Source organism: Taudactylus pleione, unplaced genomic scaffold, assembly GCF_031769625.1.
Source record: "Taudactylus pleione unplaced genomic scaffold, aTauple2 ptg000762l, whole genome shotgun sequence".
NCBI lineage: Eukaryota > Metazoa > Chordata > Amphibia > Anura > Myobatrachidae > Taudactylus > Taudactylus pleione.
This window is the reverse complement of record NW_028285164.1, coordinates 1,633,728-1,687,778: the sequence shown is the minus strand read 5'-3', so window position 1 is coordinate 1,687,778 and position 54,051 is coordinate 1,633,728. Positions and strand designations below refer to the sequence as shown.

The 54,051-nt window shown below is 47.8% G+C and overlaps 2 protein-coding genes across 3 annotated transcripts; one reads left to right on the top strand and one right to left on the bottom strand.

The window, feature by feature from the left end:
* Positions 1 to 18,608: 18,608 nt before the first annotated feature.
* Positions 18,609 to 33,050, bottom strand: KIF22 (kinesin family member 22). Of its 2 annotated transcripts, none has more exons than XM_088457455.1 (15): positions 32,946 to 33,050; positions 27,004 to 27,083; positions 26,688 to 26,886; positions 25,977 to 26,104; positions 25,729 to 25,889; positions 25,404 to 25,613; positions 23,246 to 23,476; positions 21,990 to 22,143; positions 20,990 to 21,104; positions 20,741 to 20,909; positions 20,448 to 20,640; positions 20,126 to 20,184; positions 19,810 to 20,007; positions 19,557 to 19,616; positions 18,609 to 19,395 (listed from the first exon to the last, which is right to left on the bottom strand). In XM_088457455.1, the coding sequence occupies exons 3-15, from the start codon at positions 26,876 to 26,878 to the stop codon at positions 19,357 to 19,359; spliced, it is 1,908 nt and encodes a 635-aa protein (XP_088313581.1). In that variant the 5' UTR covers positions 26,879 to 26,886; positions 27,004 to 27,083; positions 32,946 to 33,050; the 3' UTR covers positions 18,609 to 19,356. The 2 variants fall into 2 exon arrangements, with proteins under 2 accessions (XP_088313581.1, XP_088313580.1); XM_088457454.1 differs by having other exon boundaries at positions 32,860 to 33,043.
* A 309-nt stretch (positions 33,051 to 33,359) lies between these two features.
* On the top strand, positions 33,360 to 47,735 carry PAGR1 (PAXIP1 associated glutamate rich protein 1). Its single transcript, XM_088457456.1, has 4 exons — positions 33,360 to 33,535; positions 37,864 to 38,273; positions 44,137 to 44,219; positions 47,020 to 47,735. Exons 2-4 carry the CDS (start codon positions 37,864 to 37,866, stop codon positions 47,202 to 47,204), a joined length of 678 nt encoding a protein of 225 aa, XP_088313582.1. The 5' UTR covers positions 33,360 to 33,535; the 3' UTR covers positions 47,205 to 47,735.
* The last annotated feature ends 6,316 nt before the right edge of the window (positions 47,736 to 54,051 follow it).

The following is a 54,051-nucleotide window of genomic DNA, read 5'->3' as shown; positions in this document are numbered from 1 at the left end:
GAAGCCTTGGTCTTGTCCCGAGAAAGACTCATGCAGAAGAACTGATGGGGAGGTCTGTGATAAAAAGGAGAGGGCATACCCCTGATGGACCACTTCTCGAACCCAGGAATCCGTGGTGGTGTTGTACCAGCACTGGGCGAAGTGAAGTAGTCAGCCTCGCACTCTGGGATCCCCCAGAGGGAGGCCCGTCCCATCAGGCAGAAGGTTTATCCTCCAGCTTGGAAGAAGGGCGTCTAGCACTCCACGCTTGTTTCTTAGGCTTAGGGGCGGCCTTGGTCGCCGACTGCCTCGGGAAGGACTGTCCCTTGGACGTTCCCTGAGTACGAAAGAACTGAAATGCAGAGGTCCTAGCCTTAGAAGGTGCAGCTGCCGAAGGTAGAAAAGCCGACTTAGCCAGGGTATCCACAATTTTGTCCAGGTTTGGGCCAAATATCTCCCCATTAAAGGGTAAAGCCTCCAGGCCTTTCTTGGAAACCGCATCCGCTCTCCAAGAACGCAGCCACAAAGACCGGTGAGCAGACACCGCTGCAGCCGATACGCTGGAAGTCAGAAGACTGGCATCCAAAGACGCTTCTCCAATATAGGAAGCGGCATCGCTCATCTGTCCCACTAAAGCTCTCTGCATTTCCGGAGCATCCTCAGGAAAATTATCTTCCAGTACATTGGCCCAGCTCTCAATGGCTTTAGCCACCCAAGAGATGGCCATGGACTGACGGGCCACCGCCCCTGAGACAGAATAGATCGATTTTAAACAAGTCTCCACTTTCCTGTCTGTGGGATCCTTTAGGGATGAAATGGACGGCATAGGTAAGGTAGCGCTCTTGATTAAGCGAGTACCATGAGAATCCACCGCAGGTGTGGTTTCCCACTTTTTGCAATGACCTGCAGGAAACGGATAACTAGATGCTAAACGTTTCTGCGGCTGGAACCTCTTACTAGGCGACTGCCAGGCCTCCGCCATATGATCAGTCAGCTGGTCAGATAGGAGAAAAACAGCCAAAGTCACTTTTGTCTGTTTGAAATTTGGATACTTGGATTTAGGGCCTGTGCGTCATCCTCTATATCAAGAATAGACCGCACCGCCCTTACCAATGCCGGCACATTTATGGAAGATTTCGTTTCCACCTCCCGGACCGGGGAATCCGAGTCAGAGTCCTCAGGCAATTCCCCATCATCCGAGGACGCCTATGAGTCAGATACTTGCACAGACAGGGATGACATAACAGGACGTTTAGACGCCTTCTGAGGCCTATCAGTTCGTAGCATAGTTTGAAAGGCTGAAGATGAAACCGCCAAACTCTGGACTGAACTGGAGAACACATCCACCCATGATGGTTGACCCGCCTGAGGTAGACCCTGAAAGGGAATGACGGACTGCTGTGTCACTGGAGGGAACTGAATATACATAGGTAACCCTGCATAAGATCATGTGGCTTGAGAAATCTGGTGGTGTATTACTCTAAAATCCATCTAAGGTCTCAGATATTGTGCTCTGCTGCTGTCTATTGCATAACCTGGCTTTAAACCAACCTCACCACCCAGATTATGCAGGTAGGGGTCGTCTTACCATCAAACAACTCTGTGCTCAGACTGTGGGAGGCAGGTGCGGCAGTCCCTGATTAACAGCTATGTCACATGGAAGTACAGTATTCCATTTTTTTAAGAAATAAAATAAAAAATAGTGTTGATATGTGCATCTTTTCAACATGATTTAATTAGACAAACAAAAATCATCTTAACTTTTAATAAAGAAATAACCACAGAAGTTTAAAATAGTAAAAAAAAAAAATCTATTACTCCAAAAACATCTGGACCAGAAGTTTATGAACATTTCACACATAATAAAAGGATGAAACACATGCCCACTGTATTTTAATCCCCTCTAACAATGAAATTATTTTTTAGGATGTTAAACACGGGAGGGCTCTTCTGGGCGACCACAAGAACAGCCACTTCTAGAACAAAGGCCACGCCTGGCCGGAGATGGTAATGCCAAACTGGTTGGTCACATGCTGCTGGCAGGTGTGGATGTATAAGTCTCAGGTAGGCTAGACAATATTTGCCCACGATATTATATAAAACTTTTAATTCCCTAATTAGATTTGTTTGGGAATCTTGTATTCTAATATAAGCCGCCATTTGGGTTTCTATAGCTCTTACCAACCGATTCAGATTCTCATTTGTGTTAGACAACATATGGTTCCACCTTCTCATCCGCTTAGTCATACGTTTTGGTGGTAAAGTCTACCAGAGTCTTCTCAAAATCAGTACCGTTCCATGGAATCATCGCACGGTGTGTACCCAGCTTTACATCGTGAATTGTGGACTAGTGGAGAGGTTTTCTATAGCAGCCCAATCAGCTTGTAGCGGTCATTTATCAAGTACAGTCAATAAAATGTTAGGTTGAAGCCGATTGGTTGCTATGGGCACCATGTCCACAAATTCACTCTATACGTTTTTTTAAATTTCCCCCAAACTTCTATTTTGTATAAATTATATATTATGAAATATACACATCTTACCATATTACAAATAAAAAAAAATAAATAAAATGTCTTGCAAAGTAAAAAATTTTTCACAAAGAAAAACGTGTATTTATCATCGACATCAGTACAGCCAAACATTCCCTTGATACTTAGGGCCTCAGTCAGTCTCTCGCTAGATGCGATTGCTCGTCCCCAGCATATGCAAATTTGTCAAAGTGACGCCACGGGAAGCGATCGCTCGCCAAGGCATAAGCACGCCCACCATGTCTTAGAGAGCGGCCTGCATACGCCCAATTGAACAGGCAGAGCCGCCCACTAGCGCACGTCATCTCCAGGAAGTGTATTAAAACATTGGTACATCGAGGACAATCGGAAGCGATCGCAGCGCTTGTGGTTGCCTTACCCTACCGCAAGCACTGTGAGGACTTCAGTGTAAAAAACAGGCATGTGACGTGTGCTATGATGCTGCGTGTTAATTATGCACGCCTCTAAAACGGTGTTGAAACACTCAGGCACGCCTGCGTTCGCACCTCCACTCCCCCGTTATAAGTGTCCTGCCCCTGTTACCACCCACAAACGGTCTCTCCTGTCACTCATTTCACTGGGCTGTCTTTGCTGGGCGAGCGAGCGGCCTGCGATCGCACAGAGTAGATCGCGCACGCATAGAACAAAGCATCCGCAAACCATCGGGCCGCTTGCGAGAGCACAGCGCTAGAGACTCTGAATGAGTTCCTTAGTTTAATCGGTAGGATGCACTCACCCGCTGCTTCATCAGGAACTGCAGAGGAGGTTTTCCGGCAATGTTGGGAGCAATGGCCCAGCCTCATGTTGTTCAGCCCTAGATGATGGCCCTGCAGCTTCCGGCGATGATCCCTGTATGGGAAAGAATAAAGAATTTTGGTTTATAATGGACAATTCTTACAAAACACATAACATTTTGCCATTCTGCAATTCCCCGGTGCCTCTCCGTCGGTGTCGGTCTGGCTCTGGATGGTGCCGTTTTCTTGTACCGTTGCTGTGAACAAACCGTACAAAACCAGGAAAATATTTATTTGTCCCTATGAAATGTGTCCGTTTGCCTAACTTTCTTAGTTACTTATCTAGACAAGTGAAAGGAGTTTGGGTAACACATGTATGTAGCCAGTACAAAAGATTAAGAATATATTTATTAATAAACACTCACCAGGCTGTGGGGATCCATCAGTCATGGACAAACTCAGGTAGTAGCTTCCCCAGCACCTGCTCCTCATAGCCCAGGTATTCCATAGACAGGGAAGGCCCACAACTTGTCCTGACTGCCGCCCTGTGCTCCCCGGCCATCTTGACCCCGACTTTACGTTTAATGTGGCTTCACACCCTGAATTTGACAATGGGCTCCTCCTTTCAAATTTGGAATTGTGTTATCACAACAGATGCCAGCCTGACAGGATGAGGCACAGTGCTTCTGAACACACATATTTAAGGTTGTTGGTCTCCTCAGGAGTCAGTTTATCCCATCAATATCCTCGAGTTGTGGGCAAGTCGTTGTGCACGGTTACAGGCTCAGACATCCTTACAGGGCCTTCCTGATCAGATTCAATCGGACAATGCCACAGCAGTGGCTTATGTCATCAAGACGGGACTCAAAACATGCAAACCATGAGAGAGGTATCCCACATACCCTGTTGGGCGGAGCTTTTGGGTTCCCACCATTCGGCTATGCACATTCCTGGGGTGGACAACTGGGACGCAGACTCTGTCGCCACACCATTCGTCCCGGAGAGTGGGAGTTACACCAAGAGGTGTTTCAAACTGTAACAGACCTCATGGCCTCTCGTCTGAACAAAAATCTACCTCGGTACGGAGCGAGGTCCAGAGACCCTCAGGCAACCTTGGTGTATGCAATGTCGGCTCCTTGGTCCTTAAAGAGTGGACCTTTTTGTTTATTCTTTTCTTGACCAGTTCATTGCCAAGCTCCTATACCTCTAACCCACATGTAATGGTTAACAGCAGTGTTCTCCAGATGGATGATAGAGGAACCTTCCTTATCTTGTTCTGCACAGGCTCGTTATTTGCGTTTACTTAGTCTACTCCCCTACAGTGTAACGACCGGCAAGTATATGTCCAGCTACAGCCTCCCAAACGTGTATAAAGTGATTAAATTGCGTGCATAAGTTTTATATTAGTCTGTATACATTTATATATGCGCTTTTAGATAATTATATATAAAATCAAACATAGAAATGTATTTACACTAATATAAAGCCTATATATTCAGATTTTAAATTAATTTAGACACATTTGGGAGGTTGGAACTGGACATACACTCAGCAGTCGGCACACTGCAAGGAAGGAGACCGGGACAGATGGCCTGATTCAGACTCAGTCGCAAGCGCTGTGCACTCGCAACCAGGTCGATGGTGGCCCAGAGCGCATGCGCACGACGGAGCCGGCTCCGTCGTACGCGAGACCCGGCTACCGACGGGCTATCCGTAGCTCCGGGTCTCGCACCAAAGGGGGCGTGCTGTCGATGTTGAGTGACAGCACTCCCCCTTCGGTGGGTGGGCAGGGGGGTGGCTGCCCAAACAGAGGCGTTCCCATGAGAACGCCTACCGTCTGCGGGCAGCCCCACTGACATCACAAGTGAAGTCAGTAGGAGAGCTTTCGGCTCTGTTAGAGCCGAAAGCTCTCTGGGGCTTGCGGCCACGTTACCCTACCACAAGGGTCTCGTCGCAAGCCCGATGGTCGCGATGGTCTTGACCATCGCGACCATCATCCTGGCCACTCCATTAAAATAAAATAAATAAAAGGACGCCCTGATTCAGAGCGAGCAGCTCTGAATCAGGGCCAGAGTCTCAAGTTCCTGCAGGGACTGATGGGAAAATTTTGTGATAATGAAGGATATTCTTTATAGAACACCAATCAGAGTTGGTGTTTTATAATGTAAAGATGTATGGAGTAGTCACGTTTTGTTTAGGCTTGCTGAAAAGTACAAAGTGTTAAAGCACTGTAGAGATCAATGGCTTGCTCCCAAAAGCGCGATACTCTGCGGGATGGTTATGACCGAAGAAAATAACTGCATTATCTTCTCCGTTAACCCTTTGCTGAATAGTGAAAACACTTTAATAAGAAACCGTGGTAACGATCGTGCCCGCATTATTTTATTAAATATTTCATTGCTGAATAGAACCCTAGGAGCCTGAGACAGCGTCCTTGCTAGGCTACAGTGAACACTCTACAGATGTCAGACGCATATACGCATCACAGCAAACAATATAAAAATAATGGGAAAAAACAAACAAACAGTGCCTTAAACTGAAATGGGCAGTAATGGCAGCGCTCTCTTAGCGTATAGCGATTCCCACCCATTCCACATCCACAATACTATAGCTGGACCCAGATAAGCCGTAGTCTAATGTAATAGGTTCTGTACATATTATTACCTCGCTCCCGGCTGTTGTCATTGTCCAACAGTTAAGGACTTCCACCAGCTGCCATACAACAGCACAATACTGGTTCCAAGGTATATAATAATCAGGCACAACAGGTACCTAGTCTTCATTCTAGCACCCTGCACCCATCACAACCTGCGCAGTTCCTCTTTCCTGCCTGGGGTGTCACTCTATGCTCTGGTGCCTCTTGCCCACTTCTGGTTTGGATCTCAGCAGTTTGCTGCATCAGCTGAGTGTGCTAGAAGCACCAGAACAGAGCAACACCCCAGGCAGGAAAGAGGAACTGCAAGGTTTGTGACAGGTGCAGCGTGCTAGAATGAAGACTAGGTGCCTGTTGAGTTTTCTCCTAGCCGGTGCATTTACCTATTATTGCCACTGTTTTACAAATGTTGCTATTTGAAAGTGAAGTGTTGCAATATAAAAAACCTATTTTTGCCGGTGCTACATATTGGAGTTGTATGTTTGAAATGAGAGATATGTTAAGAACTTACCCTTGTTATCTCTCTTTCTTCGAAGTCCATAGGGTTGACCTTGGGGTATAGGTTGGGAAGCAAATCCGGGCACCGAGCAGTTAAAGCCTTCAGCTCCCAGGATGCACTGGGTCCACTCTCCCTATAACCCCGCCCCCAAGCCAGAGGCACCTCAGTTTGTAAGTAGCCAAAGATCGGAGGAGGAAAGAAAGAGAAGACTGGAACACAAGAACCATACTCCGAGAAGGAGACAGGAAAACGGTGACCAGTAACAGCCCATATGAAGCGAGGTGCGTCAGGGCGGGTGCCCTGTGGACTTCAAAGAAAGATAACAAGGGTAAGTTCTTACCATCTCTCTAATTTTCTTCTTCAGGGTCCACAGGGTTGACCTTGGGGATGTCCCAAAGCAGACCTTTAAAGGGTGGGGGACGCTCCTGTGATGAGGAGAATCCATCATCCAAAGGAAGCATCCTGAGAGGCAATGGAATCCAAATGTATAGAACCTAAGAAAGGTGTGAACAGAAGACCACGTGGCCACCTTGCAAGGCAGAACAGCCGAGGCGCTACAGCGAGCCACCCACGAGGGGCCCACAGCCCAAGTAGAATAAGCTTCAACAGAAAGGCCTTCCTATGTGTAGGCCCCTGAGATAGACATACGAAGCCATCTAGCCAATGTCTGTTTATTGGCCGGCCATCCTTTCCTGTGAAATCCATAGACCACAAATAAGCAGACTGATTTCCAGTAGGAACTTGAACGGACCATGGAAATCTGGAGAGGCCCGACCACAGTCAATGAGGCCACCCCAGCCGAGAGGACTGGAGACTGAAATGTCGGTACAATAAGTTCCTAAATAGTATGGAACTCAAAAACCACTTTAGGAAGAAACACAGGGCAATTTCGACTCACAACCCTGTCTTGGTGAAATATCCAGAAGAGGGAGCCACATGAGAATGCTCCCAATTCTGACACTCTCCTGGCAGATGCAAACGCCATAAGAAAGAGTCGAAGCCATAAACCACCTAAGGGGTGTCAAAACTAGTGGTTCAAATTGAGGCCCCAGGAAGGCAAGAAGAACCACTGCCAAATCCCAAGGAGCCCCTAGGGGGGATAAAGGGAGATAGAATTCAGAAAACACCCCGAAGGAGGGTCTGGATACCTGAGTGTGGAGCAATTCCACATCCGAACCATACTGACAGTGTAGAGACCCGCACTTTCAGGAACACCAGACGGAGTGCTAGATCTAAGCCAGCTGGAAGGATTGCCAGAACTTCTGGAAATCCTAAAAACACCTGAGGATTGTAGCTACAGGTACCATAAGCATTATGTATGCCACATTCTGTGATAGATCCCAGCAAAAAGCTGGCCTACACGCTCTAAACATCCCGATGAAGACAGAGCCAGAGAAGCCTTAGGACCACAGTAGAGACGCAGTCAAAGACAAACGATCCAGGTCCAAGGAAAGGCAAGGACCCTGAAACAACAGATCCGGATATTGAAGCAGCAGGAACGGAGTGTCGATGGAGAGACTCCGAAAATCTAAAGAACCAGTTTCGTCTGGGTGAATCTGGAGCAACCAGCAGGACAGTACCTCCGTCTCGATTGAACTTCCAAAGAACTCAAGGAAGAAGGGAGAACGGAGGGAAAGAGGTACACAAATTTAAAGGACCACTTCACTAACAACGCGTCACCGAAGGTTGCTTCAGTACCTCCAGTTCTGGACCCTAACACCAGCAGTGCGTGATAGAGTCAGGAGGCCATGAGGCCCCCTCTGCTCACTAGGAGTTGAAATCTCTCTTGGAGAAGAGACCAGTCCCCGGGATGCACGTCGTGACGGTTGTGGAAGTCCGCTTCCCAATGGAGAACTCCCGGAATGAACACTGCAGAGATGGCCGGGAGGAGACCCTTGGTCTGTGTCAGAATGTGTGACATTCCTGTCATTGCTGCCAAACTTCGAGTGTCTCCTAGATGTAAGCCACTGTTGTGACATTGTCGGACTGAGCCTTTACAGTATGTGTTAGGCCAGAGCGAGGGCTCAAGACAGCTTAAAGCTCCAAAAAGTCGAGTGGCAGGGTGAAATCAACAGACGTCCAACTGCCCCGAAAGCAGTGCAAACCTGTCACTGCAGCCCAGACTGGCGTCCATTGTAGAGGATTACCCAGTACAGGATCCAAAAAGGGGCGACCCTTGGTGAGATGAGATGGCCATAGCCACCCAGATAAAGACAGACGCACCTCCAGAGAGAGCATCATCGTCTGAATAGTGATCCGACGGAGAAACTTGTTCCATCTGGAGAGGATCAGTTTTTGCAAAGGCCTGGAATGGAACGGAGCATTCCGAAGGTAGACACCCTGGATACCAGAACCCGCATTACTGAATGTAATGACACTTGTCGACTGAGGAGACATCCTCAGAAGGATTCTCTGATTCTGAGAATCCAGCAGGGCTCCCATCATACCCTGTGAGGGATTCAGGAAGGACTTTTTCCCAGTTGATTAACCATTCGTGCTTGTGAATGAAAAGAATGGGTAACTGGAAATGGCTTTAAAGCACCCTCGTGATCCTGCAAAAGCAGGAGGCCGTCCAGATACAGGAGCAGTCGGATATCCTGAACAGGTGGGCTGTCATAAAAGCCATAAATCTGGTAAACTCCGGTGGGGATGTGGACAGTCCAAAGGGCAGAGCCCGAAAATTGGAAGTGTTGCTGTGGCACAGCAAACCTGAGATAACGCTGATGAGGGCTCTATAGGTACCTGTAGGTACGCGTCCTGAATATCCAGCGATACCATAAATTCCCCAGGTTCCATAGCTCGGATGATGGAGTGTAGGGGTTCCCCTCTGAACCTAAGCACCTTGTAGGAATTGGTTCAGGGATTTCAGATAGGTGACAGGCCAATGAGGACCATTCGGCCTCTGCACCAGAAAGAAAGTAGAATAACCAGTCCCTCGCTTAGATAGTGGGGCTGGCATTATTACCCCTGCTTACTGCAAGGACTGTATAGCTTTCTGGATTTGTAAGGCCTTGTTCAGGTCTGAAGAAGGGCCTATGTAGCAAAACATGTGTGGAGGCCGTCTGAGAAATGAGAGGGCATACCCGTGAGAGACTTCAACTCTTACCCAACTATCCATGGGTGACTTGACAACAGCACTGGGCGAACTGAAAAAGTCAGAATCTCGCTCTGGGATCCACCAAACGAAGGCCTGTCCCATCAGGCGGAAGGTGTATCCTCGGGTTTAGAAGCAGGGCATCTGGAGTTCCAGGTCTGCTTGGTTCAAGGTATGGCAGCCCTCTAGGAAAAGACTGGCCTTTAGGCTTTCCCAGAGGACAAAAGGACTAAACAGATGTAGTCCGAGGCATTGTAGTGGAAGTAGCTAAAGGCGGAAAACAAGAGATATAGTAAGAACTTTCCTTTGTTATCTGTTTCTACAAAGTCCATAGGGTCCACAGGGTTGACCTTGGGGGTATAGCTGGATCTGGATCCACGGGCACCACGCAGTTAAAGCTTTTGCTGCTTCCAGGATGCACTTGGGTCCATCCTCCTCTATACCCCGCCCCCGAGCCACAGGCACCTCAATTGGTAAGCAGCCAAGGCCGGAGGAGGGGACTAAACAGAGAGAAGGAAGACTGGAACACACAAGAAACCATACTCACAGAAATGGGAGACGGAACACCGGTGACCAGCCACACGGCCCATATGAAGCCAGTTGCGTCAGCCGTGTGTCCTGTGGACCCTATGGACTTCGTAGAAACAGAGATAACAAGGCAAGTTCTTACCATATCTTTTGTTTTCTACTTCAGGGTCCATACGGGATCCACAGGGATGACCTTGGGGATGTCCCAAAGCAGTTCAACTAAGGGCGGGGACGCTCCTGTGCAGAAACCCGGCGCCTGAAGGATGCATCCTGAGAGGCAAAGGTGTCAAACGCATAGAACCTCAAAAATGTCTGAATGGAAGACCAGGTGGCCGCCTTACATAGCTGAACAGCAGAGGCGCCACGTCTAGCAGCCCAAGAAGGACCCACAGAACGAGTGGAATGAGCCTTAACAGAGGCTGGAACAGGTAAACCTTCATGTGCATAAGCCTCACAAATAACAGAACAAAGCCAACGGGCTAGCGTTTGTTTGATGGCAGGCCAACCCCTTCTGTGAAAACCAAAGAGGACAAACAATGAATCAGACTTCCTAACGGAAGCAGTCCGGTCCACATAAATTCTGAGCACGGACTATATCCAAGGAAGCCTCACCAGCTGAAAGATCAGGTGACTGAAAAGCTGGCACAACAAGTTCCTGATTGATGTGGAACTTCGAAACCACTTTAGGCAAAAATTCAGGACGAGTGCGAAGCACCCCTCTGTCCTGGTGAAAAATCAGAAAAGGGGGACGACAGGAAAGCGCCCCCAATTCTGACACCTTCCTGGCAGAAGCGATTGAAAGGAGAAACACAGTCTTAAACGTTAACCACTTGAGTTCCACCTACTCAAGAGCCTAAAAAGGAGGACCTTGCAGGACCCGAAGAGCCACCGCCAAGTCCCAAGGAGCCACAGGAGGCACGATGGGAGGCTGGATCCGGAGAACACCTTGGAAAAAAGTGTGAACATCAGGCAGTGTAGCGATCCTTCGTTGGAACCACACGGACAGCGCAGACACATGAACCTTCAGGGAGGCAAGGCGTAAGCCTAGGTCCAAACCTGATTAAAGAAATGCCAAGATCCTAGAAACTCGGAACACCTGAGGATCATAGTTTCTGGACTCACACCACTGAAAGTAAGTATGCCACACCGTGTGGTAAATCCGTGCGGAAGCAGGCTTGCGTGCCCTGAGCATGGTACTAATAACCGAACCAGAGAAGCCCCGAGACCTTAAGACGGCTGTCTCAAGAGCCACGCCGTCAAAGACAGGCGACCCAGATCTGGGTAAAGGCAGGGCCCTTGAGACAAGAGGTCCTGACGCTGAGGAAGAAGGTACGGAGCATCGATGGAGAGGCTCCTCAGATTGGAGTACCAAGGACGTCTGTGCCACGCCGGAGCCACCAGCACGAGCGTGCTGCCGTCCTGCTTGAATTTCCGCAGAACCCGAGGTAGCAGGGATATCGGAGGAAACAGATACGCCAGGTGAAACGTCCATTTCACCGACAGCGCGTCTACCAGACATGCGCCTGCGTCTCTTGTCCTTGACGGGCAACTTGTGATTGTGACGGGAGGCCATCAAGTCCAGCTCCGGCAGCCCCCATCTGCTCACGAGTAGCTGAAACACCTCTTGGTGAAGCGACCATTCCCCGGGATGCACGTCGTGACGGCTGAGGAAGTCCGCCTCTCAATTGAGGACTCTGGGGATGAAGACCGCCGAAATCGCTGGAATGTGGCACTCCGCCCAAGCAAGGATGCAAGACACCTCCGACATCGCAGCCAGACTGCGAGTTCCTCCCTGGTGGTTGAGGTACGTCACCGTGGTGGCGTTGTCGGACTGTAACAGAACCGCCCTTCCGTGAAGAGCGGCGCCGGATGACTGCAGGGCCCTGTACACCGCCCGCAGCTCCAGGATGTTGATGGGGAGAAGTGCTTTTTCCGCAGACCAACGACCCTGTAGTGACAACAAGCCTGTCACTGCCCCCCAACCCCGGAGACTGGCATCTGTTGTGAGCAGGACCCAGTCCGGGATCCAAAAGGGGTGCCCCTCGACCAGATGAGCTGTCTGAAGCCGCCAAGACTGCCAAACCTCCGGGGACAACACCAGCATCTGAGATCGGATCCGGTGAGGTAACCTGTTCCATTCCGATAGAATCAGCCCCTGCAGGGGCCGTGAATGGAACTGGGCAAATTACACTATGTCGAATGCCGACACCATGGACCCCAGAACTCTCATAGCCGAATGGACCGACAGGCTGCAACTGCTGTAGGGAGGAGACCTTCACCAGAGTCAGGAAGATCCTTTGCTGACGAGAATCCAGTAGGGCTCCCAAATGAACCATCCGCTGTGATGGAATCAGGGAGGACTTTTTCCAATTTATCAACTACCCGTGCGCTTGCAGACAAGTGATCGTCAGGTGGAGATGTTGAAGCAGTACCTCCGGGGAGCTCGCCAGCAAAAAGGAGGTCATCCAGATACGGCAGTAGCCGTACATTCTGTTTCCGAAGATGCGCGGCCATGACTGCCATCACCTTGGTGAATACCCTCGGTGCCATGGAGAGGCCAAAGGGTAGCGCCCGGTCCGGAACTGATAATGATGTTGAAGGATCGCGAACCTCAAATACCGCTGGTGCGAAGGTGCTATCGGAACATTGAGGTAGGTGTCCTGGATATCGAGGGAGACCATGTAATCCCCTGGTTCCATCGCCAGAATGATGGAATGTAACGTTTCCATCCTGAATTTGGGAACTCTGAGGAATTTGTTCAGAGACTTCAAATTGAGGATAGGGCGATGAGAACCATTTGGTTTCTGCACCAGAAACAGAGTAGAGTAGTACCCCGTCCCCCGTTGTGACTGAGGAATGGGAACAATGACCCCTGCTTTCAGCAAGGACTCTATAGCTTCCTGAATCTGCAAAGCCTTGGTATTGTTATGGGAAGGACTCGTGCAGAAAAACTGGTGGGGCGGTCTGTGCCGAAAAGACAGGGCGTACTCCTGGGAGACCACTTCTCGAACCCAGGCATCCATGGTGGTTTTGTGCCAGCACTGGGCAAATTGAAGAAGTCGGCCTCCCACCCTGGGGTCCCCCAGAGGGAGGCCCGTCCCATCAGGCAGAAGGTTTATCTTCCTGCTAAGAAGAAGTAGCGCCTGGCACTCCAGGCCTGCTTCTTGGGCTTAGAGGTGGCCTTGGTCGCCGACTGCCTCGGGAAGGACTGACCTTTGGCCTTGCCCTGAACCCGAAAGGACCGAAAGGCGGAGCTCCGCACCTTAGCACGCGCTGAAGCCGAAGGGAGGAAGGCAGATTTAGACTTAGCCAGAGTGTCCACTATTTTGTCCAAGTCTGGACCAAATAGCAACTCCCCATTAAAAGGTAAAGCCTCCAGGCCATTTTTGGAGTCTGCATCAGCTCTCCAGGACCGCAGCCACAAGGACCGACGTGCCGACACAGCTGCAGCAGACACCCTAGAGGTCAGCAGGCTTGCATCCAACGATGCTTCCCCAATATAGGAAGCCGCATCTCTCATCTGTCCTATCAACGCTCTCTGAATATCCGGAGCATCGTCCGGAAAGGTATCCTCTAAAGCGTTTGCCCAGCTCTCAATGGCCTTAGCCACCCAAGAGATGGCCATGGACGGACGGGCCACTGCCCCAGAGAGAGTAGATAGATTTTAAACAAATCTCTACTTTCCTGTCCGTGGGATCCTTCAGGGAGAAGATAGACGGTAAAGGCAATGTAGCGCTTTTAATTAATCGGGTGACATGGGAATCCACCGCAGGCGCAGTTTCCCATTTCCTGCAATGAGCCTCAGGAAAAGGATAGTTGGACGCCAACCGCTTGAGGTTGGAATCTCTTGCTGGGCAACTGCCAGGCCCCCGCCATATGATCAGTCAACTGGTCGGACAGAGGAAAAACAGTCGAAGCTACTTTGGCCTTTTTAAAATTAGGATACTTCGACCTGGGAGCCGGCGCATCCTCCTCTATATGAAGGATGGCCCGCACCGCCCTAACCAATGCCGGCACATTAATGGAGGACTTAGTCTCCACCTCCTGGGCCCCGGCATCCAAGTCAGAGTCCTCATGGACCTCTCCGTCATCAGAAGACACGTCCATGTCTTGCGCCGCCAGTTAAGCCGGAACGGGTCGCTTGGACGCCTTAGGGGCCAAATCACTGTGTAACATCGACTGAAAAGCCAATGACGAGGCCGCCAGGCTCTGAACAGAGCTGGAGAGGACATCCACCCAGGGAGGGGTACTGCCTGAGGATAACCCTGAAAGGGCACCATTGACTGCTGCGTCACTGTGGGAGACTGCACGTACACAGGCAACCCCGAATAAGGACCCGCAGTCTGAGACCCGGGGGGAGACTGCAATAGATGGAGAACACCCGGGGAACGGGGGATGGTAGGCTGGGACAACGCCCTAGAAGGGACTGCAGTCGGGACCGCAAGATGGTCCGCAATCGACGCCAGCACTTGTGTAAACGTCACCCAAGGAGGATCCTGTGCCACCAGGGGTTTAGAGGGACCAGGTACCAGCTGGAACTGCCCGCACAGACTGTCCTGAGACAAATCCACCCCATCAACCCCTGCCGAACAGCGCCGGCAGGAAAACAACACAGGAGCCACGGAGCACTCATTCTCCTCATCAGACATGATACATATTTTATTGCAAAGTTATTGTATCACCGAAAAGGAGGTGAGGCGTAAAACACCTGCGCACTCCCAAGTATGCAACACAAACAGCCCACAATATGGTACTGAGTAGCACACCGCTGCATGTGACAGATCGCACAAATACATAGATCTATATAAGTGAGGTACACAGAAAAAACGCCCCTCCCCCAACACACCTGCGGACCATAGGAGAAGGAAAGGGATAGTGATAAGACAGTCAGTAGAAATAAGCACAGACAGGCAGCACTTGCAAAAGTCACATACCATGCAGAGAAGTTATACTCACTGCACCTTCCGCTACAATCAACCTCCCAGATTCAGTGTCTGGGAGGGCTATAGCGCTGCGAACACCGTCCTTTTTTCAGGGGAGAGGTACGCAGGAGGACCGGTCCACGCACCACCTGGGAGATCTGCGTTGCCACTTAGAAGATGGCCGCCGGAGAGCTCTGAGGAGGAGTGGCCGCAAGAGGAACAGCCCAGCGACGCCAGCACGCATGAGAGAAGGCGCGCTGGGCTGAGGGGAGGAGCCGCTAAACCAGGGAAGGCAGCCTCCCCTGGCTAGTGATTAACCCCAGGGACGCTGGTTCCCTTCCAGCACTTATTCCCTGGTGGTCCAGCGGTCAAGCGGGGTATTCCAGTGAAGGGGAGCCCACCGCCGCTACTAACGCCGCTGGTTTGTCCCCAGAGACCGGCGGCTAAAAGACTGCATTTCTCCCGCGCGCAGCGCTGCACGCGGCTTACCTGGCCCCGTGCGTCCGGCAGCAGTCAGTGGGAGGTCCTGGAGCCACGCTAGTACTGACTCCGGTGTCCCTCTGCGATCCCCAGATCAGTACTGGCGTCGCAGCGCCAGCGGGGCTGTAGGAGCGGCAGCGTGGACAGTCTGATGCTGCCGCTCTGAAGAGTAAAAATAAATAAATAAAATCTTAAAAAAATAAAAATAAGCTTAGGGGCTTGCTTATGCAGCCCCACTGCCCAGGGTGACCCGACTCCGACCGGGCACCAACTAAAACTGAGGTGCTGTGGCTCAGGGGCGGGGTAGAGGAGGATGGACCCAAGTGCATCCTGGGAGCGGCAAAAGCTTTAACTGCGTGGTGCCCGTGGATCCAGCTATACCCCCAAGGTCAACCCTGTGGACCCCTATGGACCCTGAAGTAGAAATACACGCACAGGTTGAGACTCCCATATACATAATGGTTGGGACCAGGCGTATTTTGGAAATCAGAATGTTCCATAATTTGGAATATTTGCTCAACTTAATGAGATTTCTAGGGCATGGGACCCAAATATACACACAGCATGCATTTGTGTTTCATATACACACGGCCTGCAGTCATTTTATACAGTATTTTTATTGTGTGTCTTAAACAAAGTTTGTGTACATTGAACCCATCAAGAAGCAAAGATTTCACTCTGTCATGCTAAAAAGAATCCGTATTTCGGAATATTTGGCTATGGGAGACTCAACCTCTAATATATACACAGTATATTCTTATATATACACAAATTTTGCTTGTGATTTAGGATATTTGCGGTCCATTTGCAGTTGATCTTGTGGGATTTGCAAAGTTTGAGTCTATGACAATAGCTGCAGGTGGATAATGCAATAATTATAATGGATATTCGGGTTTGGCTAGTGCTGGGTATGTATGTACTGGCAGTAGCCTATGCGGTTTATATTTGGTTTGCAGCAAACCTAGCAGTGTGCATTGTGAGCCGATAACTCTGGCGTGCCCAGAATTGCTGATTGGTCAGGTACAGCTCTGCATACCTAAGCCGTAACGTTTATGTAAGCAGAATAAAAGGAGTTTGCTCGTCCTTCCATGAGAGCGGTGATCGATCAGTTGGGTTCTGACTGTAGAACAGAGGAGTTACACGCTTACGGTCCTGACAGAGGTCTGAACGTCCTGCAGTGCAAGTTTTGGGCTCTTTACAATTTCTCAGAGCATCACAGGGTCTAATCTTTAGGCAAGTTTTCTGGGAAGACTGCCAATGGTCTTTAAATGTCTTCCAATTGTATATATATTATTTCCCACTGTAGAATAATTGACTTCAAATAGCTGGTGAGTAGAGTTATTACCATTCCCAGATCAATGAGCATTATTAATATTTATGACACAACACAAAGTGTCTAATGCCGTGCAAGAATACAAATAGTATAACCCAACTATATAAAAACATTAGACAGACAGTACAGGAGCGAAACCAAACCCTGAGACAAAAAGGTGGCAGATGAGAAGGAAATTGTATCGGCATAAAGGTGGTAGTAGAGTAGTACAATGATGGTTATTAGAGCACTAAGGGAGGTGGTATAAAGAGAGACGAGAAAAGGGACCTTTGGGGAAAAGGACGAAGGATGAGGGGGGTTAGGAGGAACAATTACATTAGTAGGAGGAGAACAGACTTGTCAGAGGCAAAAGGAATGATGGGTAAGAAGGAAGAGGGGGAGGGCAATCATTGGAGAAACCAGACAATGAAATGTCGAGATATAGATGCAATTTTGGATGATAGGCAAGTCGTGAAGTCAAGGACCATAGGAGGAGGCAGAGGAGAGCCATGGGGAGGACAGCAGTGGCAGGAGGAGTGCCATAGGGAGGGGCAGAGGAGGTTGGGGTGGCAGAGGAGAGCCATAGGGAGGGCCAGAGTAGGTTGGGGGCAGCAGAGGAGAGCCATAAGGAGGGGCAGAGGAGAGAACTGAAGGTGGCAAGGAGGTGCCGGAGGATTTAGAGGAGACGCTGGGATTTTCTAAAGAGAAAGCAGAGCTGAAGGGGAGAGCACAAACCTGAATGAAGGTAATCTGAGGTAATCAAAGCTTTGGCCGTTTCTCACTAGGTCAAGATAACGACCATATCCCTTCCTATGTGACAATGTCCTATGAACAATTGGTTTCCAAATGTCAATGTCTTTGTAAGACAAAATAGTTTTGAAGTCTCCCCATAAGTGCATAGTCCTTACATTTGAAAATGCATTTCCCCAACTGCGAACAGTGCATTAAATATAACATGTTAATACACATTACAAATACAGTACATGGCGCCTAGCACCAATAGACTATTATTACCAGTTATTTATGTAGCGCACACATATTTCGCAGAGAATATTCGGCCATTCACATCAGTCCCTGCCCCAGTGGAGCTTACACTCTATATTCCCTACCACATGCTCACACACATACACACTAGGGTTAATTTTTGTTTGGAGCCACTTAACCTACCAGTATATTTTTGGAGTGTGGGAGGAAACCGGAGCACCCGGAGGAAACCCACGCAAGCACAGGGAGAATATACAAACTCCACACAGTTAGGGCCGTAGTGGGAATGGAACCCATGACCTCAGTGCTGTGAGGCAGTAATGCTAACCATTACACCAAGTCTGTGCTGCCCTAACAGATCATATGAATATGGCGCTGCAGCAACAGGGTTTAACCCCTCAGTGCCGTGACCGCAACCATGACCATACGAGTCTGGTGTCTGGCCACAGGCCTGCAGAAGGAAGACACCTTTCTATACAACCACCAGGAGACCAGGCGCAAACCAACCAACCATCCCTAGTCCCCAAATGAGGCCACAAGAGTACAATACACAAATTGTGCGTGGTTCTTGAGCTCTGCAAATTATGAGGAAGCCATGTCTAGGGAGACTACATAGAGGGTTTCAGAGGACAAGCCAGGAAGACAGAGAACCGAGGTCATCAGTGGCATGCAGAGAGCAGAGGCCTGATTACCGAACTCTATTAGAACTTCCTAGTACTCCGGTTATTAGGACTCAACCCACCGAGAACTCCACAGGGACATGGAAAAAAAGTGCCATTTGCAAAGGAGACCACAGAAACCCAGCAAGGTCTAGTTCTGTCCTGATATCATCCAGTCAGGAAGCATCCGAGTTAAAGTGTAAGTTATGGAAAAAAAATATACATCACAGCAATTAAATAAAAAATATCATATGTTTTATTATCAAATCAAAGAAGGAGGCTTGCCCAAAATAAAAAACACATATGAACACGTGGACCACAGATTGAAACAATTAACTTTATAAGATCCGACTTGGCTCGTTCACACCCTTTGGCAGGAAACGTTTCAGGCTGGCAGAAAAGCCATTTTGGGCAGGAACAAATAAGTTACTCCGCAACCATGATCAGTATTAAAAGGTCTCGGCAATGTCTGAGGTCCTAGCAACAGTGTTCTGCTCCTGAGGACAGGTCAGTCTGTTCCAGATGGTTATAAATCGGCCTTTAAAATAACTATTTAAATCAAAAGCTGCATAGCGTCGTAGAAGAGTTTTGGACCCTAACAATGTTGTTACCACATTAATCCACGGTCAGTGCAGTCTCACGGCACTAATTCAGTTCAAAAGCTGCCAAAATAATATTTAAAAAACTAATAAAAATAAAAAGGGGTAAAACTAAATTACAAGTATCCCGGCAGGTGATATAATTCCCCTCCTCCTTCCCCCCCATTGTCTTGGTGTCCGTTTGACGTTTGTCATGGGCAATAGTCCCAGTAGGGGATATGTGATGAGGACACATGAGGACCCACGGGAGTCCCTCCATCCACAGCCGTACACACCTACTTTAGTCCCACGCGGAGTTGGGCCGAGGTGAATGAAAAGGTTTCACAGAATCCATGAGATTTAGGCTTCTCAAAGAGAAGTGCAGGGTCCTGGTGTGAGGGTCTTAGGGTCTTCGGCTGGCCACTATGCTCAGGATGTTGGCCTGTAAGTTATAAATAGACGTTAGTACCCGTGTCACTATACGCAGCAGGATCCCCCCCCTTGTACGTTACAGCTCAGCCCCAGTATGTGGCCATGACCTTGGGGCAGAAAATAATAACTTGCAGGAGAAGGTGCTACAATACATCAATAAGGAATAATCACCTTTAAAAATGAAGAGACTTGTTTGACAGACATTCCTTCCATCGTTACAAGATCTTCCACCTATGACAAACAAAAGGCAGGTGTTACTGTCATATGTAGTGCACCACAGAGAAGTCAACTGGGTGAGACAGGTGCCCCCCACTTATTTCCCCCTACCAAAAATGAATAATGAATAGAGACGACTGTCTGAACACTTAGCATGCGCTTAGTTGGGTGCGCCCCCATGACGAGGAGGCTGAGTTTTATCACTCACATTTTTTAAAGGGCCATTAACCTCCCTCCAGCCCACTATGAGCTTTGCTTTCTTGTCGCCGATCTTCTGCAGGGACTTCAGCTCTTTCACCGAGCCGGTATTAAGCAGGTTCAGGATCTTCTCTCTGCCGTTCTGGAGCAGGTCTGTCTGCATGGTAAGCTCCCAGCTGGGCTCGTTCTCCCGTCCTGCGCAGGGTTTCTGTGCGTAAGACAGGCAAGACCATTTAATCATCGATTGGCAGAATCTAGAACTCACTCAGGCAGCCGCCAGTTTTCCCAGCACATAAAAAACCCATCTCTGTCAAAATCCCCCTTACCCGTTTTTTCTTTTCAACTACAATGATATCTTCGTGGGTATTTTGCTGTAGATTGAGGCCTGAAAGAAAATATAAAAGGGAGAAGTAAGGGGCCAGCGAAGACCTAACCCCTAGAATCTACATCAATTTCTTGCAGAACACGACCCAACTGACTGCAGAAACAGTGTAACCAACAATAGGGACAACCACTGCCAGAAATCCCGATAACCCTGGCCTGTAAATGCTGCGAGCCCTTCTGTGACGATGCCCAGGACAGTGTCATCTCTCTCCGCTCCCCCATGCATGGCATCTGCCAAGGTGTTAGTTTTCCATTAACACTCACCCTGCAGCGGCAGGATGCGCAGTACTTTCTTAGTCTTGGCAGTAGATGTGGCGCGGGTTCTCAGAGGTGCCCGGAACGTACTTTCGCTCACGCTGGAATCGGACAAGTCGAAGTCTGAGCCGTTGGATTTCTCAAAACGAGCCTCGGCGGCCATGGCTTTCTCCTCCAACTCTTTCTGTTTCTCCTTCAGTCGCTGAGCAGGACAAGGGAGGAGGACGACATTACTAGAGGACTGCTCGGAATAACGCAGCGCTATCTGGGCTTCTGTGACCATAAGCCAGCAACCTGCTCACCTCTATCTCCATCTGACTCTCCTCCCATTTCTTCAGCAGGGCCATACGTTCCCGTTTGGGGGTGCTGAGCAGCTGGGTTTCCATCTTTCCCTTCTCGCTTAGGATCCTATCCAGCTTGAGGAGCCTTTCCACCACCGATGGCTCCAGCGAGGCCAGGTTGAGCTTCTGCCTGTGAGGAAGGACAGAATTAGAGGGAGGCCGAGCAGAGACTCCGCTGATAGACCTACACACACATCACAGGTAACTCACTTGCTGGGGCCATCGCTAGAGTTGGGAGACTCGTCTGTAGAGTTAGTTTTGGTTTTCTTCAACCGAAATTGAGCCGGTTCCACATCCTCGCGGGGTCTCTTCAAAGTGGGATAAGCTGAGCGGACACAGAGGTCAGAAGGTTATGCTTTATAATCACAGACATTACACATACTGGTCAGGAGAGACAATCCTACATAGTTATTGATCTAACTAACCATATACAGCTCCATCAGCTTTAAATGCACAAGAGTAAACCTGGTGTAAGGGAAATAATCAGTTGTCCAGAATGAGACGCTCCAGCTCTCGCATCACAGCTGAAGGACACCATACCTTATGGGGTTAACTTATATTTGTGTGTAGGTCAAAGCGAGCACGAGCGCGGTGAAATTGGTATTATATGAGCCCTAGGGAAGCCTGGTTCTGAGTGTTCCCTAGACCAGGGTTAGGTAGCACATGTACCCCCAGACTCACTATGTGCTGCCACCACTCATATTACACTAAGTAACGGTTTGATACATTTCTAATTACATTGGGTGTAACTCGGTGATGGACACATTTCCGGGGTTTATGCAGTCGAGTGATTATCGGTAATCTGGGCACATTTAATGGTTGCTTGGCACACATTTGCTGGGGTATTTTGGGGATACGTTCCCACATTGTAAGGGGCAGATATTACATAAGAGGTTATGAGATTCTAATCTACAATCAGGAGCACCCACATCTCCTGGGACAGTCCCTTATTCATGATGGAGCTGCTTTCCTGTAAGACACATTCACGATGCAGTCACAGAAACAGGATTAGCGGGGGGCCTGTATTACACCCCTTCCCGTGCGTTGGATACCCCACTGAAGCCATGGTGTGGCATTTATGGACTCTGCAAACTAGCGGCTCAGGCGGTTATCCAGGTATCGCAAGGTTAAACGTAGGAATCCTTTACAATGCAGGATGTTACTCATCAGTACGAGCGGTCAGCAACCAGCTGCATTAGAGCCACCTTACCTGGGGCCTGCGTGGTCTCCTGACTGAAAGGTTTATTAATGATCTGTTTGGACTTGGCAGCGAAGTTGAGGGCAGTGAGCGTGTCAAAGTAATACGTCTGTTCCGGAGCGATGTTTGCGATCATGACGCTGTGGGCGGATCCCCCAAGCGAATCCTAGGAAGAACAGTAACATTAAGTGTGTAAAAAGGTCTTAAATAGCTTAACTTATTTCAGTAAAGCATAAAATCCCCCCAGCACAGCCCTCGGGGCTTGTGTCCCCCAGCACAGTGGTATTACGAGATGCTCAACTTTCTCTACACATCAGATTAAAAGGGGTTCTCTTTGTATTTGTCCAAAGTATATATTAAAAGGATGAATTTATATAATAAATCTGTCTTCGCACCATCCAAGAAACTTCTCACTATTTTCTCCTAGGCGGACTGACATTAGGGGCGAGGCCGCTACGGTAAAGGCCAGACGGTGCGAATACCAGGCAGAGTGCTAGTACAGTCCAGAATTTACGTTTACGCATCAAGCAACAGTTATCAGATTACAATCCCTTCAAATGAAAATATTTCACCCTTCAACTACTATATATATATATATATATTTCTCCTGCGGTTTTCCTTTCATCGTTTACATTTTAGCCATGAACTAATATCAGGCAAAGATGATTAGTGTTGTTGCCGCCTAGCCAATAGTACAGAACAGGAGAGCGCGCAGACAGGCCTGTATAGTATCCAGCTGCTTCATGTAACGTGACGCGTCAGAGCCCGCGCGGAAGGTCATTCTGCCAGTTGCCTCTACCTACACATTACTCCAACCTTACTTACATTTATATTGCTAGGACACAAACATTACATTTGGGGATAATTGCTTTATTATCCATTTCTGTACAATAGACTACTCTACTTTCCTTAGGTTGGTGTCACACAAGCGCTTTACATTCATAAGAGAAACGGCTAAAGTGACAAAACCTTCATGAGCGTTTTCTTTGCAACCAGAAATTTTTATTCCCCCGTTGACATGAGCGGCTGTTTAATCGCTCACGGGACACGTATGGGAGTAATTAGACGCATACTGGCCCTAACCGCTGCCCAGAAACACACACCTGGCAAAATAAACCATTCATAATTAAAATGAAAGTTTTTTTTTTTTTTTCTTTTTTTTTAATTTCTCTTCCAGCAAAAACAAAATAAAAATGTAACCGGAAAGCGTGTTGGTGCTACAGTCTCCTATTATCGAGCACAGAATCAGCACGCAGGCCTGTACTCACCTGCAAGAGCCGCGTCAGCTTGCTGTCTCTGTAAGGGATCCTGGGAAGACCTTGGTTTAAGGCATCCACCACTTTGCTGAGAGTGAAGAGCGAGGAGTTAATGGCGCCGCTCTCTTTCAGGCGTATGCCCTGGTTTCCCGTACGGCGGTTGTCTTCGGACCCCGCCAGGTCGATCAGGTACAGCTTCCCGGTCAGCTGTCTAAATGGCGGCACTTGCTGACTCTTCTGCACCTAGATTGGAAAACGAGAGACTTTAATAACACTATGAGGCTCTATACTGGGGGTGAACAATCTATAGGTGGCATCTGGACAATGCTCACCCGGAGGCACACAGTGGGGAGAGGCTTAAGGTGCGTACACACTGGGCAATTAACGTGGACGACTGAACGATATTCACTTTATCATCCATTTTTTCACCTAAACGATGACTGACTATACGCGTTCCCGCAGGTCGTTCGTCTTTATCGTTCATCTGGCAAACATGCAGGGCAACCTAACGATATTGACTGGTTGCTGCATGTTGGGGAATGGGGGAGAGAGCCCGTTGCTATATGATATCGTTCAGCGAGTGCACTTAATGTCATGAACGACACTAAGCACACCCTGCCAGGGACACACTAGATGATATCGCTCAGGGAGAATATTGTCTAATGTGTATTGCTCCTTTACTGTGCTAGCTGCTGTAGGTGTCATATCAGAATTGGTATGAAATACCGCCGGCCCTCTGGCCGCAGTTCGAATCCTGGCAGCGGCAGGCGGACAGAAGCAGAGATCCCGGCAGCAGCAGCCAGACAGCGCTGTAAATCCCGATCGTCCGTAGGCAAGTAAAAACTAACCTAACCCCCTAGGGGTGCCTAACCCTAACCTACACCCCAAGTGCCTTACCCTAACTGCCCCCCCCCCCTCGCTGCCTAAATTTAAGTTCCCCGGGGGGGGGGGTGCCTAACCCCAAAGTTCCCCTCGAGTGCCCTAAAGAAAACCCTCCACCCCCGCGGCACCTGGCAACCCTTCGAACGGGATGCTGGGCGCCGGTCTCCCAGCGTCGGGAAAATGACAGGTGTCTAGATATAGACGCCTGTCATTTAACCCTCGCCGGGATAAAGCAGTCCCGACAGCCGGTTTCACGATTGCATCCAGTCATATCAACCCCTCACCAAGATTTACACCTCTAATGCCTGAGTAACACAGGCACAGTCTCCTGATGAGAAGTTTCCTATAACGGCAGAACGCTGCCTCAGTCTAGTCGTTTTCCTGCTCTGAAAGCACTTTATGCCAACCACAGTGACCTGGCCACACAATAAATCACACACTAAGTACATCCGGTAATAAGCCTCACTACCAGGCAGAGCGTAAGCCACACTGCGTTGAGTGACCTAAACCCCAACGTACACCCTGATCCACAACAGAGAACATAACAGTGATAGAAGCTATATTATCCATATAAGACATCAGCAGTACATATTTAGTGATCTCGTGTTCCTGGAGTGTAGTTAAAACATAAACCTTTCAATTTACAACAACCTCAAAACAAAAAAAAACAAAAAAAACCCTACCCAGGGCAATTGCCGGAGTGAATTTCCATTTACTATTGGTTACTATTCCTACACATTGCAGGAATTTTCTTAGCTTTAGTAAAGGTGTTAAGAGTCCTGCTTCTGGAGAGTGCCATTGTGTGTGTGTCAGTCACATAAACCCCTCAGCTCTTCTCCGAGTCCTTTAATTTTGTGTGCATGAGAGAATCCCCACACTACAACATGGGATGGTTGGGTTTCATGATAGTGGGGCAACCTAGGACACGTCAATGTACATGTGGGCCTCTAAGCTTGTGGCAATGTATCATCATTAATCTCAGTATCCAGTTTAAACAAAACAAGACAATTCATTGCAGCCCTTAAAATAGATTACATGTACCTTGGGGACACCCCTGAGGTTTCTCCACAAGTGACATGCCAATCCGACCCTACATTTTGCCCCAGAACACCCCCTTATGCCCTTTTAGAACCCCATAACCCTACTTTTGCCAGAGGAACGGAGAATGACCAGGAAAAGGGCCACAGCAACAAGGAAAACAATATGAAGATCCTGCAGACTAAAGCTGCTTAAACCGCTTAAAGAGCGACCAGAAGGCGCTGCGTAGACGGGGAAGGGGGGACGTCACCTTGATGAGCAGCACGGCATGGCTGCGGCTGGACCGGTCATTCAGTTTGGTACTGGCCACCGTACGGTTCTGGCTGGCGGGAATGAAATGCTCGTCAAAGTCTGAAAACGTGGTAATGGTTTTCTGCGTCACGCCGGGGATGAGTATGTTATGATCTTTATCTTCTCGGATTGGAAGGTCCTTGTTCTTGGGCTCCAGAAGGTCCATCACCTGAGGGAGAGCTGTGTATTTAGCAGAGGAAGCCACTTCACAAATACATGAGCTATTACAGAAAGCAATAGGAGAAACCACAGCACCATGACGGAGGTGCCAGCGGGTCACTAACCTTCTCCTGGTAAATCTCCACATAGGACATGGTGAGGGTGTAGGTCCAGTTCTCCTCCGCAGGGGAACTGCCCGCTGTCCGGGTCATCTGTAGCAAGTCTCTAACGGCCCGCGGGATCACGCCAGGCTGACTGGGGTCCCCGAGCATAGTGTGCGTCTTCCCTAAAGGACAGAGATGGTTATTTATCACGTGTAACACAGAATAGCACCAGACGTTCTTAGATCAGCCTAAAAGGACAAAGTACATACCTGCTCCTGTGGGGCCATAAGCAAACACGCTGGCGTTCTGTCCGATTAGCAGATGGGGAAGGATCGGATACACGGAACCAGTGTAGATTTCACGCTGGGTGGCAGCATCCCCATAAAATGCATCAAATCTATGAAACAAATGTTCACACTAAACCCAGACGTATATATACATACACACACTATATGATACATACAGATTCCTTACACCCTAAACCTGTGCTCCGTCAGGCAGCAAATATATTACGCAGCATGGGTTTATGCCTCAAGCTATTTATTCATATGTAGAACAATGTGTGTTATGCACCATGTGCTGTACAGCCATCTATAAAAGGTACACGTGCCCTATCGCTTTATATACTAGGCTAAAAAAAATATTCTAATTGGTAAACCGGTCTCATCACAAATCTATATTATTCCTAAAATGGTGACTAGTGAACTGCAGGGGGAACACTCCAAAATATTCCCCAACCACCCACAAAAAAAAAAAAAGGTAGTATCTGGAAGACAACCACCCTAACCAGCATATCCTGACATAGATATACACCCACTAACCCCCCCCCCTCCCCCCACATACACACTAGTTTTATGATCAGATTCTGTGTAATCAGTTTAGACAGGAATTGCCAATCTTGTCCCTGAAGACTCTGCTATAATAATATAAGCTATTGGTCTGCGCCATAGGGTGTAGTTGCCTGGGACCTTGGCACTTACTGGTACTGCATGGTTTCCAGCTGGTTCCTCCAGTTCACAATCTCCAATGACTGCGAGTCGAGGCCCCTCACACAGGTCCTCTCCTCCTCCTTCTCCATGTACGGCCGGAGGCGCACTGCCACGCGCACGCGGGAAGGGGAGGCCTTCTTGCTCACCACATGGCTGTCCATGACACTTACTCTCTTCGCCATGTTCCTACCTGTAATTTGAAAAATATAATGAGGTTAACCTGCTCCCGCCACCTTCCCCAGTACCATGCAGAGGAGGGAATACAAGATGCAATAAAGCAAAAATGATTCCTAGTATATTAACTCACCTGTGGTTGATGAATTCTGCCAAGATCTTTAATGGCCACGAGTTCCCTCTGAGCCAGCCGCACCTCGATCTAATAAGGACCTGTAAAGGATTCACAGCACAGTCAGGTGAATGACACATGCACACAGTGAGGCAGTCACACATGACCGGAGCATTAGATCCGCTACCAGAGACTGCCAGCCCTAATGCCATATAGCAGGGATGGGGAACCTCAGGCCCGGGGGCTGTATAAGGTACGTGGAACCATTTGGTCTGGCCCTCAGCTTTTTTCTGCTAGCCTCATCTGGCTAGTAGTGCCTAGAATAACACCCTGCAGCCAGAATCTATGCAGCCGTGCCACCTGGAGACTCCTTAGGATGCTTCATACAGTCAAACCGCTGCCCTTACAGCTCCCCGGAGCATCTTCAGGATGCTCCGGGCATTGTAGTAATCACCTGTGATTAGGCCCCGCCCATGTGACATCACACAAAGGGGGCATGACCTGCACCGTACCCACAAATAATGTTATATCAAAATAGCCCTCTGCAGAAAAAAAAAAAAAAAGGTTCCCCACCCCTGCTATATAGGGTCATTATAGTGTCACTGCTGCACAATTTAGTATAGGTCTCACTACATTAGTCATATTATTAATATAGGAACTGGGAATTAAGGTAACTAAAGAAAATATTCCATCACGGTGCCTGAAAAACCTGAAATAATTACATGTATAAAAATAAAGATCTGTAATACAGAAAATCACTAATCTTTCTACAAACTAGGTCACAGGAAGTTTTTTCGGAACTTAAGGTATCTCACAATGACGGTCTCCTTATATTGGGCATAAAATAGCCCCTTATAGTGTAACATACAGCAATGATAATTTTATATAATTAAAATAATCATAATCTTTGGGGGTGTTTGCTGTGTAACTGGTGCAACAAGACTATGGGATGAGCCTATACTAATTATCATCTGGGAAGAGAATACACAACATGTTGCTGCACCTCTTCTGTAAAGAGCTAGGAATTTAGGGTGTCCGGAATCCTGTATCGCAATCACCAGCCCCAACAAGTGATAATATAAGTTAAAGAATACAATAACACAGCCTTATAACATAGCCACAGGGCAATGCATGCAAATGTAGACTATAGGACAGGGTGTAGATCCTGGGTAACTAGCGTACACAGCTCACCATTTATACATACATAGTGATAGGACCATCTCTACCATTACACAAGGAAGAGAACATCTATAAAGTAATGCACTACCCAGCCTCTATGTACGACAGACTGACGGCCATAGTAATACACCCAGCAGTGGGGCTGCTTGTAGGCTGGCCATCACCTCTTCCCAGCATCATAGAGGACCTCCTCCACCTTGGCCATAACTCACCATCTGAATACAAGTCCTCAAAGCCCTGACCACATACAGTAAATGGAGAGCCCTCTTCTTTTGAAGACCTATAAGTCAGTCTATAGCCAGAATAGCAACATCCCAATTAATATGAAGGTAGGAGAGCACATTGGGCTGAAATGAAGACTAAGGCCAAAGGGCAGGGTTATTCTCACGCAAAGGACAGAAGCCCCAGCTCCGAATCTGTCCTTGCAGCTGACATAGATCCAGGGGAACCTTACTCCAGCAAATGGGACAGCTGAAAGGGATGATGCTGCAAGCCACCAAAAGCAGATTAAAAGCACAAAGGTGCCATAGGAAGGAGAGATGGAGGCTGTACACGCAGTACGTCTTGTAAGAACGTCTGGACATCCTGTAATTTCTCTCTGAAGAAAGCTGAAACCTGAAGCTTCAGGGAACCAAGTCGCAACCCCCAGAGCCTCCTGTAATAGCAGCAACATTAAAGGATGAAGTGAAAGGCCCCCGGCCTCTAACTCATGATATAGGCCTTCCATAGTCTGCTGTAATGGCCTAAACCACTTTCCAGGCCCACGGCACCAGTCACCATACATTAAACAAGCTTGACTAGGAGACTAAAAGAGCAAGAGTGACCCTCCACCATGTCCGTGTAACATGGCATGGAGCTACCACAGCGACTGGAAAGCCTTTCATGTTTCTTTCCTTAGTACCCTAGGGAGCATGGCCACTGGCATGACGTCTGTTCTCCTGTCTGTGGGTCAGCCGAGATGTCATCACATCATTAACTGTACACCAAACACTAGGTGATGGGGTCACTCCCTGTGGTGGATGCAATGAGGAGATCCCTCGCATGTGTCTACCATCAGAGAGAGGGCTTAATCCATCACAGGCCTGAAAAGGATGTACTGAATACACGTGACATATATACACACACACACGCATATGTATACATATATACACACACACTGGGTATAGGACACGGTATGCAGTCTGTACTGGCAACCATATATGTACACTGGGTATAGGACACGGAATACAGTATATACTGGTGACCACATATGTACACTGCGTATAGACATAGAAGGCTGTATATACCGGTGACCACATATATTTATACTGCGTATAAGACACAGAATGAATCCTAAGACCATTCATGTGTGGGGTTGCTTCTCAGCCAAGGGAGTGGGCTCACTCACAATTTTGAACACAGCCATGAATAAAGAATGGTACTAAAATATCCTCAAAGAGCAACTTCTCCCAACCATCCAAGAACAGTTTGGTGATAAAAAATGCCTTTTCCAGCATGATGGAGCACCTTGCCATAAGGCAAAAGTGATAATACCCCTATTACACCAAAGTCCCGGGTCTGACCTGGGATTTGGAACACGTTTCCAACACGGATCAGAGCCCCTTTTACACTACGGCTATGCCCGGATTGGCACCGTTCACAGTGGAGCCGGGTCAGCACTGACCCGGCTCTCCGGCGCAGGTGAGCAGCGCTTCTTACCCTCCCTCCCCCTCCGCAACCCCCTTACCTTACTCCGAAGCAGTCCGGAGGTACAGAGGGCGGGTGGGGTGCGCTGCTCCGTTCTGGTCGGCAGTGGACGCTTGGAGTTGACGTCATCTCCAAGCGCTACTGAAGCCGGCCAATCTGGCGGCATGCAGCACGGGTCATCATGACCTGGATCGCGCCGTTTACACTACAGGGTGACACAGGAATGACCCGTGCTCAACCCTGCAATCCAGTCGGGTCAGACCCCCGGGGCACTGGATCCGGGTTGATCCGTTTACACCGACGAAAATCCTGGGTTGATGTGTGTTCACGTGCATCAACCCGGGATTTTTTAGTTGGTGTAAAAGGGGTATAAGTGGCTTGGGGAACAAAACATTTTGGGTCTGTGGCCAGGAAACTCCCCAGACCTTAATCCCATTGGTCAATCCTCAAGAGGCAGGTGGACAAACAATAACCCACAAATTCTGACAAACTCCAAGCACTGATTAGGCAAGAATGGGCGGCCATCAGTCAGTATGTGGCCCAGAAGGTGAGTGACAGCATGCCAGGGCGAATTGCAGAGGTCTTGAAAAAGAAGGGTCAACACTGCAAATATTCACTCTATGCATAAACTTAATGTAATTGTCAATAAAAGCCTTCGACACTTATGTAATGCTGTAATGTTACCTCAGTATACCATAGTAACATCTGACACTTATGATGTTACCTCAGTATACCATAGTAACATCTGACACTTATGTAATGCTGTAATGTTACCTCAGTATACCATAGTAACATCTGACACTTATGCAATGCTGTAATGTTACCTCAGTATACCATAGTAACATCTGACACTTATGCAATGCTGTAATGTTACCTCAGTATACCATAGTAACATCTGACACTTATGCAATGCTGTAATGTTACCTCAGTATACCATAGTAACATCTGACACTTATGTAATGCTGTAATGTTACCTCAGTATACCATAGTAACATCTGACACTTATGCAATGCTGTAATGTTACCTCAGTATACCATAGTAACATCTGACACTTATGCAATGCTGTAATGTTACCTCAGTATACCATAGTAACATCTGACACTTATGTAATGCTGTAATGTTACCTCAGTATACCATAGTAACATCTGACACTTATGTAATACTGTAATGTTACCTCAGTATACCATAGTAACATCTGACACTTATGTAATGCTGTAATGTTACCTCAGTATACCATAGTAATATCTGACACTTATGAAATGCTGTAATGTTACCTCAGTATACCATAGTAACATCTGACACTTATGTAATGCTGTAATGTTACCTCAGTATACCATAGTAACATCTGACACTTATGTAATGCTGTAATGTTACCTCAGTATACCATAGTAACATCTGACACTTATGTAATGCTGTAATATTACCTCAGTATACCATAGTAACATCTGACACTTATGTAATGCTGTAATATTACCTCAGTATACCATAATAACATCTGACACTTATGCAATGCTGTAATGTTACCTCAGTATACCATAGTAACATCTGACACTTATGCAATGCTGTAATGTTACCTCAGTATACCATAGTAACATCTGACACTTATGCAATGCTGTAATGTTACCTCAGTATACCATAGTAACATCTGACACTTATGCAATGCTGTAATGTTACCTCAGTATACCATAGTAACATCTGACACTAATGTAATGCTGTAATGTTACCTCAGTATACCATAGTAACATCTGAAACTTATGCAATGCTGTAATATTACCTCAGTATACCATAGTAACATCTGACACTTATGTAATGCTGTAATGTTACCTCAGTATACCATAGTAACATCTGACACTTATGTAATGCTGTAATGTTACCTCAGTATACCATAGTAACATCTGACACTTATGTAATGCTGTAATGTTACCTCAGTATACCATAGTAACATCTGACACTTATGTAATGCTGTAATTATACCTCAGTATACCATAGTAACATCTGACACTTATGTAATACTGTAATGTTACCTCAGTATACCATAGTAACATCTGACACTTATGTAATGCTGTAATGTTACCTCAGTATACCATAGTAACATCTGACACTTATGCAATGCTGTAATGTTACCTCAGTATACCATAGTAACATCTGACACTTATGTAATGCTGTAATGTTACCTCAGTATGCCATAGTAACATCTGACACTTATGTAATGCTGTAATGTTACCTCAGTATACCATAGTAACATGACACTTATGAAATGCTGTAATGTTACCTCAGTATGCCATAGTAACATCTGACACTTATGTAATGCTGTAATGTTACCTCAGTATACCATAGTAACATCTGACACTTATGTAATGCTGTAATGTTACCTCAGTATACCATAGTAACATCTGACACTTATGTAATGCTGTAATGTTACCTCAGTATACCATAGTAACATCTGACACTTATGTAATGCTGTAATATTACCTCAGTATACCATAGTAACATCTGACAAAAAGGTCCAAAAACACTGAAGCAGCAAACTTTGTGAAAACCAATACTTATGTCATTCTCAAAACTTTTTCCCATGGCTGTATACTAGGTATAGGACATAGAATGTGGTCAATACTGGCGACATATATATATATATATATATATATATATATATATATATATATATATAGATACACACACACACTGGGTATAGGACACAGAACGCGGTCTATACTGGCGACCATATATATATGTACACTGGGCATAGGACATGGAATACGGTATATACTGGTGACTATATATATATATATATATATATATATATAATATATATATATATGTACACTGGGTACTAGTGACTATACATACGTACCCCGGCTATATGACACGGAATAAGTACGTGTGTGTGTGTGTGTGTGTGTGTGTATGTATATATATATATATATATATATATATATATATTATACACACACTGATATAAAGCCACACGCATGGGCACCGGGGGCCTATGGGAGCACTTCAGGCGCCGCTTACCGGCCCGTTGGGTGTCCGCTCTGCTCCTCCGGTTACAGGCCGCCGATCCGGGGCCGCAGCATCGGTTGCTGGAGATAGTCACTAACCTCTTCGTATTTGGCGGCCGCTAGCTCCAGCACCCAATGGGAAGACACGGAACCACCACGTGACGCGCACAGCTCCGACCAATGCCAGGCTCCGCTCCCCACTGGCCAGTTTAAAAAATCCACTACGTCATCACAGAGACCACGTGACTGCCTGCATGCAGGGCGGCCATCTGCACTGTTGGCAAACTCTGACGGGCACCGCTTCACAGTCAGACCTCTGCGTCAGTAACCGCCACCCCTGCCGGCTGTCAGGAACACTTCTGCGCCACGGAATACTGATATTCCCGATATTCCGCAGACGACAACACTGCGAGGAGTCCGTACCCGCCCTAATCAAAGATGGCTGCCCAGGCTTCCCTCCTGAATCATCCGTTATGGTTACAGCAGACGGACAGCGCCGCTGTCTGGTGGGTGTTATGATGCAGTCATACTGAGGAGGGGTCGGTGTCAATGGAGGGAGAATGGCGGACGTGACGTAATGTATTCCTGGCGGTGTAACCGGCTGTTTTCCAACATGGCGGCCTCCTGCCCTCAGTGATCTGTGTTGGGCTTACATTAGAGAGAGAGAGAGGATCCGTGCGGGCTCCAGAGTGAGTGATCGATCCAGTGACCTGCCCACATTATATTATTACTGTCAGGTTCACACCCAGCACCCTATACTGCTCCCATGTGGTGTCATTACTGCTGTATATATATTATATCATTCCCCCCTGTACTGCTCCCATGTGGTGTTATTACTGCTGTGTCTATATTATATCTGTATTATATCACCCAGCCACCCTATACTGCTCCCATGTGGTGTCATTACTGCTGTATATATATTATATCATTCCCCCCTGTACTGCTCCCATGTGGTGTTATTACTGCTGTGTCTATATTATATCTGTATTATATCACCCAGGCCCCCTATACTGCTCCCATGTGGTGTTATTACTGCTGTATATATATTATATCTGTGTATTATATCATTCCCCCTGTACTGCTCCCATGTGGTGTTATTACTGCTGTCTATATTATATCTGTGTATTATATCACCCAGCCACCCTATACTGCTCCCATGTGGTGTCATTACTGCTGTATATATATTATATCTGTGTATTATATCATTCCCCCCTGTACTGCTCCCATGTGGTGTCATTACTGCTGTGTGTATATTATATCTGTATTATATCACCCAGCCACCCTATACTGCTCCCATGTGGTGTTATTACTGCTGTATATATATATATCTGTGTATTATATCACCCAGGCCCCCTATACTGCTCCCATGTGGTGTCATTACTGCTGTATATATATATTATATCTGTGTATTATATCACCCAGGCCCCCTATACTGCTCCCATGTGGTGTCATTACTGCTGTGTCTATATTATATCTGTATTATATCACCCAGGCCCCCTATACTGCTCCCATGTGGTGTCATTACTGCTGTATATATATTATATCTGTGTATTATATCATTCCCCCCTGTACTGCTCCCATGTGGTATTACTGCTGTGTGTGTATATAATATAATTATATATTTGTATTATATAACCCCCCCCCCATGTGGTGTCATTACTGCTGTGTGTGTGTGTGTGTGTGTTTATATATAATATAATTATATCTTTGTATTATATAACCCCCCCCATGTGGTGTCATTACTGCTGTGTGTATATATATATTATATCTGTGTATTATATCATACAGCCCCCCTATACTGCTCCCATGTGGTGTTGTATACATACAGTCGAGTCACATTATTATGACCAACTACATTTGACATTCAAACGGATGGACGTTGGCGAGTCAGGCGAGAAACATCGGAGAAAGAGACCCTGCAACCATTGCTGGAAGAACACAAGCTGGTGGTGGCAGCAGTATGGTCTGGGGAATGTTTTCATGGCATTTTCTCGGCCCACTCATCCATGTGGAAGACACCCTCAACCAATGTGGTTATGAATCCATCCCTGCAGATCATGTACACCCATACATGCTGATTGTCTTCCCTGAGGAGGATGAGATCTTCCAGCAAGACCATGCGACAAGTCACACGGCTAGAAATCTCTTGCGTGACCAAGACTTCCAAGTACTTCCCTGGCCCCCTAATTCCCCGGATTTGAACCTAACTGAGCATCTGTGGGACCACCTTGATCGTTGTGATCGCTCTATCGGTACTCCAACACGCACCCTCCAGCAGCTGTGTGATGCACTGCAGTCAGCATGGCTCCATATACCTGTACCAACCTACCAGCACCTTATGGAGTCAACCCCAGCCCATCTAGCTGATGTTCGTGCTGCACACGGCGGTTACTCTGGCTATTTGCTGGTGGTCATAATAATGTGACTCGATTGTTTTTAATTGTATTTTATCACCCTGCCCCCTATACTGCTTCCATGTGGTGTCAGTACTGCGGTATATGAGTTTGGGTACGTGATCCCGGCAGTCGGAAATTCCGATGTCTGCAGGTAAGTAATTTAACCCTAACCCACCTTTCCCTGAGCCTAAAGCTAGGTACACACTGAATCGGCGGGCATTGGTTCCGACATCTGAACGAATGCCCGTCAACAGTGATTGTGCGTCTACAATGAACGACGTAAGGATCACAGTTATGTCGTTCATTAAGAATACACTGGCCGCTAGTGATATCGCTAGGTTTGATGTGTAGCACGTTAAATCTGGCGCCGTTGCTAGCGACCGCGGGAGCGTGCATTCGTATACCCTGAGTGATGTAGGCAATATGTCGTTACGAAGCGGCATATCGGCCCGACATCGCTCTAGTGTGTACCCAGCTTAACCCGAACACTTCCTCTAGTGCCTAACCCTAATACTTACCGTCGGGATCGCAGCCGCCGGGACTCTGACCCCTGTCGGGGTGCGCCATTATTTCTTGCCCATCAATAGCAGGCAACCATTGCTGGAAAGCTTGTGTTACCGCTAGGTTGATTAAAAAAGGCGCTGTTGTCACCACCTTGTCAGGGTTGGTTGCATTGTGTGTAGCAGAATTGGTGTCGCTATGCTGTGGGGTCCTTACTGCAGGGCGGGTCTTTGCAGAAGGATCTTGGCGCTCCAGGAAAGTTGCCCTCCTGTCTGGTTTCCCAGCTAGGTCAGGGCTGCTTGGGAATCAGTGATTTGTTGTGGGATCTCTGCTATAGGAGGGTGGCTGTACAGTGGGATGTGAGCTTTGCTCCGAGCCCACGCTGTGTAGTAAGTTGGATATCTCCATGCAGTAAGTCTTTCTCCATCCTTGCATGTCTCTTTGACAGTTTAATGCCTTCCTCTAACCACCCCCCCCCCCCCCAACTGTCTCAGAGTTGGGACTGTTTCTTGCTGTGTTGTGTCTGCAGAAAGAAACCCCTTCCTCTCTTACTTTGGCTTTGCAAAGCCATTGATTGAAGAGCCATCAGCCCCAAAATTCTATTGTTTGCCAAACAGCGGTTGATGGGTTTCCCAGTAAATAGAACGATGGCTGGTGCCATATGAGGTGGTTACAGATTCTCAGATACTGCTGACCTCCAGGGATTGTCATGCCCAACAAAAAAAATCATAGTGATCAGTATAAAATCTGCAATTATGTGTCGGCACACCAATGTTACACTGTTGAATTGTTGCAACTTAGGCCTTAGAACAGGGGTGGGGAACCTTTTTTTCTGCCAAGGGCCATTTTACTATATATAATATTTGCGGACCTGGTGTAGGCCATGTCCCTTCCGTGTGATGTCACATAGGGGTGGGGGCCACAATCGCCGGTGATTACAACAATGCCCGGAGTATCCTGAGGATGCTTCGGGGAGCTGTAGGGGCAGCGGTGTGACTGTATGAAGCATCCTACGGACGCTCCAGGCTGCACTGCTGCATAGATTCTGGCTGCAGGGTGTCATTCTAGGCACCTTGTTAGCCAGATGAGGCTAGCAGAAAAAAGCTCTGAGTGCCAGAACAAATGATTCTGGGGGCCTTATACAGCCCTCGGGCCTGAGGTTCCCCATCCCTGCCTTAGAACCATCCACTGCTATGAAACGACCGGTATCTGCGCATTGTGGTGTGGGATGAGGTCTCTGCACAGGGAAACCATGAGAGTGCTAGCAAGTAATTAGATGTCAGCATTTGCCTTTTATATTGTTTATGTTGGGAGGTGAGTATCCCCTGATCTGCTCGGTCTCAGATATTGGAACTTCCTATCCTGCTTGCTGGGGGGGGTTTGGTTATTTACTGTAAAATATTTCCCTATGTACATGACTTCAGTATATATTAGTGTAGAGTCCATCGGTTATACTTTAAGGTACAGTAACTTGTCACCGTTGAGTCATACCATGTTACAGACCGAATGGAGGTTAGGTTATTACATATGCACAAAGCTATAGGAGCTTTTAATTAGTGTGTTTTGTATGATGCATGTTGTCTTTTCATTGGGCATACATATATCGCATATGTTCTTCACAGGTACAGGGCAAATGCATATAGGAGCAGACTGTTCGTCTCATTGGACAGCCATGTAACTGAAGCGGTACATTGCTGGCTGTCTAATGATGTACGTGTGTATTGTAGAAGCAATAATTGTATGCTTTAAGGTGCTAGAAAATAACAAGATAAGTGGCAGAGTATCTTTAAAGTTTGAGACAACAGTAAAAATGCAGTTTTGGGGGATTAAGTAATGTGCGTGGTGGATCCGACAGGTTCCCCTCTGCCTCAACTTGTCCAAGCAGGCTATCTTATTTGGGTTGTCAAAGCCCACCAGAATTTCCAATTCATGTGAGTGAGGCTTTCATGTGGGAGGGGTTTTGACAACTCTGAGCATGGCCTTTTGGACCAGTGAGCTACTGGATACTCGAGCATTAATAGATAAAACTATAAAAGTTTAGGTTCTCCTGCAACTGTTTTCAACTATATCTTCAGTTTTTGGTGAGATTGGTTCCTAAGTTTACTTCCTGCTGTCCTCAGATGCAGGAAGCCTCAGAAGATGGGCAGGAGAAGGTGACCTCGGGCATGGAGTCGCTGGCTGTAAAGGAGGGAGAGGAGGACGAGGAGGAGGAGGATAAAGAAGAAGAAGAACCTCAGAAAGAAGGAGAGAAAGAGGAGGGTGAAGCAGATGGAGAACGGCAGCAGGAAGAGGAAGACGAGGAGGAGGAGGAGGACTGGTGCATTCCCTGCAGTGACGATGACCTGGAGGAGACCGATGGCTGGAATCCACCTCCAGAGGAGATAAAGCGCCTCTATGAGCTTATAGCCAGTGAGGGAACACTCCCCCTTCAAGTGGACATCCTCTTCCGCAGACCTCCAACACCAGAGCCAGACCCCCTGGATGATGAGTCCGACCAGGAGCAAGACGAGGAAGAGGAGGAGGAGGAAGCGTAAGTGTCAGAGGGCTGGTGGTCCTGTAAATCCCATTCTCTATATTTAGTGATTTGTTTAACACTGCGCTGTTGTGGCGTACATACTATGGCGGTGATTCAATGGTTTTATGGGGGGGGGGGGAGATATTCAATTGTATTTGGGGGCCCATGCATTTTTACGCATGTCTCACCCAAATAGACCAGGTTTAGCTGCGTAAAACGGTGTGTACATGGGGACCCCTTAGGCTTAGTTATGGCGTGTACATGAGGGCTCCTTAGGCTTAGTTATGGTGTGTACGTGGGGGATTCTTAGGCTTAGTTATTGCGTATACATGGGGGCTTCTTAGGCTTAATTATGGTGTGTACATGGGGGCTCCTTAGGCTTAGTTATGGCGTGTACATGGGGGCTCCTTAGGCTTAGTTACGGCGTGTATGGTGTGTACATGGGGGCTCCTTAGGCTTAGTTATGGTGTGTACATGGGGGCTCCTTAGGCTTAGTTATGGTGTGTACATGGGGGCTCCTTAGGCTTAGTTATGGCGTGTACGTGGGGGCTCTTTAGGCTTAGTTATGGCGTGTACGTGGGGGCTCCTTGGCTTAGTTATGGCATGTATGGTGTGTACGTGGGGGCTCCTTAGGCTTAGTTATGGTGTGTACGTGGGGGCTCCTTAGGCTTAGTTATGGCGCGTAAATGGGGGCTCTTTAGACTTAGTTATGGCGTGTACGTGGGGGATCCTTAGCTTAGTTATGGTGCGTACATGGGGGCCTTTTAGCCTTAGTTATGGCGTGTGACTCGAAAAAAGCACAGGTGCCTGAGATACATGGACTATATAACAGGCTTATACAATAATTGTTACAGTTTATTGTATCAAATTATGGCTACTTCTTATAGGGGAATTCAATATGGGAGCGAAAACATAGTTTTTGCGATGTTTTCGCACCTATGACGTCATTATCGCAGGTTTTGGTTTTACACCATATTCAATTTCAAAGACTTTTCGCAGGTTCGAAAAGTCTTTGAAAAAAAACGGGGATAACTTTTCACCACTGAATAGGTGGCGAAAAAAAGTGCAGAATTGGGGTTTAGGGGTGCAGGCTTAAAAAAAATAGCCTGCACCCCTGGGAATGACATTTAAAAGATAACTGTGTCAAAAAAAGTTAAAAAAAAAAATAGGGACACCCCAAAAAATTATTTAAAAAATTGGGGTGAAAAAAAAAATGGGAAAAAATTGTTTAACAATAGGGAAATAGGTTCAGGGCTATTCTGCAAGTATGCGGCAGGTGTATTCTAGAATAGATTATTAGCGGCAGGTGTATTCTAGAATAGATTATTAGCAGCAGGTGTATTCTAGAATAGATTATTAGCGGCAGGTGTATTCTAGAATAGATTATTAGCGGCAGGTGCATAGTTGCAGAATTTTTAAAAACTTACTTTAGGGACATCAAAATATGCTAGTACCCATTTTCATGTACCCCAAATTGGATGGGATCACTTAAAAAAACGAAAAAAACTAACCTAAGTGCTCTTCTGCATCACTTCTTCAATGTCGGGAAAAAAACACCTGCTGCGGCTATTTAAAACCCCGACTTTCATTTGCAGGCTAAAACGGGGGTACCCATAGTGATCCCCCATGTCTTTACAACTTTAGAGGGGTCCTACAATTTTTTTAAGGAAAATTTCATAACTTTACGCAAATCCCACTTCGCCAGGTCGCGTTTTCGTTAGTTTCATATTGAATACGGGGATAAGCGGGCGCGCGCCCGATACTTTATCCCAGGTAAAAGCTCCGATATGAAACGTAAACTTCGACAGCGAAGTTTACGTTTTATATTGAATTCCCCTCTTAGTACGTAGATTCTGAACTCGTATAGATCTAATATGATAATTGGTTTATAACAACTTGGAGAGTTAAGCTGGGTACACCCCTTACGACGGTGTAACAAAGCGTGTCCTCGTACACGTGACCTCGTACACCTTGCCTAGAATCGCCAGGCGCAGCAAGACGCTTGGAGTGAGTGAGCTGCACCCACCAGTGTAGTGTGTGTTTTTTTCGCTGGAATATGCAACTTAAAGCCGTATTCAATTAGAAGCGAAAAGGTGAGATCCGCGGAAAAGTAACGCCAATCTTGGCTTTTCGCGTGGCACAAACTTATCTCTGTATTCAATTCCACCGGCTTTTCGCGTACGCGGTAAGTCAATGCAATGTATTAGGCGAAAAAGATTTGCCTCTGAATAGCAGGTATAAATCACATGTACTTTCAGTTTGGGGGCGAAAAAGTAAAACGTGGGGGACAAGCATAAAAACTAGCGAAATAGACTTTTGGGGGGTCTGCAAGGATGGGTCAGGTGTTTTTTTGGTTGCAGGTGCGTTTTTCACGTTTTGTTTTTTTTTAAACTTCACTTTAGAGACTATAAAATAAGCTAGCACCCATTTTCATGTTCCCCAAATGTGACCAGGACACTCTTATTTTTCACCCCAAAATATACGGCTTTATGCCATTCTTCACCACTTGTACAAAGACTCTAATAAGAAGCTATTGAAACAACTCAAGTACCCCAAACTGTTTTATTAGGGCTATTCGGGGACACCTCTACATTGATCCCCAATGTTACTGCATCTTTTTGGGGGGGTTCAGGCAGATTTCCCCATTTCTGACAGCACTTTCCACCTGTTTCGTCTTCGCGGCTTTGTAATTGAATAAGGCGAATAGCATGGGGTGCGCACGATACGTTTCCGTGTCCAAAACACACGATGCAGGTGGAAAGTCGGGCAATTGAAACTTTATCGCAGACGCAAAACTAATTGAATACCGCCCTTAGTTGCAAAAAAAAAGATGGGACACATCCACTTCACGAGTCTGCGCTGATTAATTTGATATGCGACACTTGTACATCTGTGTTTGCGACCGATTCTAAAACCGAACTTGACGTGGAAAAAGCCGCGTCCGCTGCATTGCAGCACTTTGTATACAGATTTAGACTCCACCACACATTTGAGCGTAAAAGAGGCACGGGACCTGGCGCACCAAGAAGGGGTGTCCAGCGCGACTGCAGCAATAGTGTGTTTGGACGCTTCAACTTCCTATTCACACTGGTATCGTGTCTGCGTTCTTAACAATTGTATATATATGTGGCCCCCTATGTTAGAAGTATGCCGATAAGCAACTCAAAATTTGAACGCACACATTCCCCCCTACCCAAATAGAAAACATGTATCATAACACTTGCGTAGAGATTTAAAACTGGTCCTAGATAACTCAGAGGTTCTCAAACTCTGAGCCTGATTCAGACCCGCTCGCGAGCGCTATGCGCTCGCAAGCCGGTCGATGGTGGCCCAGTGCGCATGCGCACGACGGAACCAGGTCTCGTACCAAAGGGGGCGTGTTGTCAATGTTGAGTGACAGCACGCCACCTTTGGTGGGAGGGCCAGGGGCGTGGCTGCCCAGACGGAGGCGTTCCCATGGGAACACCTACCGTCTGGGGCCGGCTCCACTGACATCACAAGTGATGTCAGTGGGAGTGCTTTCGGCTCTGTTAGAGCCGAAAGCACTGTGGGACTTGCGGCAACGAGACCCTACCATAAGGGTCTCGTCGCAAGCCCGATGGTTGCGATGGTCTTGACCATCGCGACCATCTTCCTGGCCGCTCACTATAGCTGTGGGTGGTCACCCGCTCTGAAAAGCAATTAGGACGGCCCTGATTCAGAGTGAGCACTCTGTCAGAGTGTCCGACTCTGAATCAGGGCCTCTGTCCTCAGGACCCCACACAGGTCACGATTTCCAGGTCACCTAGCAGGAGCACAGGTGTATTCATTACTCACTGACACATTTTCAAAAGATCCACAGGTGGAGCTAATTATTTCACTTGTGATGCTTTGAGGATACCAGGAAAACCTGCTCTGTTTGGGGTCCTGAGGACCGAGTTTGAGAACCTGCGAGATGACTGAATGACCATTTCACTAATCTTTATACTTACTCGCTCGCCCGACCACTGTATGAATAATCTTTGTCTAGAACAGGTTTAGTAATGGGTTCTACAGATCTATTATAACTCTCTTCTCGAATATAACAGACACATAGGAGTTAATCCTATTAAGTGCGATGTGCCGTTGCAACGGCGTTAAAACGCCGGCAACGGACAGGTATATCACGCTCTTCACAGCCCGACTCGACCCGGAATTCGACAAACTTTGCTCGCTGCCCTATAAGGCTACCAGCAAATGTTAGCGAACCAGGGCTGCCGTAAAGTGCGGCCACTGCCACGATGACTTGCACTGGTGAGATCATTGCACGGAATAGGATTGACCCCATAGACACATATAGGGGTATTCAATATGGAGCGAAAACTCAGTTTTTGCGATGTTTTCGCACCGATGACATCATTAACGCATGTTTTGGTTTTACACCGTATTCAATTTCAAAGACTTTTCGCAGGTTCGAAAAGTCTTTGAAAAAAAAAGGGGAAACTTTTCACCACTGACTAGGTGGCGAAAAAAAGTGCAGAATTGGGGTTTAGGGGTGCAGGCTTTAAAAAAATAGCCTGCACCACTGGGAATGTCATTTTAAAAATAACTGTGTCAAAAAAAGTAAAAAAAAATAGGGACGCCCCAAAAAATAATTTAAAAAATTGGAGTGAAAAAAAAATAATGGGAAACATAGTTTAAAACTAGGGAAATAGGTTCAGGGCTATTCTGTAAGGATGCGGCAGGTGTATTCTAGAATAGATTATTAGCGGCAGGTGCACAGTTACAGAATTTAAAAAAAATTACTTTAGGGACATAAACATATGCTAGTACCCATTTTCATGTACCACAAATTTGATGGGACCACTTAAAAATAACCTAAGTGCTCTTCTGCATCACTTCTTCAATGTCGGGAAAAAAGCACCTGCCGCAGCTATTTAAATCCCCGACTTTCATTTGCAGGCTAAAACGGGGGTACCGATTGTGATCCCCCATGTTTTTACAGTTTTAGGGGGGTCCTACAATTTATTTCAGATAAATTTCGTTTTTTATCGCAAATCCCACTTCGCCAGGTCCCTTTTTCGTAGGTTTTATATTGAATACGGGGATAAAGCAGGCACGCGCCCGATACTTTATCCCAGGAAAATCTCCGATATGCAGCGTAAACTTCGACAGCGAAGTTTACGTTTCATATTGAATACCCCTCATAGTTTATTGCACGTATTCATCATAAACATGATTATATTGATTTCTTGAGGAAACTACATTACTCCTTTGAGGTTCCTCATAGGGCCTGTGTATACTGTTCCGTTTTTTTTTTCTGTGTAAACTTTTACATAGCTTGTCTCAAGTAAGGAAATTATGGCTTAGTTCCATTCTATTTCCCATAAGGATTACACTCTGAACTTGCAGAGACCCAAATGTCATTCTTACCAGCTAAAGGGCTTCATCCAGTCTCTTAGGGGCTGATTCAGTTCTGTAGTAGTTTGGATTTACGAAACTAATTTTCATGAAGCGTTCTCCTGCGTTTTTAAACAAATTGCAAAAAAAAAAAATGCGTAGAAGACTTTTACCTGGAAAATCGTGTTGCAAGGCCAAATTCCCGGAACATCGCACTAAAGTGAATCGGCCCCTTAGGATCTGTTGAGCTGTAACTGCCATGAACAAAGGTTCTGTTATCTAAGGTGCTTCCAGATTTTAGGATAGACCACGACGACGTTAGTGTGTTGTGTAGTAGCTTTTCCTACTTAAGCTATGATCATGATATTGGGCATAGAGAGCAACGCTCCCCAGTACGTTGCCTGTATCTGTATTAGTGATTGCTGATGGTCAGAATCTGCCATGTTGGTTGCGCTGCTGTTTCTTCCTCTTGTAACCACAGTCTGTGGATGTCGTACTTACGTCTCTCGTTTCTCTACAGGCCGCAAATCCCCACAGCGTTTGACTTTGACGATGAACCAGTCACTCCAAAGAACTCTTTAATTGACCGGCGAAGGACACCTGGTACGTACAAGGGTGGATTTACTGGATGGGGGGGGGGGGGGGGCGCACTAGTGGGTGGGAGATCCGGTACACATGGACTAAATCTCTGTGTAGAACGTTTATGCCGTCCTGTGTGTGTTATAATTTCAGCTCAGTCCTCGGGTTCCCCATGTGATTATCTTCGCTCGCGTGTCTAGGCTGGCGAGGATTTTTATTTACACCCCAAAGCGCTGATTCTGTGCCGCATGCAAAAGCGCAGCAGCGAGTATTGGAGGTCGCCGGTGCGAGTTGATGCAAATGGCCTATGAACTCCTCCCCCCTCATCTGTGCGGCTGAATGTGCGAGGACTGAGACGCCCACTTCTAGCTCATGTCTATGCTGCAATACTGATTGGTGCCAACTTATATGCCACCATTGGTGGCACCATCACAAATCACACCAGCCCTATGGCAAGTGCGGCTTCCCCGCCTGACCACGGCCTCCTAGGCTTGCGCCCGTGCCTCTGGAAATTCGGCCGCTTATACTGTCACACCTGTGGCACTCCTATGAAATGCGCACTGAATGGCCCATTTTTGCACGCAGCACTAGCCGCCACCCAGGAACGCCCATCACCTTTCCGCCACCTTTCTGCTACGGTACATTTAGATCGCAGCAGCGCCTTTGTGCATACACTCTGTGTGACGCATGCGCCGTAGGGGTTTTCAGGACTTTTTCTCTCGTGCGCAGTTGCAAATAATCGCTCAGCGACGTGGACAATTGCGCGCCGCTCTGAATCGGGCCCCACGTTTCCATGTGGCACTGACCCAGTGTACAGCATCGTGCACAGCGCGCTCTGCAGTCTGACTCCGTATAACGTGAACACGATCCACGCTCTCTCCATATTGTCGCCTTAATAAGCCAACTTGTTACACAATCCCCGGCCTTTCCAATGTCCGAGACCAATGGCCAACTTCTCTTACATCAATTAGATGTAGGGATAACTGTATGTACTTATCTCTATGCAGGTGACTTTATCGGTTAGCGTGGGGTATAAATAACGAGTGATATCAGTGGCGTAACTATAAATTTTGCTCCCCCCTGCCAAAAAAATTTCTGAGGCCCCCCCCCCCAATGCAGGGCCCCAGGTAGTGGTCCCCCTATGCAGTGCCCCTTACATAAGGACCCCAGTAGTAGACCCACTTATATAGTTCCCCCAGTCCTAACCCCCCAGCAGAGCCTCCAGTAGTAGTCCTCCCCCAGCAATGCCCCCAGTAGTAGTCCCCCACCAGTAATCCTCACCTATGTAGTGCCCCCAGCAGTAATCCCCACCTATGCAGTGCCCTCAGTTGTGGTCCCACCAGTGCAATGCCCCCAGTAGTGGTCCCACCAGTGCAGTGCCCCCAGTAGTAGCCCCCCCCCCCCAGCAATGCCTTCAGTAGTAGTCACCCCCCCCCCCCAGAAATGCCTCCAGTAGTAGCCCCCCCAGCAGTGCCCCCAGTAGTAGTCCCCGCAGCAGTGACCCTAGTAGTAATCCCCCTCTATGCAGTGTCCTCCAGTAGTGGTCCCACCAGTATGCAGTGCCCCTAGTAGTATTCCCAGCAGTGCCCTTAGTAGTAGTCCACCCCCCCAGCAGTGCCCTTAGTGGTGGTCCCCCCCAGCACTGCCCTCAGTAGTAGTAGTCCCCCCCAGCAGTACCCTTAGTAGTAGTCCCCCCTAGTGGCCTTTTTGGTAGTAGTCTGTCCTCCCCCCACCTGCAGTGCCCTTAGTGGTAATAGTCCGCCCACCCAGGCCCCCCCCCCCAGTTCCCTTAGGAGTAATCCGTCCCCCCCCCCCCCCCCCTTACCCCAGTGCCCTTAGTGGTAGTAGTCCTCCCCCCAGTGCCCTTAGCAGTGATCCGTCGCCCCCCCTCCCCAGTGCCCTTAGTAGTAGTCCATCCATTCCCCGACCCCCCCCCCCCCCAGTGCCCTTAGTGGTAGTAGTCCTCCCCCCAGTGCCCTTAGCAGTGATCCGTCCCGTCCCCCCAGTGCCCTTAGTGGTAGTCCATCCTCCCCACCCAGCAGTGCCCTTAGTGGTAGTCCCCCCAGCAGTGCCCTTAGTGGTAGTCCCCCCAGCAGTGCCCCCCGCCCGGCCAGCAACACACACACACAAAGAAAATAAAACTCCGCTTACCTTGATCCCTGCTCCGGCATGCTCCTCCGTGCAGCGTCCTCCCGGGCCGGCCCGCTCTGCATGATGGGAGAGACGTCATGACGTCTGTCCCATCACGCACTGCAGGAGCATGAAGCCGGCTCCCGCAGTGGGCGCAGCAGCCGATGAGAGTCTGACAGACTCTCATCGGCTGCTAAAACAAACACACAGCTGCCGACGCCGGCGGCTGTGTGTTTGTTGCTAGTAATGTAGTGCGGACGGCACTTATGTACCGTCCACACTACCGCCCTGCCTGGGTTACTAACAGATGCTAGAGGTCCAGTAGGACCTCTAGCATATGTCTCCTCCTAGGCGGCGGCCATTTTGGGAGGGCTGTTTTCTGCAGATTTCATGCGGACGGCCAGTCCGCATGCAATCTGCAGGCAGCCACCTCGCCCCACAAGCCTCCGCGCCCCCAAGCCACCGCGGGGGCTGTAGTTACGCCACTGAGTGATATAAATAATGAGTGTTGCAAACAGCTTATCCCCGATAGCTAACACTAGCCTCAGGTGACGTAACCCTATGGAGAGATTATTGCTGTAGAGGATACTTCCACCAATGGTAAATACGCCCCTAAGCGCCAGTACAGTAACACATACATAACATGTACTATGTAGAAGCCACTGTGTGTTACACCCCTTTCTGTCCTCCGCAGGGAGCTCGTCCCGCAGCCAGAAGAGAGAGGCGAGACTGGACAAAGTTCTCTCCGATATGAAACGTCACAAGAAGATCGAGGAGCAGATCCTAAAAACGGGACGGGACCTCTTTGATATGGACCCAGACTCTGTGCCCACCCCTAAGCGCTCTAACGCCATCTTTCCTCGCCAGCGGAAGTACTGAGCCTGAGAAATCCGGGACTGTAAATGGGGAATAACCTATTGATGTGTTGCTCTTACAGAGGACGATGACATTGTGGTAAATGCTCTGAGTGACCTTGCTGGCCGGTATTGCCTCTGCCGGAACCAGCGCTCTATACTGTTGGCCTCGCTGATCACTCATCTGCTGTAGCGTTCTCTGCAGGTCCGCTACACGGGGCTGCGCTTTCTCCTCGCTGTCGCTGCAGAGTTCTTTAGCAGTTTCAGTTTCGCAATATTTGCCTCAAAAATGTGACTTGACTCCCAGAGCATGGCGGGGACACTGGCGTTCCTCTGCCACTGAGGTAGGCAACGTGAGGCCCACCGGCTGTTGTGGGACTACAGGTACCAGCATACTCTGCCAGCTCATGGCTGTGAAGGCGTGCTGGCATGTGTGGTGCCCCAGGCTACTTATTCTGTTTTGGGGGTGCTGGGGTCGTTGTCTTGTGTGTATCTCGCCCAGTATTGCGACACTCTGTACCGTACTGGTGCTGTGTAAATAAATGTATTTTATGTATCTTGTTCCACAAACTTTCTCCTTATGTCCCCGTCCTGTTGGTTAAATAGCACGCCGCGTACTAAATGATGGAATGGTTTATTACACAGCCAATATAATGTATCTTGCTAGAGTTATTTATACGGATTTAAAAGACAACTATTATGAAAAGCTGATAGCAGCCATATCACCGAAATCGAATGTGGCCGAGCGGGGAGGGGGGGGGGTGTGACACGCCCCCGATTCATCACACTTAGGGGCTGTAAGTGCTGGCCTTTTCCCAAGCTCCTCCCCTCACGGTGAATAGATGCCGGCAGTGAACAGTCACCGGAACTTTTCCCACCCGCGGGACACTGCGGGTGGGGAAGGCTCAGAGCAGGCTGTTTTAGTGGGGCTGTATTTTGGTGTACGTAGAACTAGTAAGCGCTCACCTATTTGATATGTTTAGAGGTCATATGCTTTAGTGCATAAATGTACTTCTGATGTGTGTTCCCACTTAATAAATTATTGGTTCAAAATTTCATGTACTAATAAAAGCGTTATTGTTTTAGTGGGGCGCCTCCTAAATGGGCAGGGCGTATTTTGCCCTTTTAAAATCGGGCAGAGCGCGGCGCCCTGCTAAAACAGCCTAGCAGGAACATTATATTAATATAATATTAATACTCTATTGTATCTTTCTGTGCCAAGTTGGCGCAAAAACGACTGAACTGATTTTCACGCATCATTATGTAATGGGAACTCCTAGATATAACCTGCACTTTGTTTCATCTCCATCCGTCAGGGTAAAGCTGAGCAATAACAAAAACAAAATGTAGTGACATTATCAGTGCAAGAGATAGGTGTGGCACCATGCGTACAGCCGGGGGGTGACCAGTGGTTTGGGCCCGAGGTCACATGAATAGGAGAGGCTACATAGCAGTCTGTGCACAGGGCACACAGTGACATTGGTGTGAGTGGTGGGTGAATAGGAGAGGCTACATAGCAGTCTGTGCACAGGGCACACAGTGACATTGGTGTGAGTGGTGGGTGAATAGGAGAGGCTACATAGCAGTCTGTGCACAGGGCACACAGTGACATTGGTGTGAGTGGTGGGTGAATAGGAGAGGGTACATAGCAGTCTGTGCACAGGGCACACAGTGACATTGGTGTGAGTGGTGGGTGAATAGGAGAGGCTACATAGCAGTCTGTGCACAGGGCACACAGTGACATTGGTGTGAGAGGTGGGTGAATAGGAGAGGCTACATAGCAGTCTGTGCACAGGGCACACAGTGACATAGGTGTGAGTGGTGGGTGAATAGGAGAGGTTACATAGCAGCCTGTGCACAGGGCACACAGTGACATTGGTGTGAGTGGTGGGTGAATAGGAGAGGTTACATAGCAGTCTGTGAACGGGACACACAGTGACATTGGTGTGAGTGGTGGGTGAATAGGAGAGGTTGCATAGCAGTCTGTGCACAGGGCACACAGTGACATTGGTGTGAGTGGTGGGTGAATAGGAGAGGTTACATAGCAGTCTGTGCACAGGGCACACAGTGACATAGGTGTGAGTGGTGGGTGAATAGGAGAGGTTATATAGCATTCTGTGCACAGGGCACACAGTGACATTGGTGTGAGAGGTGGGTGAATAGGAGAGGCTACATAGCAGTCTATGCACAGGGCACACAGTGACATTGGTGTGAGTGGTGGGTGAATAGGAGAGGCTACATAGCAGTCTGTGCACAGGGCACACAGTGACATTGGTGTGAGAGGTGGGTGAATAGGAGAGGCTACATAGCAGTCTGTGCACAGGGCACACAGTGACATAGGTGTGAGTGGTGGGTGAATAGGAGAGGTTACATAGCAGCCTGTGCACAGGGCACACAGTGACATTGGTGTGAGTGGTGGGTGAATAGGAGAGGTTACATAGCAGTCTGTGAACGGGACACACAGTGACATTGGTGTGAGTGGTGGGTGAATAGGAGAGGTTGCATAGCAGTCTGTGCACAGGGCACACAGTGACATTGGTGTGAGTGGTGGGTGAATAGGAGAGGCTACATAGCAGTCTGTGCACAGGGCACACAGTGACATTGGTGTGAGTGGTGGGTGAATAGGAGAGGCTACATAGCAGTCTGTGCACAGGGCACACAGTGACATTGGTGTGAGTGGTGGGTGAATAGGAGAGGGTACATAGCAGTCTGTGCACAGGGCACACAGTGACATTGGTGTGAGTGGTGGGTGAATAGGAGAGGCTACATAGCAGTCTGTGCACAGGGCACACAGTGACATTGGTGTGAGAGGTGGGTGAATAGGAGAGGCTACATAGCAGTCTGTGCACAGGGCACACAGTGACATAGGTGTGAGTGGTGGGTGAATAGGAGAGGTTACATAGCAGCCTGTGCACAGGGCACACAGTGACATTGGTGTGAGTGGTGGGTGAATAGGAGAGGTTACATAGCAGTCTGTGAACGGGACACACAGTGACATTGGTGTGAGTGGTGGGTGAATAGGAGAGGTTGCATAGCAGTCTGTGCACAGGGCACACAGTGACATTGGTGTGAGTGGTGGGTGAATAGGAGAGGGTACATAGCAGTCTGTGCACAGGGCACACAGTGACATTGGTGTGAGTGGTGGGTGAATAGGAGAGGCTACATAGCAGTCTGTGCACAGGGCACACAGTGACATTGGTGTGAGAGGTGGGTGAATAGGAGAGGCTACATAGCAGTCTGTGCACAGGGCACACAGTGACATAGGTGTGAGTGGTGGGTGAATAGGAGAGGTTACATAGCAGCCTGTGCACAGGGCACACAGTGACATTGGTGTGAGTGGTGGGTGAATAGGAGAGGTTACATAGCAGTCTGTGAACGGGACACACAGTGACATTGGTGTGAGTGGTGGGTGAATAGGAGAGGTTGCATAGCAGTCTGTGCACAGGGCACACAGTGACATTGGTGTGAGTGGTGGGTGAATAGGAGAGGTTACATAGCAGTCTGTGCACAGGGCACACAGTGACATAGGTGTGAGTGGTGGGTGAATAGGAGAGGTTATATAGCATTCTGTGCACAGGGCACACAGTGATATTGGTGTGAGAGGTGGGTGAATAGGAGAGGCTACATAGCAGTCTGTGCACAGGGCACACAGTGACATTGGTGTGAGTGGTGGGTGAATAGGAGAGGCTACATAGCAGTCTGTGCACAGGGCACACAGTGACATTGGTGTGAGTGGTGGGTGAATAGGAGAGGGTACATAGCAGTCTGTGCACAGGGCACACAGTGACATTGGTGTGAGTGGTGGGTGAATAGGAGAGGCTACATAGCAGTCTGTGCACAGGGCACACAGTGACATTGGTGTGAGAGGTGGGTGAATAGGAGAGGCTACATAGCAGTCTGTGCACAGGGCACACAGTGACATAGGTGTGAGTGGTGGGTGAATAGGAGAGGTTACATAGCAGCCTGTGCACAGGGCACACAGTGACATTGGTGTGAGTGGTGGGTGAATAGGAGAGGTTACATAGCAGTCTGTGAACGGGACACACAGTGACATTGGTGTGAGTGGTGGGTGAATAGGAGAGGTTGCATAGCAGTCTGTGCACAGGGCACACAGTGACATTGGTGTGAGTGGTGGGTGAATAGGAGAGGTTACATAGCAGTCTGTGCACAGGGCACACAGTGACATAGGTGTGAGTGGTGGGTGAATAGGAGAGGTTATATAGCATTCTGTGCACAGGGCACACAGTGACATTGGTGTGAGAGGTGGGTGAATAGGAGAGGTTACATAGCAGTCTGTGCACAGGGCACACAGTGACATTGGTGTGAGAGGTGGGTGAAGGCGTTGCCGGACACATGGGCCACTCCTGCCACAGGGCCCCCATGCAAAGCAATACAACTAGAGGACCTCAAATTGGAAGTTACGATTTCATTGTAGGCAACAGCTAGTGCTTAATAATATATATATATTTTATTATACACATACAAGAGGAGTTCTGTTGTGCAATGAGTCCCATTACTTAGTCCAGAACACTTTCCATAAGCCAGGTGTAAGGTCTAGCTCCTCTTTGTTACCTCACCTGTTTGGGCAATTCTGTTTGTATCAAGGAGATAAAACCTGGGGCGCACAATAGTGATGCATGTAAAACACTTTGGAGGTAATCCAATGTGAATAGCGCCAGGATGTCGTGCCCGGAGCTATTCAGTTGTTTCCCCCGTGCCGCCACTTAGTCGGGAGATATCCGTTAGCGCGCTTTAAGCCGGGGGTTTAGGTGCGCTAACCGGCATTTTCCGACTTAAGTGCCGGCTACGGGGAAAAACAGCATCGCAGCTGGCACTTTACTTGGATTCCTGTTCACACCCTCAGAAGGGCGAACAGAGATCCTTTACTTGGGCGAACAGCGCGCTTTGATATGCTAGATTTTAATTATATTCATGTACTTGTTCATTTGACTTTTGGTAATGCTTTAAGTGTTAACAGTGCATGTTTTTCGGATATCCTTGCAGAATGAAATACTTGTACAATCTGTAGATCTTGTATAATGTGTCAGTCAGTAATTAATACATGGGTAATCCCATATAGGCGCTACTATCTTCTATGTATAATGCACCAACATATTGTATGTAGCACTGTACGATATGCTGTCCGTGATTCAGGCAAACAAGCTTACAGCCTAGGTGTCATGGAGCAGTCTCTGGGTCCGCCTGTAACTAATACGTGCACCCGCTAGGAGATGTAGAAAACATGCACTGTTTGCAGTCTCTCTGTCAGCCTGTAATGAATACACCTGAACTCCTCCAGCTAGGAGATGTGGAAAACATGCACTGTTAGCAGTCTGTCATCCCATAACAAATACACCTGTACTCCAGCTAGGAGATGTGGAAAACATGCACTGTTGGTGATCTTGGAGGAGTGGATTTGAGAAATACTGTTCTAAAGCTCCCGTCTCCTAACATTGTGCAACGTAATATTAATAATTATTTGGGTACAGACATTGAAAAAAATAAAATGACGTTGTTATTGGCAATAGTGACACAATGTGAGAGATACTGCGGCCTTGGAGGGTCAGCTGTGTCCGGGATCCCTGGCAGTGCACCGTGTTAGCTGTAATGACGCTGCTGTTAGTTCCTGTGAGAAGACATGACGTATAGACTGCGCTCTTCTCCTGTTAGCCGCTCATGGCTGATCATTGCCGCGGTTGCTGTGGAGACGTTCCACAAACTCGCCGTCAGTTTCCTAGTCACCGTGTGCTGCACAGTATCAGTCAGCCTGCCGTGACACCGCCCTGGTGATGCCATGCCAGTGGAGAACAGCCAGTGAGGGATGACCGAGGAAACGTCACCTTCCATCTCGTTATCTCACTCGCCAATATGAAATCTAGTATCACAGTGCTCCTCAAAACCAGGACTCTGAACCGCGCACTCACCATACGCCCGTGTCTTCCCGTCAGCCTGCGCAAAACATTGCACAAACCCAGGTACTATGTGCTGACTGCATGCGCGGTATGACCAACGCTGAGCTGCTCGGCCATCTTTTTGCACATTGTAAATGACCTGCTATCTGTATTATTTTGGACATAGACCCCCCGATACGATTTGGAAGTGGATGGGCTTTTTTTTTTTTTTTTTCTTAAATGGTTACTCTTACGGGTCATTGGTCACATGTGTCCTAAAAAGCCAGCAACCCGCGCTGTGCAGCCTAGTGTTATTGTTCTGTCCCATCACTGACACATTTACTGATTAGTTACGAAGGGAGAGATGTATCAAACAGATAAAGTGGAGGAGTTTCCCATAGCAACAAACCAGCTGCTAATTGTCATTGTATAGACCACCGCCAGGTCATGTTCTGTGACTTTCTTTAATCATGTATAGGTGTGTTCATTTATTCTGCTGGGTCCGTAATTATCCCACCTGCTCCCACAGACAGAAATCCTTAAAACATGACCTGTTGGGAAAACTCTCCCCCCAGTCTACTAAGTGCAGTACCCTTGGTTGATCACAAGGTGGTGCTACAGAGGTGCAGCATACAGTTAGGGAGGGGTTAACTACTGCACTGATAGTACAAGGGAGGTTCAATAACTAAGTAACAAGACCTCTCAATGCGTAGAGGCACATATAGAAACCGTTGTAATTCCTACACCGTTCACCTGATTTGGATGTAATTACCCTCAAATTAAATCTGAAAGTCTGCAGGTAAATCACATCTTGTTTATTTCATTTCAAAGCCATTGTGGTGGCGAATAGAGGCCAAAATATGAAAATTCTGTCAATGTCCCAATATTTATGGACCTGACTATGTATAATGAATAGTATCCAAGTTGGTGATGAAGTTCAGCTGCTGATGTGCCCTTTAGATGCAGGCTAATGGCCGTGAG

What these genes read in the sequence shown, in the direction of transcription:
- KIF22 (XM_088457455.1), bottom strand. Translation starts at nt 26,878, where the DNA reads ATGGCGAAGAGAGTAAGTGTCATGGACAGCCATGTGGTGAGCAAGAAG. An exon ending in TGGAGATTTACCAGGAGAAG is followed by an intron (nt 25,614 to 25,728) that starts GTTAGTGACCCG and finishes GCTCTCCCTCAG; the next exon opens with GTGATGGACCTTCTGGAGCC. An exon ending in AGCTGACGCGGCTCTTGCAG is followed by an intron (nt 22,144 to 23,245) that starts GTGAGTACAGGC and finishes TGTTCTTCCTAG; the next exon opens with GATTCGCTTGGGGGATCCGC.
- PAGR1 (XM_088457456.1), top strand. Translation starts at nt 37,864, where the DNA reads ATGCAGGAAGCCTCAGAAGATGGGCAGGAGAAGGTGACCTCGGGCATG. An exon ending in GAAGAGGAGGAGGAGGAAGC is followed by an intron (nt 38,274 to 44,136) that starts GTAAGTGTCAGA and finishes GTTTCTCTACAG; the next exon opens with GCCGCAAATCCCCACAGCGT. An exon ending in TGACCGGCGAAGGACACCTG is followed by an intron (nt 44,220 to 47,019) that starts GTACGTACAAGG and finishes TGTCCTCCGCAG; the next exon opens with GGAGCTCGTCCCGCAGCCAG.